Genomic DNA, 72,089 nt, shown 5'->3' on the forward strand with positions numbered 1-72,089 from the left:
TTAAGCCTGCCGAGGAATGACACAGCCTCACGCTGTACTAGCTGATCACTGTAGATAGACCTGACATTCACTCTCCTGAGACTTGACTTAGATCAGGGCAGTCCCCCTTGTGTCCTTCCCAGGGAGAGGGAATAAAACAGTTAATAGATCTTAGTACTCAGATATTAATTTAATAATGAAACCAAGAGTAGTCAGTCACCCACAGCAAAGGTCCTTAACCAGCCATCACGTGGCTGGGGCAGGTGGTTCAGCCGATTCCTTCAACTGGGTCTTTTTCCACATTCTTTTCTCTTGACCTGGGAGTGACCAAAAGGATTCAGCTTTCTATACACAGTTAGGAGGGAATACCAACCTTTATTTACACTTGGGTTCAAGTTCAGAGCCATCTTTAACAGCATAGCAAAGCAGGGGGAAAGCATAAATCCTGGGACCAGGTTGAGATTCCAACACAAGCATGTTCACTGGTGACAACAGGCAAATGTTATCTTCTTGAGTGTCTGCGGTACAAGGGGGAGAGCATCACCCCAGCTGTCCACAGCTGTTAGAGCTGCCTCAGCCCCAGTTCCCGCCCTGGGCGCACAGCCAAGTGTGGCTCCTGCAGGACTCCGGGAGTGGCTTAACCTCAGAGGTGGCCCCTAACCCCAAACATTCACCATAGGCAAGAAATAGGAACGTAAACTGGTATAAGGGCTGAGTGAGAAAAACCGCACATGGTGTTCAATAAATACTAGTTATTTACAAGTCTTGCTGGGACAAGGACGGAGGGCATCTGTACATGGGTGCTGAATTCAGATACTAGTTTTGAGGGAGAAAAGCATATGGTGTTAAGTTACAATACTCTTTTGCCTGGACCCCTTTCACTTGATTGATGGGTTAAATAACATGATTTTAAAAATCATATGCTTAATACTCATCCTAAAAACCACCCGAACCCTAAATATGCACATTTATACTAAGCATGTGTGTATGTGTGTGTACATACACACAGAAACCACGAGGTAGTTAAATCACCATTAAAAAAAACAATACTTTTCCTAATTCTCTGTCATAGAGCAGTGGCCAGTGGCTATATATACACTAGCTGCTTAATATTATTAAATGAAAACCAGAACTCAAAAAATTCCAGGAGAGTAACATTTACAAGTAAACAGTAAATACAGCTGTATTTTAATTCCTCCATCTCTGAAAAGTAGGCTGTGACTGCTTTAAGTTAATGGTCCAAGTTATGCGTATTTCCTCTAATACTAAAGAACACAGCCTTCCAATTCTGTGCAACTTACAAAGTAGTCTCAGTAGATTCTATTTTACATCTTTACTCTCCCTGTTTTTGTGGAGGTTTCAATACAATCTCTATATATACATTTTAAACATTGTTTCTGAACTTCATTTGGAATTCCTTAAATAAAAAAATAACACCATTCTCCACCTTCTTGGGAAAGTGCCGGACTAACCCCCCGACTGGAACTGCTGCTCTGTGTCTGGAGAAATCCCTATCCCACAGCCCCCAAGCCAAAAAAGCGCAACGAATTCACACTACACGGGAAAAAGCAACATCTATTGTTCTTAGAGTCTGACTCTCTTCCCCACAGCAAGAAAAGTCTCTCAGAGGTACGCCAATGCTGTTTTAGGTTGCTAGGGAAATAGGGCTCTCTCAAGCCAGAGCAGGAAAGTCCTCAGGGTCATCCGGGTTGGGAGCAACGTCTTGTGTCTAAAGAAAAAAAGAAAAGTTTTGAAACCAACAGTCATTTTACCCATTCCCACTTGGGCAGAGCCCTCTAGAAATACAGGCCCACTCTCACCCAGGGAAGGCGCTAATGGGGGTTATGGCCCGAACACTGGGGAGAGGCAGGCCCCCAGTTCAGAGGAGACACAGAGCGGGGGACACAGAAGGGTGCCTCTCCCTTCTCAGACTCGCTCCTCTCCCTACTACAAGATGGCCAGCAGTGCCCGCCTCCCTCCCTTTCTCCCACAAACCCTTACTGAGTGACTGACCCTTTGTATAACAGGCACTTCCTTCATCCAATAAACATGATAGAGAATGTTTACTACATGGAGATACAAGGTTGATTAGAGACAGTTCCTGGCTGCCCTGGGTCCCCCTGAGGTCAGGGGAGAAGCCCTGAGGAAGTCACAGTGTGGTAACTTCAGCCAGCAGGTGGCCAGTGAACAGCCCCCAGGAGGGGCTCCTACTGCAGTCTGGTGGCAGAGTGCACACAATGGTCAGGTAGGGTTTTCTAGAAGAGAGGGTTCTTCCAGAGATAAGCCTCAGTGAAAGGGCAAAGAGAATACAGATCCCCAAACAGAGCACCTTGACAGTGAAGGGGCGGGGGCCTGAGGGCAGGTCTGAGCTGGAAGAGCACAGGATGCACAGATTTGTTCAGAAATATTTATGAAGCGCCGACTACACATAGTGTGCGAGGCACAGGGGAAACCAACAGTGAGCAAAAGCACTCATGGTTTCTGTCATCCACCATAGAGATAGCAGACACTGATCAATAATCACACCCGTGAGGATAGAGTTAAAAATGAAGATAACGCTTCAAAGAAAAATAAAATTGTTTGCTCAAGAACTCTGACCTGGTCTGGAAGGAAATGTGCCCAGAGAAGACTCCTGTGAGGGGGCGAGGTCAGAGGGTCTATGACTCTAGGTGAGCAAGCAAAGGGATGAGAGAAGGACTATCAGGTGCAAAGGCCCTGTGGGGTCAGGAACATGCTTGTCTGAAGAACTAGAGGTAGAGGTGTTGGCTGAGAAGCAGGGAAGAATGGTTTGAGGTGAGATGACAAGCCTGGGGAGGTCATAAGGAGGCCCTGAAGCCTTACAGAAGGTCCTGTCTGCCCTGAAAGCACCATAAGGGCACAGGGCATACAATCAGATCATAGTAAGTAACCATCAGGTGATCTGACTGGATCCCAAGCCTTTGTTTGATGCAGATGAGTGCATTTTTCTCTGTTCAAGGCAGTGGTTCTCCCTGGTGGCCATGGAGGCTGGGGCTACTGAATGGTCTGTACCAACAATGTCTGTACTGTTACCATCATTGTTCCAAATGCCTCGATGTCAGACCCACACTAGACAGAGGGATGGACAGCAGACCCTGATGGCTCTCCTGGCTGCACAGCCCAGGGCATCCATATCCTCTCACTGCCTCTAGAAAACCATCCAGGACCTAGAACACAAACACTCACCACCACCTCTGCTCTGGGTCCATAGTTCTCTGCCCTTCTGATCCTTCCCCGGCCTCCCCGTGTGCCACCTCTGGCTCCACGCCCAGGACGAGGGAGGTTACCGAAATTAATCTCCAGCTGGGATGTGATGTCATTGGCTGCTTTCCGGAAAACGTGGGCATCATCTTCATAGTCATCCTTTACCATCTGAAACAGTCACAGCATCTCAGCATCACATGCACACATATCTCCATGGACACTCACTCAGCTTAGTGTCCCAGAGCCATGCTTCCAGGAAGCCAAAATGGTATCACGGTAGGACAGTGCCTGCTGTCCCCACCATGTGTTGTCAGCATTGGACTCCAGGGCAAAGCAGAGGTAGGGACTCTGGTGCTCTGGTGCCAGCAAGGCGGGGATCTGCCCATTCCCAGCTACGTGTTCTCATATGCACAGACTTCATCCAAACATCTTTGAAGTCACGATTAATTCGAGTGGGACCAAGTTTCTATCAGTTTGGCAGATTAAGATGTAAGATCTGACAAGCCTAACAGCAATCAACATGAATGGTCTGTACCTAAATGTATTTCGGCTAAGATTTTAAGTCTTAATTTCTGTCTTATTTGTTCACAAATGCTACTTTGATAAATAAGGAAATATCACCTTCCTAGAATAGAACTTGATGGAAAAACTCCTTTCAATGTGGGTGCAGACTGTACAAATACCATATGTTAAGAACTGCATGATTTACAATAAACAATTCTGACTCAAAATATAGGGAACTAGTAAAACAACAGAGTACGGTTATCAGAGGATCGCCACTGATGCGGCAGAAGAAACTCCAGTTGCTTTTTAAGAACGGTATCAGTCAAAATACTTTGAGAAATGACATTTTAAGAGGTCAAATAAATTCTGTGTCTTGTTAAAAGAAAACTCCATTAAATGTATCTTGTTCCAAATTTGATTTGGCTTCGATTCCTAGTAAAAGATAAAACAAACCTCTCCCTTTTGAGAAAAATCTACAGGAAATATGCTGATAGTCTTAGATGAGAAATCTGCAAAGTGCTATAATACTAAACATGCCTACAACTTGTCCAGGAAACGGAATCAAGCTTCCCTGAACTTATCAAGCCTTTCTGGCCACATGTTCATTACAGATTTCATGTTTAACACTCGGATTGCTTTCAAAGCTGCACCTTAGGTAAATGGACTGTTGAAGCTAAAACGATGAAAGAAAGAACAATTTAGGAGCACTGGCACTCTGGTAAAAAAGGCAAACACAAAAAAAACAGCAAGAGGCAAATTAACTGTCCAGCACGTGCTGTAGAAAACTTCGGGCTCTGGGGGAGGCAGTGGTACCTCATCAGGGTGCTGAGCAAAGACCCTGCTCAGTTCACAGGCTGCTGTTGGTCTGGACTTGGCGAACAGGAGAAACCACTGCAGTGCTCCATCTCTTAGGGTCCCCAGCACAAAGTAAATGCATGACCCCACGATTGGGCTTTTGTCACATTCAGAACACTTCCTGGCTAAAACCCTCAGTGCCCTAAGATTACCAAGGACCAAAGACATGTGCTTTCCTGAGGCCAGGCTGCATGGGTCAGCCAACCCAGGTGCTTCAGATGCTCCGGACCTCTCTCTGGAGGCAGAGTGGGTGAATCTGATGTGGATGCAGGACAAACAGCTTCTGTTTTCGCCTGTCCTGTCAACTACCCATTTCACATCCTGACAGCACATTTGTTTAGGCAAAGCTTTATTTACGATGCCACAGAACAAAAAAGAACAAAAGTGAATTGGAAAAGAGCCAACCCAGCTAGCTGATGGACTTGTAGGAATGAATGCTTCAGGGGACCCTTACGTTCAGGAACATAAATGGAATGTGTCTAAATGACACGCTGACCATCCAAACAATCTATGCAGAAAACCTTTCCCAAGCTTAGGCTCCAAAAAAGGGCTGAACACAAACTGAGAAATGAGGCCCTCACAAGAGGGAAGAACGCTGTGAGCCGTGAGCGACCCTGACGGCGCCGCCTGGTCTCTGGGGCTCCTCCCCGGAGTCTCAGCAGTCAGGCCGACAGGGCGGAGCTGCTGCAATGCACAGAGCACAGAACTGCAGCCGGTTTCAGAGGATCAATCACTCCCAATTAAATGCTCTTATGCAAAGTTTGAGCTGAAACTACTCTATCATGAAATACAGAGGAGTTATCCCTTGAAATGACATTGTTCATGAAACACCGTACCTCTCTTTTGAGACAAAAATGAAATGCCATTAACACACAGTATTTGCACAGTCAAAGCACAGCTCTGGGTTGAGCAGAAAATGCACTGTCACGGCAACTGCTTTGTAGGAAGTGTCGATAGGTCAGGTTTCAACTCTTTTTAGGAACAATACAGATAAGATATACAGATAAAATTAGGCACACATCATATCTGATTACTCCTAGGTAGAAATTAGAATGCCAACTATTGGGACACCTGAGTGGCTCAGTGGGTTGGGCTGCTGCCTTCGGCTCAGGTCGTGATCCTAGGGTCCTTGGATCGAGTCCCGCATGGGGCTCCTTGCTCAGTGGGGAGCCTGCTTCTCTCTCTGCCTCTGCCTGCCACTCTGCCTGCTTGTGCGCATGTTCTCTCTCTCTCTGACAAATAAATAACTAAAATCTTAAAAAAAAAAAAAATGCCAAATACTAATGTCCCATTTTCACCCTAGAAGTGGAAAGGGTCATTTGGTTTCTAGTAAGGTAATCTAGGAGATTACCTCTAGAGGAGAAAATGTCATGCTTACATCATCTCTATACTTGGACTTGTGTATCACCACCGCTTTGGAAGGGACAGTAGACTCAGGTTTCCGGATGTTAAACTCAGGCTTTGGTCTTGTCTGTTCTTGAAGGTTTTTCCACTCATCAAGGGTCATCTCTTGAACTTGAGTTTCCTCTTCTAACTCCAACTCAGGAACTCTATGAAGAAGCAGAAGTTTTTGATGGGTCTAAAACGTCTTTTCTCAAAGACAAAGTTGTTACTATTAGTTTAGCATACCTTCACGATCCTACATCTCATATTTACATAAGGTAAGACTATCTCTGAACCATAAAGCTTCCTCATTTTAATCATTTTATGCCATCACTGCCAACTGAAGGTAATTCTTGTTTTCTTTCTTTCTTAATAATCTCTATGCCCAATGTGGGGCTCCCACTCACACGTCTGAGATCGGGAGCCACATGTCCCACCAATTTTGCCAGCCAGGCAACCCCACTTCCTGTCTGTTTCAAAACTGTCTTTGAAAAATGGGAACATCACCAACCCATCAACATTACACTTCACCTCCCTGCAGTCCCTTCCCAGATGGCATTACACACAAAATGAGGTAACTGCAAAAGAAAAGGGAGGAGTTGTTATGTTAAAACAAATATAGGCAACTATGAAAAGAGTTTTAAAACAGTGCGTTACAAATACATAAATTTGTAAATACCCTCTTTAAATTCATGAGATTTTAAAAGAAAACAGAAGATAGATCGATAGATCGATGGACTAGAATTCAGAGCCCAGAAATAAATCCTCACATTTACGATAAACTGATTTTTCTCAAGCAGGTGCCAAAGATAATACAAAGGAGAAACACTAGTCTTTTCAACAAATGATGCTGAGAAAACAGGATATCTACACGCAAAAGAAGGAAGTCAGACCCCTACCTCACACATTTACATAAATATAAGAGTTAGACACACAAACCCCTTAGAAGATAACACAGGCATAAATATCCATGGCCTTAGTTAGATTAGGCAGTGGTGATACCAGAAGTGTACGCAACAAAAGAGAAAGTGGATTAACGATATCACCAAAACTTCTGAAAACTTTTGTGCTGCAAAGGACACCATTAAGAAAGTGAAAAGAAAACCCGTGGAACAGTAGAAAATATTTGTGAATTATATATCTCATAACGGACTTATGTCTGGAATACAGAAAGGACTCTTACAACTCAATGAAGAGAAATAACTCAACTGAAAAATAGGCAAGGCTCTGAATGGACATTTTTCCAAAGAATATCTAAAAATAGCCACTAAGATGCTCAATATCATTAGCCATCAGGGAAATGTAAATCAAAACCACAATGACTTACACCCACTCCACACTCAGTAGGATGATCAGGATAAAAAAAAGACATTTAACAAGTGCTGGTGAAGATGTGGAGAACTTGGAATCTTGGAACTTGGGAATACGAAATGGTCTGGCCACTTTGGAAAGCAGTCTGGCAGGGGCACCTGGATGGCTCAGTCATTAAGAGTCTGCCTTCAACTCAGGTCATGATCTCAGGGTCCTGGGATCAAGCCCCACATCATACTCTCTACTCAGCGGGGAGCCTGCTTCTCCCTCTCCCACTCCCCCTGCTTGTGTTCCCTCTCTCACTGTGTATCTCTCTGTCAAATAAATAAATAAAATCTTAGGAAGGAAGGAAGGAAGGAAACAGTCTGGCAAATTCTTAATAATGTAATCTAGAGTTACCATCTGACCTAGCAATATCACTGCTAGGTGTATACCCAAGAGAAATGACAACATATGCCCATGTGAAAATACAAATGGTGCCACATATGGCAATTCCATAGTGCTGTTTACAGCAGCATTATTCACAATCACCATAAAGTAGAAACAGCTTGGATGTCCATCAACTGATGAACAGACAAAATGTGGTATATCTAATACTATGGAAAATTATTTGGTTAAAGAAGAAATGAAGTATTGATACATGTTACAACACAAATAAACCTTGAAGACCTCATGCTAAATAAACCAGGCATGGAAGTTTATGTACAATTCCATTTATATGGGATATCCAGAAAAGGCAAATTCATAGAGACAAAAGGCAGATTAGTGGACCCCAGGGTTGGAGGCAGGGAGGCGAGGGAAGGACTGCTTAATGGGTACAGGTTGATGAAAATGTTCTGGAAATAGATAATGGTAATGGCTGCATAACACTGTGAATGCAGTAAACATCACTTAGTTATACACTTTAAAATGATTAAAATTGTAAACTTTATGTTACGTGCATTTAGCACCAAAAAGAAAACATATGAAAAAGAAAGAAATGAAGCCTTGATACATCCAATGGCACGGATGAACCTGAGAACATTAGGCTAAGTGAAATAAGTCAGACCCAAAAGGACAAATACAATATGCCACTTATGTGAGGTGCCAGAATAGGCAAATTCATAGAGATATAGAAGAATAGAGGTTACCAGGGGTTAAGGGGAGGGAGGAATGGGGATTTATTATTTCATGGATACAATGTTTATATTTGTGAGGATGAACGTGTTCTGGAGATAGATGGTGGTAACAGCTGCACACGGTGTGAATGGAATTAATGCCATTAAACTGTACACTTACAAATGTTTAAAATAGTGGTTTTTATGTTATATATGTTTTACCACCATTTAAAAAAATTAATAACATAATATACCCCAAACCATTGACTTGTACAATTTAAATGGTTGAATTTTATAGTATGGATATCATATCTCAATAAACTTAAAAAAAATTGGGTGATGAGTGGGAAGGCAATCAAATCTATATATAATACCTTCACAGAAGGGCTAATGTAACTTACAGTCCTAGGTTATAGGTTAATGACATGAAAACTATTAGACAAATCAAGAGAGAAACCTAATCATAGAGCATCCAAAACAGGCATATTTATAAAGTAACTTTAAAATATCAAGCAAATGGTAGAAAAAAGATTAAAGCAGTAGTTGCCTCTGAAGGAGCATGAGGGAACTTTCTGGCACGGTGGTAATATTCTATATCTTGATGGATGAGTTTGGGTTCCACAAGTATATGCATTAGTTAAAATGATGAATGTACACACACACACACACATATATATATATATATATACATATATATATATATATATATATATGCATAAGAATTTATAATAGCAAAACAGTGGAAACAACCCAAACTCATCTAGAGAGAAATTTGGTAGAAAAATTATGGATAGTAAACATGAAGACTCTATCTCTATATATTGCTGGAGAGCATCTCCTGGGTATGTTCATGAAATAGCAAAGTGGAACGTACATTACCGTTCACCTAAGAAATTGTGAGACGTACAAATGTATCAAGTATCCCCCACTTTCTAGAAGTTCACATTAAGCTTTTACAAAAGCCCACCTCAACACCAGTCTCTGCAAACGGAAAGAAATCCAAAGAGGACTTTTGCTTTTATGAGAAAAGGCAAAAAAGTGAAAAAATAGTATTCAGCTTTCATTGTGCAGTGAGGCAGAGTGTATCCTGAGCAGCGAGAGGGGCCTCAGCAAACTCATTGCCCGGGAACTCCACTCAGTCTATCTCAGCATCAAGCGGACAGCTTTGAACTATGTCTGGGAGCATCTGTGCTTTATCTCAATTTCTACTGTGTATCTGTTAGCAAGATGTGTCCTAAAGTATTGCAAAAGCCCAAGCAGTTAATTTTGGAGCCTAGGAATGCTCAAAAAACTTTTAATATAAATTAATGTACTCACTTCTTTGCTTTATGCCATTTTGGCCTACAAAATGTTTCAAAGGAATGCCCTACTTTCAGATAGCAGGGGAAACCTGTATGCACATAGGTTTTATTTTTAAAAATTAAAATATAGGCCAGAGAAAGAACACAGATAGAAGCTAGCTGGAAAGTGTAGTGTTTTATCAGACTGAACTTTGGAAACACCAATGTTTTATAGAATTATAAAATAGATTTAAGTTAAAATTCAATCTCTAAAATTTGAAAACAAAATTAATCAAGGTAACCTAATGTTTATCAAGTTGGTGCTATAACCATCCGGAGACTGGAGAAACTAAATTGTCTTTAGTTTAGTAATCAAATGACTTTGATTACTCATTTCCCTCTATATAACTTTTTAGTAATCATATTATTAGACACAGTGTTGGTAATGTTGTTTGTTACTTATGTGAGTAGCAAGTGAGTGATGTTACTGACAACTGGGACTTTCAGCATGGAAGTAAAAAAGAAACAAATATAAGAAAACTTCACTAAAAACTTATAGTCTTAAATTTCAAATGGAAATAATGAATAAACTCATATTTTATCTAAAAAGTGTGTGTGGGAGTACCTGGGTGGCTCAGTGGGTTAAAGCCTCTGCCTTCAGCTCAGGTCCTGATCCCAGTGTCCTGGGATTGAGCCCCATGTCGGGCTCTCTGCTCAGCAGGGAGCCTTCCTCCTCCTCCTCTCTCTCTCTCTCTCTCTCTCTCTCTGCCTACCTCTCTACCTACTTGTGATCTCTATCTGTCAAACAAATAAATAAAATCTTAAAAAAAAAGGGTGTGTGTGTGTGTGTGTGTGTGTTTCTTAGCTCTATCTACTTAAATGTCCTAGAAACAATCAAGAACCTAGTAGCTGAGCACCCCTAGTGCTCAGACTGTGTTCTCTAACTCCCATATTCTATTAAAGGGAAATGGATCTCTTTGGAAAAATGACTCTTGCGTGAGGTATTTTGTATTGGGTAGGAAGTATAGATGATGAGATCAGAATGCATCTTACCCAAACCAAGAAAGCCATTAAAGATGACTGAGCGTGTGTGTAAAGGATTAAGAATCAACTTGAAGAAGTTTCCTCTAGCTAAAAAATGGATTAGTTTAAGAACCCATAAGAATAAAAAAATCAGTGGATTGAAACACAGTAAGTATGCTTAAATCTCTAAGTTCAAAATGATACTTTTTTTTTTTTTTTAAGATTTTATTTATTCATCTGACAGACAGAGATCACAAGCAGGCAGAGAGGCAGGCAGAGAGAAAGGAGGAAGCAGGCTCCCTGCCGAGCAGAGCTGCCTGATGCGGGGCTCGATCCCAGGATCCTGGAATCATGACCCAAGCTGAAGGCAGAGGTTTAACCCACTGAGCCACCCAGGTGCCCCTCCCTATCTCATTTCTGAGGTGCAAGTGACTTTTTCTTAAGTATCATTTTGAGGGGTATATTAAGACTTGAGAGTAATCAAGATATTGTAATATTAGTGTAAAATAAGCAGATCAATGGAACAAAACAGAGTAGAGAAAGAGGCCTAGACATAAATGGGCAACTGATTTTTTCCCCTAAAGATTTTATTTATTTGGAGAGAGAGAGAAAGAGAGAGAGAGAGTGAACATGAGTAGGGAGAGGAGGCAGAGGGAAACAGGCTCCCCACTGCACAGAGAGCCGAATGCAGCACTCCATCTCAGGACCCTGCAAACATGACCTAAGCAGAAGGCAAAAGCCTAAGTAACTGATCCACCCAGGCGTCCCATGGGCAACTGATTTTTTAAAAATGGTATTTTATGTTCTATAATAACTAGATATACACATGCTTTTTAAAAAAGAAAAAAAAGGAACTTTGATCTCCACCTCACACTGTATACAAAAATCAACTCAAAATGGATCACAGACCTAAATATAAAAAACCCAAATTATTAAACTTACAGGAGAAAACCTTTGTGATATTAAATTGGGCAAAGATTTCTTAGATTTGAGACCAAAAGGAGGATCAACAAAAGATAAAGATGATAAAAAGTACACTTCATCAAAATTAAAAACTGCTGCTCTTCAAAAGATACTGTCGAGAGAATGAAAAGACAGCCCACAGACTGGAAGTAAATATTTGCAAATCATTTATCTGATAGAGTACATAAATCCAGAATATATGAAGAGTTCTCAAAACACAGTAATAAGAAAACGGTTATAAAATGGGCAATTTCAACACTCTTTATTAAAGAAGATATACAGATGGCAAGTAACCCGTAAAAAGTTGCTTTAACATCATTAGTCAAAAGGGAAAAACAAACTAAAACCCCAATGAGATATAAACCTATTATAATGGCTAAAAATCATAAAAACTGGAACAACCACCTTAGAAAAAAGTTTGTCAGTTTCTCGAAAAGTTGTATATAATCACCAGCCATGTAGTCCAACCATTCCACTCCTCGGCGTTTACACAGGAGAAATGAAAATGTATATCCCAGAAAGACTTATACACAAATTGTTCATTCACAGCAGCCTCACTTATAGGAACAAGAACTGGAAACAACCCAAATGACCAGCAGGTAGAAGGTAAAGAAGCAGGGAATACTGTTGGACACTGCATCAGCAGCAACACGGATGAATTGCGGAAGTGTGCTCAGTGTAAGGACACAGGCAAAAAAGAATACATGGTGGATGATTCCATTTCCAGAAAACTGTAGTGACTGCAAATTAAACTTCAGTGACAAAAAGGAGATCACTGGCTGCCTGGGGAAAAGGGGCATAAGGGAGGGATGACAAAGGATAAAAGGAACTTTTTTGGGTTAATGGACAGGCTCATCATTTTGGTTGTGATGGTTTTACATGTACAGATGGATGTCAAGGCTCATGAGACTGTACACATACTAAACACATGTGACTCACTGGGTGTGAACTGTCTCTCAATAGTATGGTTTTAAACATTTTATTTATTTATTTTGAGAGAGAGACAGTGAGAGAGAGCATGAATGAGGAGAAGGTCAGAGGGAGAAGCAGACTCCCCATGGGGCTGGGAGCCAAATGTGGGACTCGATCCTGGGACTCCAGGATCATGACCTGAGCCGAAGGCAGTCGCCTAACCAACTGAGCCACCCAGGCACCCGACAGTATGGTTTTAAAAAGAGGTAAGAAATAAACCCATTGAGATGTATATTTCAATTCAGACAAATTGTTTTAAAAAGAGATTTTGAGACAATCAGGGAAACTGACAAACTGCCCAGACGTTTAAGGAATTGTTAAAAACTTTAGGTGGGATCTAACACTATTCCAGTTAAAAAGAGTAGACTTTTAGGGGCACCAGGGTGGCACAGTCGGTTAAGTGTCTGACTCTTGGTTTTGGCTCAGGGTTATGAGACTTAGCCCCATGTTGTCGGGCTCTGTGCTCAGTGGGGAGTCTCCTTAGGACTCTCTCCCTTGGGGCGCCTGGGTGGCTCAGTGGGTTAAGCCGCTGCCATCGGCTCAGGTCATGATCTCGGGGTCCTGGGATCGAGTCCCGCATCGGGCTCTCTGCTCAGCAGGGAGCCTACTTCCCTCTCTCTCTCTCTGCCTGCCTCTCTGTCTACTTGTGATCTCTCTCTGTCAAATAAATAAATAAAATCTAAAAAAAAAAAAAAAAGACTCTCTCCCTCTGCCCCTTCCCCCATAATCATTCTCTCTCAAATAAATCAATCTTAAACAAAACAACAAGAAAAGAGTAGACTTTTAGATACAACACTCTGAAACATCTAAGAATGATATATGATATCCTGGGGGGAAGAGGAAATGGATAGAAATATATATGAAACAAGAATGGCCATATTTGATAAAAGTCTAAGACAAATAATTTAGTTGGAAGCTCATTGTACTATTTTTTATACACATCTTCCTATAACATAATCTCTAATACAGTTCTAAAAATAAAGAAATGCTAAGGATTCGCAAAGATCATTTAGGCTACTTGTGACAGAATTGGGAAATCAATAAAACTCATTTTAAAAAAATTTATTTGACAGAGCACAAGTAGGCAAAAAGGCAGGCAGAGAGAGAGGGGGAAGCAGGCTCCTCACTGAGCAGAGAGACCAATGCGGGGGCTCGATCTCAGGACCCTGGGGATCATGACCTGAGCCAAAGGCAGAGGCTTTAACCCACTGAGCCACCCAGGCACACCAATAAAACGTATTTCTATAATGCTATTCTGATTATAGACTATAATCTAGTTCTGATTTCTAAAACTGACACAATGAATTTCAGGATTCTATCACAACTCAGATGCCCTAATACAAGTTAATAAATTCCAAAGTTCAGTAAGAACAGACCTTGTGTTGAGACCACAAAAGGAATACTTTTTCTGTTTGTCTTAAACAACATCATGAATAACTAAGCATGAATAGTTAGAACAAAAAAGGGTAAGGCATATGAGAAATGCAATCTTTAAATGATACATAGACACCCAAAGTGGAGCAAACAGTTGAGCTCAGAAGAGAGCATTTGCGGCAAGTGCTCCCCTCCTTGAAAGTGATCGCCCTGCACACCACTCATGAGTGTATGTACAGATGTTCCCAAAGCATTCTCCTTTACCATCTGTCACTGCAACAAGTCATGTTGGGAGATGTAGAAAATCACCAAGGACAGGCTCCTTAACCTTATTCTCTATTGACTACAAATTATTACAAAAAACCCATTATATGAAAGTTCTGTGAGGCAGATCCCATTTGCTCTCTGGATTGGCACCAAATGCAGTTTTTACTGGCAGTTTTAGCAGACTGGCTTTTCAACAGGAAGAGATGTATAATTAATCCCTCGGTTCCAGGAGGGACAAAAGTGGTTATATTTCTAACAGTTATAAAAGCATTGTAATTGCTATCACTCTAAATTTAACACCCCTCCCTCCCCGCCATCTTTTGATGAATTCAAAGACCTTCACAGTTCTTGGTACATTATCAAAAATTTTGGGAGATGATTTTCCATCAAAGCTGCTTACAGATAGAAGGTGGTCTAATCTGCGATATGGTGAATAAATCTACATGAAAATTTGATAAATATCGTTGCTATATGGTTGAAATTATAGAACTGTTTTAACAACTGTTACTTTATTTAAAAATAAATGAGGCGATAATGCTAACATTTACTATGTGCTTACTAGGTGCCAGATGCTATTCAATGTGCTTTACATTAATTTTGTCATGATAATTAATCCCACAAGTTAGATCCAATTAATAACTCCATTTTACAGGTAAGGAAACTGAGGCAGAGGTCACAGAGTTTCATATCCCTCATTCTGTCTCTGAAGCCCAGACTCAGACTCAGTGCTCTTTAGGGAATAAGAGGCAGACAAAACATACATAACAACAAACATCCAAATAGCCATTCAGGCAATATGTTTTTACCTCAATATATGAAAGAGTGCAGGGAACGGAAAAAAAGTGGGTTCTAGAAATAAAACTTGATTAACTGAGTACTTAACCAGGACAAGTGGATTTAACCTAACATGCAAGCAGTACCTCTTCCTTCCTTCCCAAGCTAGTCCTGAAAGGGAAGTGAATTTGATGCTAACTTGTGAGCGCCTCAGAAATTTGCCATAAACATTTTAAAGAGCTGTTTTCTGGCTTTAAGAAAATTCAATACATAACACTCTTCACTGTCTAAGCGCAAAATACTTGGAAACAAACTACAGTGAAAAATATTCCATTGCAGGTATTTTGTAATGATGCTTCCTCAACATTCTGTTTTCATAAGGGCCTTTTCACTTTTAAGGAAGGGAGCACTGTTCCATATTACTGAAGAGGGAGTCTCAGCCACCCTAGCCAGCCCTTCCCCTGCTCACGGAACCAACATCTTCCCCCTTTTCAGTTCTTCAGAGCAAACTGTTGTACACGGCACTTTTCAACCATTTCTACCACCCACTATAGGTAAGAGCATGGATGTCCGACAACATCTGGTTTGAATGCTAGCTCTACGATGCTTAGGAGGTCCTTTCACCTCTGTGTCTTTCCATAACGTCAGCAACAGTGTCTTCTCCTTCACTGAGGGGCAGCAAAGGGTTAAGGAGTTCAGACATGGAAGCATTTAGAGCAGCTCCTGGCACACAGCAAATGCTCTATAAATGTAAGATTTATTATTATAGTCTTGTAGCAAAATACTCCCAAGACATCGTCACAAACATCTTCAGACAACACCATGTGATCACGGACATGTAATACTTCCGTAACGAAAAGAGGAAGGAGGGAAGGAAGAGAAGGAAGGGCACAGCACATCCGTCTACAAAATGTGTCCAATCTGAGGAAAATATATGTTCTTTGGGGTGTATGTCTGAGCCTAAGTGAGGGTACTTTAATCTATCAGGAAGTTCTAAGCTGACACGTGTGCTGAATATTCGTTTTGGCTGAGTGCTGACAGCCCAAGTGTGCACTCAGCATTCAGATACAGCGGTGACCAGACAGCGTCATTGCCATCGGATGTACTTCTCAAACACAAACCTGATTTTGAAAGTTATCAAAAAAACTGTTATTATTAGGATTCTTAGTGATAATTTTAAAGTTTGACTGGGCAGTGCAGAAACAAGAACTTGACAGTACAGTTGGCCAGCAGACGGCCCCGTGGCTTTAGCCACAGCCCAGCCCCTGCAGTTTGAACTAGACACTGCCTGTCCACTGCAGTCAGCAGAGGAGCGGGGGGGGGGGGGGGGGTGTCGGGTGTCTGCCAGCTAGCTCTGCTAGGATCCTGCAGACAGTGAGACTGCCCCCAGATCACTAAGTAGTATTTTGTCTTTCAGAGTAACTGACTGAGTTATTTTGTCTAATATTATGAAAGCTAGAGTACCTTATCCAATTCCATAGATTAGAGTTATGTTATCATTGACTATCATTCTGCCTTACATAGCCCGAATTTGTATAAGTGGTTTATTGGCTCAAAAAAAGATATTTTTTCCTGAAGGTATCTAGTTAGCTCACTTGCTCCCCAGTTAACAGTAGATTAACTGTTAATCTACTTCCTTACTTAGCTGTCTAAATATTTGTATTGCTAAGTTATTTCTTTAATTCAATATACTTCTTAGTTGTTCCGAATAGTAAGGTAACAGCTTTCATGATCATCACTCATTGCAGCACTTTTCTCTTGCAATAAGGAGAATAATAACAGCAGATATTTGTACAGCATTAACTACATGCCAGGGCCCCCTGTGACACAAACACACACCCAACCAGTCCTTGTAACAAAGCTAAGATGTAGGTAGCGTTATTACTCCCATTTTACACATGAAGATGACTGGCACAGAGAGAATACATAACTTGCCCAAACTACTAAGTGGCAGAGCTGGGATGTGAACCCACACACTGCCCAAGGGTCTGTGCTCTTAACCACTGGACACCTTGCCTCTATGCAGCTGAAGAACAAGTAAGAGTTAAATCAGTGAAGGGTGAAGGGGCTCTGGAGGTGAGACAGGGAAAAAAACGGACCACAGCACTTGCAGAAGCACTCTGACCTGTGTGAGGCAGGGGCAGCAGCAGAAGAAAGGTGCTTGAGAACACCACATGGGGCCATGTGCTGAACCCACAGAAAGCGCATGAACAGCTGCACTTGAGGGCTCTGAGGGGGACAGGCCATGGAGGACTATAAAGGTCAGATCAAGGGGCAGGAAAGGAATAGCAAGCCACTGGGGTCTTGCCCCAGGGGTGAGGACATATGACAACCAGAATGCTAGTGTGAAATGGCTGGTTGAAGGTGAGAAAGAAGGAAATCCCGTCAGGAGCTGTGGTGACAGATCGGATGACAGGACGGTGAGGAGTGGAGATGAGAGGAGATGAGAATGCACCTATCACCAGGGCAGAGTGACAGACTGCATTCGGGGGAAAGATGGGGGTCAAGAAGAAAGAAGTCTCAAGGATAACTCCCAAGTTTCTGATTTGTGCAGCTGGATGGATGGCTAAAGGCTGTTCCCCAAGATGGAAACACCTAATGAGAACAGAGGTTTCTAGAATTCTCTTGGACACATGGAACAGGAGGAGCATCTGCAATAGTCAAGGGGAGGTGAGGTGTCCAGAGTAGGCAGCTACACACACACACCAGGAGCCCATGCCAAAGGTGGGAGCCAGAGACAGAGTCTGGAGTCCGCACATAAATGACGACTGAAGCTGCAGGGGTGCGTGGGATCCTATAAAGGACACTAAAGAGGGGGCCTGTGGCAGAGCCCTGAAGAACTCGGCATTTTAAAAGACAGACAGACAAGGATGAGTCTATAAAGGAGGAGCTAAGAGGCAGAAGGAAAACCAGAAGACTACAGCAATCGCAGAAACCAGTGAAGGCAAGCTTAAGAAGAAATCAATAAAGCCAAATGCTCTGACAGGTCAAGAAAGACACCGATGGAAATATCTGTTAGGTGGGAGACATGTGGTGACAGTTTCCAAGGGGCAATGGACACAGAGCCAGACCTGGAGTGAAGTGAGGCTTAAGTGAAAAGAGAGCAAATGAAGAAAGAGTACAGAGAACCCTGAGAAAGGTAACTGAATGAGAATGTGGGGCAAGAGGAGAGATGTAAAATAGGAGGTGCTGAGCATGTTTAAACCTTTGATGAAGACCAAAGTGGGAGGAGGGAGCTGATAGGGTGAGGTTTCTCCAGAGCCTGACCAAGTGGCAGGAGAAATGGTGCCTCTATCTTACCATGAGGGAAGGAGGCTCAGAGGCAGGCCGGGGCAGGCCGGTTTGTACCTTTCAGAGTGGAAGGATGATGAAGTTCCCATCTGATGGCTCCCAATTTCTGTGTGACACAGGAGGCAAAGTTGTACCCGGAAAATGAAAGAGGAGGTGTGGGTATGGGAAGGAGAGGGGGAGGAGGAAATAGGGGTAATGTCAAGGTTTCGAGGAGACATGAAGGATGGAACTGATCATTGTAGATGGTGGGAGAAAGAGTGAGCCCAAGAAGAGAGGACTGCTGGGCAGTGTTGAGGGCTCATTTCCGAATGTAGGGGATTGAGAATTTACAGGGTTTCCTGCTGGCTCTGCTCTGTAAGCTGCAGCGCTCAGCCTGAGGGTTCGGGGAGAGAGAAGGCAGACAGTGGTCATCCAGGAGGCAGGCTTTGCTAGCAAGGCATAACAAAAGATCCAAGGCCAAGAGGGTTGAAGGACTGGGCAAGGATGCTAGAGGTGGTTCAGGGACCTAAGCTCCACAAGGACAAGAGGGAGGATGGACTCAGAGAATAAAGGGACAAAAGATGAGGGTCCTGATAAGAGGAAGACTAATTACAGTACAAGCTGCTGATGAAAAAGTGGTTGTGGGCACTGACTGGAATACCTAAATTTAACTCATTAGTTATCATTAATAATCAGCCATTAGATTATTTGAATTATTAATGAGTTCCATTATTCATTAGTACATCAAGGTCAGCCTTCTGTGATATAATAAAAGGTGAGCTTCCTGCTCTGTGAAGGACTCTTAGAAATCGAAATCCTTAAGGAAAAGACCAACAACCACCCATGGGGAAAATAAACAAAATACCCACTTGGCTGGAGATTCGTCCTCCAGGGGGCCCGGGGACTCTTCCGCTGCTGTGGTCTCTTCCATCGGTGCAGTCTGCTCCATGTCACTGAAAAGCAGTGAGAATCGTTCTGGTCACACAAATATGTTTACATCCGTGCTCTTACATATTCAAGACAGAAAAAAATACATTTCAATATCCTTTTTCTTTTTTTCTTTTTTTTTTTTAAAGATTTTGTTTATTTATTTGACAGAGATCACAAGTAGGCAGAGAGGCAGGCAGAGAGAGAGGAGGAAGCAGGCTCCCTGCTGAGCAGAGAGCCTGATGCAGGGCTCGATCCCAGGACCCTGGGATCATGACCTGAGCCGAAGGCAGAGGCTTAACCCACTGAGCCACCCAGGCACCCCAATATCCTTTTTCTTAAGTAAATACCATTCAAGGAATTATATACACACATAGGTAATCCACATCAAAATCAAGAGAAAACTGCTAATCCATTGAAATTACTTGAAAAGCGTGGAAAGTACTTTTAGAAATAGAACTTTATATGAATGGCCTAAAATTAAATACAGATTATAAATGACCACAACAATTATTTAAAAACCCCTAATGTCCTAGGAAATTCCAAGTATTAGCAGAGGCCATAAAATTTCTCAACCTGTGTTTTCAGAATGTGTTCAAATTTAAGCAACCATCCACAATACAGTCTGCCAAATACACAGGATATTATATATGAACCTCAAGGTAACCACAAACCAAAAACCTGTAATACATAAATAAAAAATAAAGAGAAAAGAATCCAAAATAATACTAAGAAAGTCATCAAATCACAAGGGAAGAAAGTAAGAGAGAAAGGAAAAGAGAAGAAATTTAAAAAAACAAGCAGGAAATGATTAACAAAATGGCAGTAATGCATATCTATCAATAATTACTTTAAATGTAAGTGGACTAAATGCTCCAGTGAAAGACATAAGGTGGTGACTGAATGGATGAAAAAGCAAGACCCATCTATATTCTGCCTCAGACCTAAAACCAAACATAGGCTGAAAATGAAGAGATGGAAAAAACATTTACCATGCAAATAGAAGATGAAAAAAGAAAAAAAGCTGGGTATCAATATTTATATCAGACAAAATAGACTTTAAAACAAAAACTCTAACAAGAGACAAAGAAGAGTATTACATAATGATAAAGAGATCAATCCAAGAAGACAGTATAACTACTATGAATGTCTATGCGCCCAACACAGGAGCACCTAAACATATAAAGTAAATGTTAACAGACATAAAGGGAGAAACTGACAGTGATACAGCAATAGTACAAGACTTTAACACCCCACTTACATTGATGGATAGATCATCCAGACAGAAAATCAATCAGCGGCTTTGAAAGACACATTACGTCAGATGGACTTAACAGATACAGAACAAAGCATTCCCATGTAACAGAATATACATTCTTTTCAAGTGCATATGAAACATTCTCCAGGATAGACCACACGTTAGACTACAAAATAGGTCTCAATGAACTTAAAAGACTGAAATCACATCAAGCATCTTTTTCTGGTCACAACAATATAAAACCAGAAATACCTCAACATAATAAAGGCCTTATATGAAAAACTCACAGCTAATATCATACTCAATGGTGAAAAACTGGAAACATTTCCTCTAAGATCAGGAACAAAACAAGGATGTCCACTCTTACCACTTTAATTCAACATAGTTCTTAAAGTCCTAGCCACAACAATCAGACAAGAAAAAAATAAAAGGCATAGAGACAGGTAAGACGTAAAACTGACACTATTTGCAGGTGACATGATATTATATATAGAAAACCCTAAATTACTCACCAAAAACCATTAGAACTAATAAATGATTTCAGTAAAGTTATAGGAATCTGTTACATTCCTATATAGTAATAATGAATCAGCACAGACATTACAAAAATAATCCCATTTATAATTGCATTAAAAAGAATAAAATGCCTATGAATAAACTGAACCAAGGAGATGAAAGACCTGTACTGTGAAAACTATAAGACACTGATAAAAGTAATTAAAGACAATATAAATAAATGAAAAGATACTCTTGTTCATGGATTGAAAGAATTAATATTGTTAAAATGTCCACACTGGGGCACCTGGGTGGCTCAGTGGGTTAAAGCCTCTGCCTTCGGCTCGGGTCATGATCTCAGGGTCCTGGGATTGAGCCCCGCATAGGGCTCTCTGCTCGGCGAGGAGCCTGCTTCCTCCTCTCTCTCTGCCTGCCTCTCTGCCTACTTGTGATCTCTGTCAAATAAATAAATAAAATCTTTAAAAAAAATAAAACGTCCACACTACTCAAAGCAATCTACAGATTCAATGCAATCCCTCTCAAAATGCCAATGGTATTTTTCATAGAACTAAAACAAACAATCCTAAACGTGTATAGAACCACAAAAGACCCCAGATAGCCAAAGCACTCCTGAGAACAACAAATCTGAAGATACCACAATCCCAGATTCCAAAGTATGCTACAAAGCTGTAATAACAAAACAGTACAGTACTGACACAATAATAAAGATATAGATCAATGCAACAGAAGGGAGCCCAGAACTAAACCTATGCTTACATGGTCAACCAGTCTACGACAAAGAGGCAAGAACATAAATGGGGAAAAGACAGCCTCTTGAACAAGAGGTGTTGGGAAACTGGATAGCTACATGCAAAAGGCTGAGATTGGACTACTTCCTTACATCATACACAAAAATAAAATCAAAATGGATTAAAGACCTAAATGTAGAAACTGAAACCATAAAATTCTGAAAGAAAGGAAGAAAGAAAGAGGAAGGAAGGAAGGAAAGAAGGAAGGAAGGAAGGAAGAAAGGAAGAAAGAAAGAAAGAAAGAAAGAAAGAAAGAAAGAAAGAAAGAAAGAAACCATAGGCAGTACACTCCTGGACATCTGTTCAGCAATATTTTTCTGTATCTGTCTCCTCAGCCAATGGAAACAAAAGCAAAAATAGACTATTGGGACTAAATAAAACTTAATAAAAATCTTAGCACAATGAAAGAAACCATCAAGAAAATGAAAAAGCAACCTACTGAATGGGAGAAGATCTTTGAAAAGGGGTCAATATCCAAAATATATAAAGAACTCACCCAACTCAACACCAAAAAAAAAAAACAAAACTAACAGTACAATTTAAAAACGGGCAGAGGAGTTGACTAGACATTTCTCCAAAGACATACAGACGGCCAACAGACACAGGAAAAGAAGCTCAACATCACTCATCATCAGGGAAATGAAAAAATCAAAGCCACAATGAGATATTATCTCACACCAGTCAGAAGAGCTAGTATTAAAAAGACAAGAAATGTCTTTGTTGCTGAGGGTGTGGAGAAAAGGGAATCCTTGTGCACTGCTGGTGGGAATGTGAATTGGTGCAGCCACTATGGCAAACACAGAGTGTATGGAGTATGGAGGTTATTCAAACAATTAAAATAGAATTACCATATGATCCAGCAATGCCACTTTGGGTATTCACCACTCCACAAAGAAAAGATAAATTTTATTTATTTATTTATTTAATAAGATCATTTGAGAGAGTGAGTGTTTGTGCAAGCAGGGAGAGGGGCAGAGGGAGAGAAAGAATCCCAAGCAGACTTCCCACCAAGTGTGCAGCCTGACGCAGGGCTCAATCCCACAATCTGAGTCAAAATAACGAGTCAGATGCTTAACCAACTGAGCCACTCAGGTGCCCCAAAAGATGAATTTTTTAAAAATTTTTTTCTTAATTTTATTTATTTATTTGAGAGAGAGAGAGCAAGATCACAGCAGGGTGAGGGGCAAAGGGAGAAGCAGACTGCCCACCAAGCAGGGAGTCACATGCAGGACTTGATCCGGGACTCTGGGATCATGACCTCAACCAAAGGCAGACGCTTAACCGGATGAGCCACCCAGGTGCCCCAAAAGATAAATTTTAAAAGATACATGTACCCTTACGTTTACTACCACATTATTTACAATAGTCAAGACATGGAAGAAACCTAAGTGCCCACTGATAGATGAATGGATAAAGAAGATGTCCTATATATGTACAGTGGGATATTACTTAGTCATAAAAAAGAATAAAATCTTGCCATTCATGACAACATGGATGGACCTGAAGGTATTATGCTAAGTGAAGTAAGTCAGACAGAGAAAGACAAATTCCATATGATTTCACTCATGTGTAATCTAAAAAACAAAACAAATGAAGAAAAAAAGACTCATAAATACAGAGAACAAATGGGCCATTGCAGTAGGGGCATGGGGGGAAGAAGGATGGGTAAAATAGGTGAAGGGGATTAAGAGGCATAAACTCCAGCTATAATATAATTAAGTCATGGAGATGAAAAGTACGGCATAGAGAATACAGGCAATAATATTGTAATACTTTTTATGGTGGTGACAGATGGTAACTACACTTAATATGGTAAGCATTTCATCATAATGTCTTCATCATAACATAATCTCTATGTTATGCACCTCAAACTAATAGAATACTGTATATCAACTATATTTGTATATGACAAACTATGTATGTCAACTGTAATTCAATAAAATTTTTTTTTTAAATTCTCAACCTACAAGTGTCAAATGACTCACAATACACAAGAATATACTATATCAAACTAGGAAATGATGGAAACATTCCACAATAATGAGTGTGCAGAATACAAATAGGCTGGTAGTAACTGTGCCAAAAAAATAAGGCTCTGAAACATCAATTTATATATCATCACATTGAAATACAATCTACAGATTAGAAAGTATAGCACAATGAGACACAACTTGAATTCTAATATACATGATCTTAATTTTCCCTTTTTATGTTAACATTAATCCTATATGATTATTACTTTAAAAAAAAAAATCAGTCCCAGCAAAAGAAATTTCATGTTCAGGGAAATGCTAAAAATAGTCAGTATAAGTATATCCATTAGAAATATTTCATACTAAAAAAAAAAGAAAAGAAATATTTCATACTCTACATACAGATGCCAGCACTTTTTCATCTCCCATTAAGGAAAAAGTAACACAACATATGCTATTTTTTAAAAAGCAAAGGCAAATTGAACTGTAATAACAGAACTGACTTTTTACATTTAACTTTTTTTATTCATCATCCAAAGCTATTGTACTAAACTTTAAAAATGAATTTTTAGATACTGAATTTGAATAAATAATTTTTTGGAAGTTTCTTCATTTCTATTTTTATTTTTTTAGAAATCTCCACACCCAGCATGGGGCTCAAACTCACGACCCCGGGATCAGGAGTTGCATGTTTTTCTGACTGAGCCAGGCAGGCACTCCAAATAATTAACTTTTACTTTTAAAAAAGGTCATAAATCAAAGGCACTCTGAGTTTGGAAGGATGCGGTTCCTGCTCTGCCTGATGAAGGCCCCTTCACAGAGGCTGCCTCTGTACATTAGCTAGACCTGGGCAGGGTCACAGGAGCTTCTGGCACCCAGAGCCCCACAGTCTAGCAGTAGCAGCACAAATTACTCCAACTTTCTCTTTATGCCCTTGACAACATAATAAACCAAGGGGATAAAACCATAGGTTTATTGGTAACTCATAGCTTTCAACAACTAAAAATCACAAAAGGGCTATGTAAATAACAGCATTTCCTAAACTTGAGGAGCTGATCTTAAAAAAGGAAGAAATCACAGATCTTTCTCCTGTGTTGACCTAAATTATTTAACTAAACAAAAAACTAATGGGCTTACACCTCTTAGAGAACCATGTGACCAAAACTGCTGAACCATGGGGTTTCAAAATTAGCAACAATTTATATTGGTGGATTCTGTTATTTTGTTGAAAGTAGATAATCAATGTTGGATTTACAGGGCCCTCCAGGGTCCATGTGTATATTTTGACTTCAGTTATATGAATACAGAAAATGCCTGTTTGCAAAAGTACATTCCACAAAGCGATTAGTTAAACACCTCAAGGCTTTGTTATCTAGTGCAAATTCAGACTTCACACTTACACAAATCTATGACAGTGAACAGATTTTAATCGAATGTTGATTATTACATAAGACTATCTTGCTCTTTGAAATAAAAGTTGGAAGGCACCATTACAGAAAACTGCTTTTGTGGGTGTGTTTCAATTGGTAACAAGAAAATATCTGGTATCTGATGTGACATTTTTAAATATACCACAAATGGAGAAAACTCTACTTTCATCACAGGCACCCACTGTCACACTGTTGAAGAAAAGCAGTTACACTGGAAATGGCTCATTGTACCATTTTGAAAACATCTTATCCATAAATTTAGTTAGCACTGCCAATGACTTCAAGGAGGAATACTAACTACAGCAACTTTCTTTATTTTTTTAAGATTTATTTATTCATTTTAGAGAGGCAGAAGAGAATCGAAGGGAGAGAACCTCAAGCAGACTGCCCACTGAGCACAGGGCCCAACTCAGGACTCGATCTCAACCTTGAGATCATGACCTGAGCCAAAATCACAAGTCGGATCCTCAACCGACTGAGACATCCAAGTGCCCCCAAACCCTCAAACTGCCAATGCACCCCAGTGTTAGGCTTTGCCAGCCTTACTATGCTTGGCTTTCCTCTTCTTTCTCATTAATCACAAGTAGCATATAACTCCACTGTACTACACTGTTTTCATGATCAAAATCAATCTCTCCATTTATTAAGTGAGAAATTCAAGTCTATTCGCTGAAAATCTTTAAATGACAAGTTATTGCCACCTCAGAGCTTTGGCTGAATAACTCACAAACCAATCCAAAATGCCCTGTGATGTGTGTCCTTTTAGCACCGGGACCTGCCAGCCCACCAGCAGCACACATCACACCTGGTTACATCTTGTGTCATAAGACCAGTGCCGACGGGGCACCTGGGTGGCTCAGTGGATTAAAGCCTCTGTCTTCAGCTCAGGTCATGACCCCAGGGTCCTGGGATCGAGCCCCACATCCAGCTCTCTGCTCAACAGGGAGCCTGCTTCCTCCTCTCTCTCTGCCTACTTGTGATCTGTCTGTCAAATAAATAATAAATAAAATCTTTAAAAAAAAAAAAAAAGACCAGTGCCGACTGCCTCTGGAACATGATCACTTGAAGCCAAAATTATTTTAAGTTCCAGTGTTTGCAAGGAAACAGAACGGTAGTTTTGATTTATTTATTGAGAGAGAGGGGAAGAGAATCTGACTGACTGAGAGTATGAGCAGGGGGAAGAACAGAGGGAGAAGGGTAGAATCCACAAGCAGACTCTCTGCTGAGCGGGGAGCCCGACACAGGACTTGATCCCAGGACTCTAAGATCGTGACCTGAGCTGAAACCAAGAGCCAGATGCTTAACCAACTGAGCCAGCAAGGTGCCCCTGGAGTGATGGTTATTAACTAAGGTGGTAAAGCAGATGACTCAGAGGTATTACTTTTTTTTATTTATTTATATTAGAGAGACTGAGAGAGAGCACAAGTAGGCAGAGCAGCAGGCAGAGGGTGAGGGAGAAGCAGGCTCTCCGCTGAGCAGGGAGCCCAATGCAGAGCTCGATCCCAGGACCCTGGATCATGACCTGAGCCAAAGGCAGCCGCTTAACCAACTTAGCCACGCAAGCACCCTTCAGAGGTATTACTTTTAAAAATAGATATTATCAAAGTAAAATAAACAAAATTAAAACATTCATAATCAAGATCCTATGAAACCCTATACTGAGAGAAACATTCAACAAGAATCTTTTTCCTCTCAAGGACAACATAGACATGCAACAGCAACACATGTAATATTACATTTAGTATGGTTTTGTACGTTTGTCTTTAAGGACAACAGTTTCAGAAAAATCTGTCTATGAAAAAAGCTTATATTCTCCAGAAGAAGAAAAGTGGAAGTCTGGATTCTCTCAAGCCTTCAAACGTGTGGAAAGCCTGCCCCACAACATGAGCTGGGGGACCCATTCCTTATCTTGCACTGCCTGGAAGTTCTTGCTGCCTAGGCTTTGCAGACACAGGAAGGCATTGTCCCTGCAGCCATGAAATGACAGGAACAGCAGAACCAAGAATCTCTTCTAAGTAGCAAAACTAGCACAGATCTGAGACACTATGAAGCCTCAGAAAAATGTGAGATTTGAACCTTTGGTGAAACTTGTTACTGAGCTTCAAACTGCGAATGATTTCATGAAATCAAGATGCAGTGCATATGAGAACTTGGGGAGATCACAGAAAAATAAAGTATAGAATATCCAGGAATTCAAAAGCATTCTGAGGTCTATGCAAATGTACAGTGCCATGTGTTGGGGTATCAGCAAGTACAAACTTCTGGCTAAAATATGGTAAAAGAACTTTAAAAGTAGTTTTCAAATCTAATTGCAACAAAGCAAACATGATTTAAAAAGTCATCTCACGGGGTGTCTGGGTGGCTCAGTGGGTTAAAGCCTCTGCCTTCGGCTCAGGTCATGATCCCAGGGTCATGGGATCGAGCCCCACGTCCGGCTCTCTGCTCCGCAGGGAGCCTGCTTCCTCCTCTCTCTCTGCCTGCTTCTCTGCCTAGTTGTGATTTCTGTCAAATAAATAAAATATTAAAAAAAAAAAAAGTCATCTCACTAAATAAAAGCCTAAAATGCTTACCTAATGGCACACAAGTATAAAGACACTGAAAGCACAACAGAGATTACTTTTCATGAAGAAAATAAAGATCCAGAGATTTCCACCTAATTGTATGTTCACAGAAGGTACACATTTGCACCGTACCTGGTATCTTTACCTGATCCCCAGGTTCGAACTCCACATCCACCCATGTTGTCTTCAGTTCTGATTGTTCTAGAGAAAGAAAGAATATTCCTTTAAACTAGAAGGTGGTCTCCAGTCAATCTCCAAATCAGAAAAGCTGTCCCAGGATCAGCTCCCTCAGGAATAAGAGCACACTATATAAAATCAACTAAATATTAACACAAAACAAACAGATTCATGTCATGTATTACCAAGAACATGAAGCAAAAACAGCAGTTACAGAGAAGTGATGTTTTCTCATTCCCAGCATACCTCTCAAAATCTCGTTTCCCTCTCTGGTCAAAACTGTCGAAAGCTCTGTTCCCGGGGCCACCTCTGCCTCGGCTTCGCATGGCCCCTCTTGGGCCTCCCCGGCCTCTCGGTGGTCTGTCTCGATCAAATCTGTCAAGGGGTCTAGAAAGAGACGGGTAGAATCAAAAGTAGTGAATTGGATGAAAGGGCTAAGAAGACTCTTTTCAGAAATAATTCTAGAAGGACATGATGGCTGTAATGTACTGGAAAGAACCGTGGCTTGAATAATAAAGCAATAGTTAACTTTTTACTGAATACTACTACCTGAAGCACTGTTCTGAGCCCTTCACATACAGTCATTAATTCTCAAAAACAGAACTACAGCGGACAACTATTGTCCACAGATAAGGAAACAAGAGGCATAAAGGAGGTAGGTAACTTGCCCCATACAGCAGCTAGGTGAGGGAGCCAGATGAGAGAAGCAGGTCCTGGGCAGGTCTCATTGTGGAAGGCCATCCCTTTCTCTGGATCTGGTTTCCTCATTTATAAAATTAGGATAAACTCTAAGATTCATTCCAGCTCTAATAATCAATACTTGCATTAAATTTGGAATGTTCTGTGTAACAGAAATAATTTAACTTCAAATTATCCCCCCTCCCAAATCTCCGTCTCCCAAACAAAACCAGTGAGTAAATGAACCTTGGGGCTAAAAACATTAACCTGCAACAACCTCCTTTCGACCCCCACCACTCTACACAAACTTCCAAGGACAGCTGAAGCTCTTTGTTGTTAAAGCGAACAGCAACTTTTGGCTTTATGTCATCTGACCCCTATTCATCATTTGACACCGCTGACTATTAATTTTCCTCTGACCTCGCTGGCTTCTCTTTCCCTGCCTGTCCTTAAAAAAATTATTTTTGTAGGGGCGCCTGGGTGGCTCAGTGGTTTAAGCCTCTGCCTTCAGCTCAGGTCATGATCTCAGGGTCCTGGGATTGAGCCCCGCATCAGGCTCTCTGCTCAGTGAGGAGCCTGTTTCTCCCTCTCTCTCTGCCTGCCTCTCTGCCTACTTGTGACCTCTCTCTCTGTCAAATAAATAAAATATAAAAATATATATATATATTTTTGTAATAGGTCATACTGAAAGAGGGTACAAAATTCACAAGCTATTCCCCTTGCTCCTCAGCTACCCAATCCCACTTCTTACAGGCAGGCACGTCCAGAGTCACATAAAGGGACCAGTTCTATTACCTCGCCCCTTTCATTTCACTAGGCTTGGTGCTCCACACACAGCTGCCTGCCTCGTTCTTCTGGATACCTGATTGTCCTTACACGTACCTGCATTCCTGACTTGCTATTTCTGGCACACACTGTCCTCATCTCCATGCTATTGCTATGTGACATTCACACATGTGACCCTGAGTCTCTCAGTGAAGTCTCTGATTCCAGGCCACAAAGCCAGTTACTTCCTGGACATACCCTCTGTCCATGCCCTGGCCCTGCGGATATGGGACCAACACTGACCCTTGCTCCTCCTGTGGTCCCTAACTCACAGCACGAAAATACCAAAGCCAAGAACCAGCTGTCTTCTACACTCTCCCCTTCTTCCCCTGCCACATCTGTTGGCGCCAAGGCCTGACCGCCCACCCACTGCTCCTAACACCCATTCTCGGCCATGTCTCTAGTCACTGTCATTGTTTATGAAGACCGAAGCTACAACAGGAAGGAAGGACCATATCATTTTCATCATTAAACCTTACTTAAATAAGATAAATTATATATTTTTTAATTTGTAGAGGCTTTAAAAAACATTTAAAATGATGACCAATTACTTACTGAACTCTAGTGGCATCAGTGGCTCAAGCACTGAAACCAGAGGTATATTCCAGTCTACTGCTATGGCTGAAATGTTACATTAAAAAGCTACCATCTGATAGTGGGCAAAAAGATACAAAAGGATTAAAAAATGCAGAATCACTAATCATTAACTTTATGCAAGTCTCTTACAAGACACATCATCCTAAATAAATTCCCCAGGTTAGCTTTTCTGCCTCCCACCTCCCCCACCCCTGACCAAAACAAAAATTTTATTCCGTTTTTTTTTTTTTTTTAAGATTTATATATTTTAGAGACAGAAGAAGAAAGAACGCGTGCATGCAGCATGGAAGGGGAGAGGGAGAGACTCTCACGCAGACTCCTTACTGAATGTGGAACCCACACAGAGCTTGATCCCACCACCCTGAGATCATGACCTGAGCCAAAATCAAGAGTCAGCTGCTTAAACGACTGAGCCACCCAGGCGCCCCAAAACAAAATTTTGAAATAGAGACTATTATAAAATCAATAACATGTTATGATAAATATGTGGAGCAGAGTTCTAAGACAATGACAAAACCAAAGTACCAATAATAATAATAATAATAATAAGGGAGTTGGACAGGGCCATAAAAGAAAAAAAATTCTACTTAAATACTGAGAGGAAATGAAACACCAAAACATACATGGAAAATAATGCCAACAGTCAAAACAGGTCTAAATTTACACGAAATCTAGATCAGAAACCAACAAAATACAAAGTCATTTAAAATATTATAGTGACTGAAACTGACCCTAAAATAGCACTGTGTGTTCTGGTTTATTTTAATGCCTTGAACCATTTTTTTCTTTACTCCACAGATTACCCACACCTCCACCCTCAATTAAATATATTCTCAATTGCTTCTTTATGATCCCTTGATTATAAAATATATCCTCTTTGTACTCGTGTTGGCAGCACATATACTAAAAGTTGGAACCATAAAACTTATCCTTTTTTTCCCCCACAGGCTAGTGAGCATTGAGAAATCCTGTACGCTAAGTTAGGAAGCCTTACTTGTGATGTACTCACAAGCCAAAGTAAGGAAAATAACATTTCAGCCGAGTACCCTGCCTTACATCCCTGTCATCCACTCTCGACAACAGTCTTTTTAAGACATGAGTACCTGTTTTACAGGTGAAGGGAATGAAGTTCATGGAGGGGCAAGTGGGGCAGTTAATATTTACTGGAAACAGAGTGTCATTCTGGGAAGATAAGAATGTTCTGGAGAAGGACAGTGGTGACATTTGCACAACAATGTGAATGTACTTAATGCCACCGCATGGTCATACATTTATAAGTGTTTAAAATGGTAGATTTTATGCTATGTAGATTTTACCCCAATTCTTTAAAATGCTTCTTTATGAGGAGAAACAAACAAACAAACAAATATCTGAGTAAGTAATATCTTTCAGAACCCAGACTTTGAATGACCTGCAGTAAACTTCAGGAAGAGCCAAAGAAATGGTCAAAATGTATCCAGACAGAGGTAGACTAATTTCTTAATAGCCTGTGTTCAAGGAGTTCACTTAATTTCATTATCTGGAACCTAAAGAAAAATTCCTACTGCATTAAAAACAGTAGTGGCCCTCCCAGACCATATGCAAGTGACCTGGCTGATCTCTGCAGCTGAGCCACAAGGACAGCTACTGTCAGCACCACTTAGGACACTGCTTCTCTATGAAATTGTGTGCTCTGCTTAGAGGAACAAAAATCCACCTGAGCCAGCTAGGACCAGAGTACTCATCACTGCAATGAGGGGTTTGTTTCCTCATTCGTAAACATGGAAAGGACTGAATTAGATAAAGTCTGTTAAGATTATCAAGATTCTAGGGGCGCCTGGGTGACTCAGTGGGTTAAGCCTCTGCCTTCGGCTCAGGTCATGATCTCAGGGTCCTGGGATCAAGCCCCGCATCGGGCTCTCTGCTCAGCAGGGAACCTGCTTCCCTTCCTCTCTCTCTGCCTGCCTCTCTGACTGCTTGTGATCTCTGTCTGTCAAATAAATAAATAAAATCTTTAAAAAAAAAAAAAAAGATTATCAAGATTCTAGGGGTGCCTGGGTAGCTCCAGTTCTATTAAGCTTCTTGATTTCAGCTCAGGTAATGATCTCAGGGTTGTGGGATCGAGCCCTGCGTCTGGCTGTGCCGTGGTGTGGAGCCCGCTTAAGATCCTCTTTCTCCTCCCTCTGCCCCTATGCTCTGTGCATGCATGCTGTCTTAGAAAAAAAAAAATTTTTTCAGGATTCTGTAATTCTGTCCAATAACCATGTATAGGTATCATAGAAAATGTAAGGTGATAGGATTTTTCACTATCAAATAAGCAAAGATGAAAGTTCAATTTATTATATTCAAACCTGGAGAAAGAGCTATATTAGTGATAGAGTAAATGCGACAGGTTAACAGGATGGAGATTGGTCACTATGCATCAAAAGATCCCCCTCTTTACCCCAATTTGTTTTCACACTACATGTACCCATCCAAACTTGCACTAAAGCACAAACTGGGTTCTAGGATACTTGACACCCAGTTGAGGACCACTGCTTTATGGTTCCCACTTCTAGAACTCCCATCTAGGAAAGGACCAATCCTAAGGGAATGATTACATTGGACCACATCCAAACAACACATCATAATAGAACCATGAAAAATGTTTACCAAACATTGTTAGGGACATGGAAAACACTTCTGCCATGTCACATGGAACTGAAAGAATATAAAGAACTCAGTACATATGTATTATCATCTTAATATTTAAGTACACCCATTTATAAGAAAAAAAGGAAAAATTTAGGCCAGTGTTAAGAGTAATCATCTTAGATGGTAAGATAAGTAGTTTTAATTTCTTTATAACTGCATGCATTTTCTAAATTGTCAAATTCGCTTACAGATCTTTATTAATAGGAGAATATTTTTTAAGAAATTAAGGAAAATATCTTTTCTAATAGCACATAACTTATCAGAAATAATTTCAAATTTCCTTGAAGGTAAAAATTACCTGCCTATACCTAATGTAATACACTGAGGACAGGAGATATCACTTCTGTGGTATTCCTGCCAAAGTACATAATATCATTTCATAGAGAAACACCAGGCCAATTCAAATTCTGGGCAGTCCTACAAAATAAATGACCCACACTCTTCCAAAATGTCAGAGTCATAAAAGATACAGGAAGACTAAGGAGCCGTTCTACATTAAAGACGACTAAGGGCAACGCACATTCTGGGACTGCATCCTGAACCAGGCATTTTTTCTCTTTTGCTGAAAGGGCATTATTAGGACAACTAGTGAAATGTGAGTACTCTGTAGATTTAGAGGATTAGATAACAGAATTGTAGATGTTAATGAGTTTGATAATTGCACCACCTTTTTAGGAAATACATTTAAGTATTTAGGCATAAAAAGATAATTTTGTATCTCACTCTTAACTGTCAAAGAACAAAGGTTGTGTGTGTGTGTGTGTGTAAAGGAAGGGAAGGAGGGGAGTTATGATAAAGCAAATGTTAACATTTGGGGAATCTGGGTGGGGGTATATAGAAATCCTTTAAGTCTTGCAACTTTCTGTAAATCTGAAATTATTATTTTTTTAAGACTTTATTTATTTATTTGACAGACAGAGATCACAAGTAGGCAGAGAGGCAGGCAGGGGGGTGGGGAAGCAGGCTCCCTGCTGAGCAGAAAGCCCAATGTGGGGCTCCATCCCAGGACCCTGAGATCATGACCTGAGCTGAAGGCAGAGGCTTTAACCCACTGAGCCACCCAGGTGCCCCAATCTGAAATTATTTTTAAAGAAAAAAGAAAAATCCCTCCATGATCCCATATCCCACCCTACCCCTACCCTTACATACATGTATGATTTCACTTAATAGGCACCGTTTTGTGTTAACTTATACTCATCCTTTTTAAGGACTCATAGTTTTGCTACTTAAAAAAGTTGGAAACATGAGTTTGTGCTTCTGAGCTATAATTTCCTTATTTCCATGGAATAAATCCCTTAAGTGAGGGAAAAAAAAATACACATATGCTTCCCCAAATAAGTAGTTCTGATCCAGAAGGCTTTTTGTAGGCAAGCAGACTATGGCCATTACACAGCAAAATTGAAGTAATCACCAAAAATAGCAGAATTAAGCCTTTCTCTTCCCTCACCCTCCAACATGGTGGCAGATACACCATCTTGAAGTTCTGAATATGTAACTCTAGGGAACAGATGTGTGGAAGTCACCACCTGCTTCAGCCCTCCCAGACTGCGCTACTCTGCTGGACTTTTTGCAATGGGGTGGAGGGGGGGTGTTAATGAACATGGTTTTACAAAGCCATGTCTTTGGTTAAAACTTGTAGCCACGATCCTAAATGGAATTAGTAGTCAAGAAGTTGAAATTGGGAATAATGGCTGCCTTGACATTAACTATTGACAGCTGATAGTGTCAACATACACTGTTTTGGTCTCCCTTAGCCCCTTTTACCTATTTTCCTTTAATTTTGATTCACAAGTTGTTTGTTTAATCTAAACTCAGTGTTGTGTGAATTATTAAACAAAAAGTTTAGGCAGCAAGCAGTACCAAGCAGAAGACATCGAGAATGGCTCTCTGTGTACACGTAGGCACAGGTGCAAAGCTGCCCCATCACTCAGGAGTGGTGTCCAGCCGTACCAGCCTGAGACCACCTTCAGGTTCAGAACACTTTCTAGAGGAAGGTATAGGAGCCAGAAACTGGTGTTACACACTGCATCAGTTTTCCTTAAAACGTCATTCTGATAGCCAATTGACCTAACCATGGGGCCAGGAACTCGTTTAAATTTGTTAGTAGTCTAAATTAGTAATGTTAAATCAAAACCATAATTATATCCCTAGCCTAAACTGCAAAAGAAAATTTAACCAATTTAACAGACTCCTGTGTAGTTTTTTACAGGAGTGCTTTATGTAGTTACCAATAAATAATTCATTTTTCACCATACAATAATTTCCCTCATGCATCACCTAAAGTAACTGCCAACTTCAGTTCGCAAAATACTCCCAGGACTGGCACCATGAAAAGGCGGCAAAGGCTAGAAGTTCTCCTAAAACCCTCTGGCTCCCCCCATCCTCCTGGCCGAGGTCTGCCATACGTACTTTTCATCTGTGAACTTCTCAGGTGTAAAGTCTGCCTGTCTCTCGGTCTCATAGGGTCGATACTCCCTGTAGGATCTTCGCTCTGCTCGGTCAAGTGTCACCTCTGTCCCCCGGCTGTCATTCCATCCCTGTTGCTCCCCTCTTCTGGGAGCTCGCTTCTGGCCTGCCAGGGACAAATCAGAAGGGAGAGCTGAGACACCAGGTCCACAACAGCACATTTACAAGAAATTTTAAATTCCACTTTTCTGGAAGTCAAAGTCATAGGAAAATCTGGGAAGTTCAGAAACACTCGGAGAAGAAAACAGTTGTGGATACTGTCATGGCCCAGAGTCAACTACAGCTGACCCTTGAGCAACCCAGATTTGAAGTACGTGGACCCACACATGCATGGATTTTTTTTTTTTTAGATACAGTACAGTAGTGTCAATGTATTGTCTTCTCTAGCTTATCTGCTGTAAGAATACAATATGTAACACATACACAAAATACATGCTAATTGACTATTATTGGTAAGGCTTCCAGTCAACAGTAGGCTATTAGTAATTAAGGTTTTGGAAGTCAAAAATTTTATGTGGATTTTCAACTGAACAGCCGGTCGGTGCTCCTAGTCCCCACTTGTAGTTGCTCAAGGGTCAACTGTACTTGTGAATAAAACTTTTAAGACACTTATGTTCTCCTCCTCTTCTGTCCTAGGAAATATAAACTATACCAACTAACCTATAATTATCTGACAGAGTGTGACAGCTCTGGATATACACGTTTGCCAAATTAACTACTTTTGACAAAAGCATTTACTAAAACATGGTAGGTAAGCTCCATAGGATAAACACTGTATTTCAGATTGTACTTTAGTTAAACTGTGGTTTATCATTGGCTACTAAGGTTTTCGTTTTCAAATAGTCATACTGCTATTATCTTCGTTTGAAAACAGATTTTCCTGTTCTTCTGCTTTTTATACATTTATGATCATCCTTGTCAATATAAGGCCAAACTGCTATTTGCCAACTCATACAAAGACCAGTTGGCACTCAAAGGGACATCTCTCATTTGCAGAGAAGATGCACTTAGCCAGGGTGACAAAAGGCTTCAGTCTCTCCCTCTCTCTCTCTCACTTTACTTCTCTCTGGTTTTGTTGCTTTAAAAATTCTTAGATTCTATGTCTGAAGGCAGCTAATACTTGGTAAATACACTGTGAAGAACTTTGTCACTTCGTAATCCATTTCCCAAAAAATGTATTTATTTTTATTTATATACATTTAAAAGGTCTCCATCTCAAACAAGACGTACTATTTTTATGATAGCAGTTTCTATTTTCCTTGGTATAACTTGCCCTTCACGTTGGTTGTATAGCTATAAAAATATTAAATGTATTTGAGTTAATGGGTATTTTTTAAATTCCTAGATTCCTCTTACTTAAATAACACATGACTCTTAAGGAAAATACATTTATACATATTGTTGTTTTCCTACTGAATATTTCCTATCTGAACTTTTAATTGGGCACATGTAAATGTTAACATAGTTCCAATACCTTAGTGATCACATTTTAAAGCAAAAATCAAGTCTGTGACACCACTAACATAAAATTGTGCAATTTATTACTTGTTAGTTAGCCTAAACTATTTTTTTCAAATGTGAAAAGTTACATAACAAATCTAAGTTCAATCTTAAGTTAATGTCCCACAACTAGAGATGCTTAAATCCGATTTGCATCCTGTAATTGTGACATTAGTCACAATCTGAGCTTATGACATGTTTGGGATATGGGAAAGATGTTGTCATAAACAGATCATTATGCTTCTCTTGCAGAAACAAAACAGACTGATACTTGTCCCAGGAGTATGCAATGCCAAATCTGAGGGCATGCAAATTACTAATAGAGATCAAATTTGAAACGTTAGATAGAAAATGTTATTATGAAAGTTAATTATCTAGCAAGTTGAAAACTACAAGAGATTCTAACATAACAGCAATCAGTTAATATGGCAACAGCAACAATACTTTTCAATACTTTTCCCTCAATGTAAAAAGTTATTTTAATGCAGCTTCAAATTTCCTATTTATAACCTATTTTTTAAAAATCTTAGTATTTCTACTCAACTACATAATTATTTAGGAGCTTATACTACCTTTTTGCTTCCTCAAGGTTATTTAAAATTGTATCAATTAAATTTGGAATTCACCATTCAAAATGTAAAATGACATTTACTGCATCCTTTGTATTAAAACTTCTTCCAAACTTTTGGTGTACAAATTAAAAACCATTAAATATAACTGTATACTTATTAGAATAATTTTAAATACACTGCAAACACTTCATTCTCTCTCCAAAACCCAAACAAAGATAAAAGGGGTTCAGTTTTTCCCCCACAATTTAGTGCTAAGAGATCAAGACAGCAACTGAACCTAGTATGTTTCTGTGCTGGGTCAGCAGCTCTGAGCAGATAATGCAAACACTGAATTTCTCTAGCCCTTTCCAATAAAAGGCTGGCACATGCTGTCTGATCACTGATCTAAACCCAAGCCCATACAAAGACTTCCTACAAAATAAAGAGCTTCGACTCAAAGACAATAGTTCTAAAAGGTTAGGAAAAGCAAACCTCTGGATTTCAAGAATGAATTTATCAAACAAGGCTCACCCAAGGGTCAATATATGTTGTTACATAGTGAAGGGCATTAAAAACCTGTTTCTATGGGAAAATCTTATGGTTTCCATATCCACATCCAAAAATGTTTCCAATACATGTCAAACATGTTTTGACTTTGATTCCTGTCCACAATGAGCATTCACTTACAATATTCTAACTAAATTAAAAAGTTTGAATGTTAGAAATGAGGGCTACAAAATCTTGAGAGTAGCCCTGCATAAATTCAGTATAGTAACTACATGAATGGAAATTAATGAGCTGTTTACTCCTGAAATAACATGTCTGAGAAAGAACTGACAAATGACAAAATTTCCATTCTAACTACAAAATTAACTAAAGATCTTTAATATAGATCTCAAAGGCCAGATCAACTGGATCATGAACAATTGGCAGAAAAAAGTTATAAACCCATTAGGTCACAATGCAAAGTGAAAGCAGGTTGCAACTCAGTTTATATGTCATTTAAATTTAGGGGGAAAAAAAAGAAATAGCTCTGTATAAATACAAGGTGTTAACAAGTAAGAAAAATAGGAATTTTTACTTCATACATTTCAGAATTGTCCAAAATTCTTATACTAAAAAGTCATGATTTTTAATATTAAAAAGGTTAAAAAGCAATATAGTAACAGCACTGAATGCAGTTTCATACCAAAGGATAAAATACATTATTTTCATTTGTTAAAAAGTAAAGGGAGAAGAAAAGATTAGCCTTTGGGGCACCTGGGTGGCTCAGTGGGTTAAGCCTTTGCCTTCAGCTCAGGTCATGATCTCAGGGTCCTGGGATCGAGCCCCCGCATAGGGCTCTCTGCTCAGCTCAGTAGGGAGCCTGCTTCCTCCTCCTCCTCTCTCTCTCTCTCTCCTGCCTGCCTCTGCCTACTTGTGATCTCTCTGTCAAATTAAAAAAAAAAAAAAAGCTTAGCCTTCCTCAGTTCTTTCATTACTATATTTATCTAAATAGATTTATGAGAAAAAGGAAAACATAAAACAAAATGTACAATATATCTCATCTCATTCACCGTTTAAACAGGCTCGTAAACCTACTGGCCTACCAGCATGGGGTTTTCAGAAATCCAGTAGTATTTAAAATAATTTTCAAGATCTTTATTATAGTGACTTTTCTCATTCTCCAGTGATATGTCAGACTGAAGCTTTCACAGATAAAGGTAAACATTACCTAGCTGCAGGAGTCAAAGACACAACACTTAAGCCAGGAGTTGTAATTTCAGGGATGGGAAGTACAGTTGTAACCAAGCAAGGAACAGGCCAGTAAAGCCCAGTTGAATACATTGCCAAACACTGGCTGGAGTGATGGAACGACACATCTTAATCTTTTAACACTCCTTTTAAGCAAACCTTAGGACCACGGCCTTATTTTAGGAAAACAGAAAACACAGATGGAGTCTTCCAGACTATGAACTGATGCAGTTCAGGTGATAAGAGACTCTTAAGTTCCCTCCCTGACTGGATGATGACAGTGGTAACTGGCTAAACAGCGTGTGGGGAACTTTGAATATTCTTGTTGAAAAGGGTGAAGGTTAAAAACGCTTTTCTTAAAGCAGCCCGAGTTAATGACAAGTTACACATCGCAGCGACACTACATGCTGTATTGAGAAATGATGCGGGCTGGCTGCAGGAAGCCACCCTAAGGGGGTGGGGTGTACGGTGATGGGGTGAAGGTACGGAGCCTGCAAAGAGCCAGGGACCCCGCGTCCGCCCCCGCCGCATTCTGCTCGCGGCCCTGACGTCACAGGCCGCCCCCGCGGTCACCCAGGCAGGCCTTCGCTCCATCACAGAAGCCCGAGCCCCGAGCCCCCGCGATTCTTCACACACCCTGGGCTCTAGCCACCACCCCCAGCGGCCCGGCGCGCCCTCCTTCCTCACCCTCTTTAAGAGGGGTTCTTTTTCCTTCTCCCCAGCGCGCTTTTTTCCTCCGGACCCGAATCTTGCTGTGGTTGGGCTGGAGGATGGAGCCGGTCCCTGCTAGCTCTAGATTTGAGCTCCGCGGGGTAGCGACCCCAGTTATCCACGCCACACACACCACCCCAGCAGGATCCCTCAACTTTGCCCAACTTGTAAAGGCTCAGCTTCAGGATTCTGAGACCCTTACTCCACGACCGCACTACCCCACCAACCCCCACAAGGGGCTGGGAAAGGCCAAAAGGGACGTGACACCCCCCTCCCGTCCTCTTTTCCTACCTTCCTCTCCCACAAGGACCCTCAACTTAACCCAAGTCTTCCCAGAGGCCCCTTCCGTTTCTGGATCAGGATCCACTGACCCCAGTCTCGCAGTGGGGGGTCGAGAGGTGGCCGAGGAGGGGTGACCTCCGTGACCCCATTCTCCTTCCCCTCCTGCCCACCTCGCCTACCCCGGGGTGCCCAGGTGCCGGGCCGGGCGTGCGTACCGGGTGGCAGCGGGCCGCTCCCGGGGCTGTCCGGCTGCTGCGCGCCGGGGGCTGGGAGGCTCTTGCGCTCCTTCTGGGACTCCCTTCGGCCGCCGCCCGCGCCGGGTCTGTGGCCCGAGGCCCCGGCCGGACTCCTGCCGCCGCGGTTGCCGGCCCCGGCCGCCGCCGCCTCATCACGCCTCTTGCGCTGCAGCTGCTGCTGGCGCCGGTGCTCGGCCTCGCGCAGGATGTCGAACGGGTCCGACTCGTCGTCCAGCAGCTGGTGGAAGCGGTTGGCCACGACGCAGCCGAAACTCTCCTGCATCGCGGCGCTTGCGGCGGCCGCGGCCACGGGACTCCCCAGAGCGCCCTTCATGCCCCGCGGCCACTGCGGGCCCGCCGATGGCAGCCCACGCGAGCGAGTCTCAGCAAAGTCGGCGGCGAGGACCCATCCTGCCCACCGCTGCCGCCCTCCCTGCCCTGCCGGGTCTCGTCCCTCCTGGCGCCCGCCCCCGCGCCGCCGCGGCCGCCGCTACCCGCCCAGGCGCCACCTGACAGCCAATCAGCGCACGTAGACACGCCCCCTTTCCTAGCCGGCGTCCCTGAAAGGCCAATCAACGGCGGGCTGCTGTCACGTCACGCGACCTCTATGCCCCTCCCCCCGACTCGCCAGAGAGGGGCGGGGCACAAGGGGCGGAGCTACTGGGAGGAGCTAAGAGGCTCGTAGTCCCCGCGGCTCTGCTGGGCGAGTGGGTCACGGCCATTATTTGTATTCTTTCTGGGAGTGGGTCTGTGTTCATTATGGGCCACTCTTCTTTGAAGTTTATATATTCATCTAGCCATTCAACTACGTATTGAATACTTATGTGCCAGGCACTATGTCGTAAGAGATATTAGCTCCGTGTTTTCGTGGATCTTTGTCTATAGACAGAAAAGTGCCCTAAACGAAAGGCAACAGACTTTTTTTCTACGCGCCCGAGGCAAAGGGACCTGACCTAATTAGGAGTCTTGGAAAGACTTTTCCTCGGAAGTGAAGGTTTAACGGAGATACGAAGGATGAAGGATAACAGGGGCAGGAGCAACCGCAAGTACGGATGTAATGAGGTGGGATGGAGCACAACCCGTTGAGACTCAAAGGAAACCAACGTAACTGAATTGAAAAGAAGGGGGGAGACCCTTACTTTGGTCTTTATTCTGGGAGCAGTGAGAAGCAAATTTTAAGCCTAAACATGTATTCTAAAAGGCCAAAGGCCCCCCAGGTGCAACGTGAAGGACTAGGCTGGAAGCAGGTCAGAATGGATGCAAGGAGACCAAGCAAAAGATTGTCGCAGAACTCCAGGGAAGAGTCGATGCATGTGACTTGAATTAGAATGGTGGCAGTGGAGGTGGAGAGACCAGTAGATTCAAGAGCTATTTTAGATACGGGTGTTGAGGAAAAATAAGAGGGTAGGATGACTCCTATATTTGTGCATTCCAAACAAATAGAGCACAGGAAGAGACCATTTTGATGAGTGTCATGAATTCGGTTTTGGGCATGTTGAGGTATGGTTTCATTTGTTTGTTTTGTTTTCAAACTCTGAGAGAGGACTCTGAACTGGACAGCCCTCCAGGAAGTTCTTCCTGGCACCTGGCTGCCTATCCCTTAGCCCTTCCTTTTCCTCTGTTTTCCCAGAACCTGTATTTTGTTAGTGCATCAGGTGGCCTTGTGGCCCAGGGGAAGCTGGGCGCCCTTCCAGCCTCCAACTTGATTAATCTTAAATCATGCATTGTAATTCCATTCTCCTGCCAGTGATTAGTGTGGGAAAAGGCTCTTGGTGCAAATCTTCTCTGAGGGAAAGTATTCTGGAGGATTCCTGGGAACATTTTTCTTATATCTAAAAATGGATTGAGAAGGGATCTGCCATTTCCCACCTCTGTCCTTTGCTCCTTGTTATGTGAAGAGGACATAACATCTAGAGTTGCTCTCCCTTGTTATGACTATGAGAATGGCAGAGCAGAAGGATGGAGAAAACCTAATTCCTTTGTTATCCCACTGGAATAACTGGGAAACTCCCTACCTCAGACTTGTTATGTAAGATGATAAACAACATTATTGTTTAACCTACTCCTGGTTGTATTTGTCTGTTGATTTAAAAGCATCTCATATTTTCTATGTCAGTTGAGTCAAAGCATTTTGTTCAAGTGTGTGATCACGAGCTTTTCTTTTACTTTAATAGCAAGTGGAAAAGGAACTTTTAACCCTGACTGATGCGAGGATTGTATTTTACTCAATTCAATTTTTTTGTCATTTCCAAGGAGGACATTCACTGTCATTCACTGCATTCTTAGTCATTGCAATTTATATTCTCAGTGCTTAGCATTCTAGGTAGTTGTACGGTAGGTCCTCAGTAAGTATTTGTTGAATGACTGAAGATTTTAAGGTATTTGGTCATCTTTTTGGAGTCAGCAGAGGTTTATGATCAAAAGCTTATTCTTTTAACCCAAAATAATTGAAAGCAGGTGTTCAGACAAAAACTTGTATATGAATGGTCATAGCAGTACTACTACTCACAATAGCCAAAAGGTGGAGACAACCCAAATGCACTGTAGTGCACTGGGTAAACTTTTGGAGTCATTGGCTCTGTGGGTTGGGGCGGCCTGAGCCAGGGATCCTGTGCCAAGGTGCTTCAAAACCTTGTTAAAGATGTTTGGGTCCCCATGAAGCCCTACTATACCCGTGTTTACCAGGAGATTTGGGTAGGAATGGGGTTGATGGGTTTCATCGTTTACAAAATTAGGAGTGCTGATAAAAGAAGTAAAGCTTTGAAACCTTCAAGTCCTGCACCTGGCTCATGGTCATCATAAGCCAGTTTTACTTGAAAATACACATCAGATGGAATACCAATTTAACTGTAAATTTCAGCATACTCTATTAAATGGGAACATGGAGCATTGTCGTATGCTTATAGACATGTTGTTTCCTTTGTGGCATGAATAAATGTAACTGCAATGTACAAAAAAAAAAGCTACAATAGTAAATTTTATGTGTATCTTGCCACAATTTTTAAAGCATATATTTTGTTAGACCATAATTTGAATCCTGGCTCTAGCACTAATTCATTTGTGACCTTGTAAATGTTCCTTATTTCTGTGCCTCAGTTTTCTCATCTGTAAAATGACAAAAATAATGATGCCTACTTCAGGGGATTATTGTGAAAACTGGGACTGATAATGCCTAGGAGGTGTTCAGCACCATGCTTGGTGCAAAGTCAATCCTCAATAGAAGTCATTATCAACATTATTAGTATCATCACCATCATTTCAAATCAGACTTAAGACTAGGTAGAGTCATAATGAGACCTCATTATTATGAGGTGGATGAAATTTCCAAGGATTCTTCATGCAACATCACCACACACACCAGAGACCATACTTTGAGAAGCACTGCTTCAAGCCACAGTTGTGCCTGGCATCTTTAAGCTGCCCAGCACCAAGCAACAACACCAAAAAACCATTATCACTTGAGAGGAGGCCTGGCATCTTCCTACTGGACATCTGGAGAGAGCCCACTGCCCCATTTCCTTCCCAACATAGCCAACCACAGCAAGTTCTTAAGGCATGCCCTATGAGCACTGCATCCTCATTTCCAAATCATAACTGCCCGGAACAATTTTAAGTCAACCAATCCCAGGTGCTTCAGGTTTAAGAACACATTTAGAACCACTGAAATAGAGATGAGTAGCCTCTAGCTGGTCTTAGCTGGCCATGAGTTTCCTTTGGGGCTCTTGATGACCATAGAATTTACTGAGGGTAACGGATTGAGCAACGTCACATTTTTTTCCCGACTATTGTTCTGCTGGGAGATCACGTCCTTCAATGCATTCCTGAAATACAACCCTACCACATTAGCATGAGTTATTTTAACGTTGTGTTTAATGTGGTCAGTTTAATAGACTGATGTTTTTAATAATCCAAGATATAAAAACCATCTTTAGTAATTATACTACCAAACAGAAACACAACACACAAACACACACCCATAACTTAGAAAATAAAGCATACCGTGCTCGCTTTGGCAGCACATACACTAGAAAATAAAGCATACCAAAAAAGCAGGGGGGAGTGGATGCTGAATAATCCCACCACCCTTTCCTTAGCAGTGATTTGTCGGCATCAGTGGAAATGTAGTAAAATTTAACTACTTACAAAACGTTAATTACCTTGGGTTACTTAACATAAAAATTCCATTAGGAATAATAAAATAAAATACACTACAATTCCAGATTGAGTTGAATTTCACAGAAAGGTCAGAGTTTAAAAATATGTTATTATTTAAAAACATATTACTGTTAGTTATATGCAGGGAGGAATGTTTAGATGAGGACCAAGGCACAGGACCGGTCAAACTCTAAGGGGCTTGAGTTTTTGTGAATCACCAATGAGTTGCATTCTATATACTCTGTTTTGCCAATGGATTATTAATACCCTTTTGCCTACCTTTTCTCCTCTATAAAATTAGGATGATTATAATCAGTCCTATGTTCCTCATATGATTGATGGGAAATAAAACCAAAGAAGTAAATTTGAAAAGGTAAAAAAATTATATTATTTTACAATTATTTCTCCTTGCTTATATAATATATGGAAGAACAAAAAAAATTTTTTTTAAGATTTTATTTATTTATTTGACAGACAGAGATCACAAGTAGAGGCAGGCAGAGAGAGAAAGTTGGGAAGCAGGCTCCCTGCTGATTCCAGGACCCTGAGATCATGACCTGAGCCGAAGGCAGAGAGGCTTAATCCACTGAGCCACCCAGGCGCCCCCAAAAATGTTTTTCTTAACTCCAAGAGGATCTCATATTTCTCGTGTCAGTTGAGTCCATTGTGATAAGATCAATAAAGTTGTAGTTCCTGATCTAGTTGATACAAGATTGGTAAGTGAATTTAAATTCGGTTTCCCACAGGAAATGAATAAAGCAAGTATGCAGTCTTGATGTTAGGGGTTGTAGAACCATAAACATAATCATAATCAGGATGTGGCAAGAGAACGTTTTGCAAGTCAAAGTCCATTCATGGTGACCAGATACAGAATATTTAAATCCAAAAAGGAGCTGTACCCAACTTACTAATATTTGTAGTCTTGGTATCATTGAGATTCTCCCCCACTTTTTTTCTTATGGCAAGATGTTACTGGCTAGCACAGTTGTTTGTATCCTCAGACCACTGTGCTAATAGAACAGAATTAAATCCATGTTCCTACTATTAAAATCTTGATCTTGGTTGAAACTTTAATCAAACCTAAATAAAATAATTTGGAATTCAGATCTTTTTAATTCCACATTTATTCAGGAATTCCAGAATTGAAAATCTGGCCTGTCTTTGGTCATGTGTAATGCCTTTGAGCCAGTGACTATAATAAAGGGTATTGAATTCTCTGATCAACCAGGCCTGGGTCACCAGGCCAAGCTGGAGTCTGATTGTAGTCAGTCCCCAAATGCTGGGACAGAGTGAATGGGGGTGGTTACCAAGTAAAATACGGTTTCCAATATTTGCATATGAAAATAGATGCTGGCAGGAAATACACAGAATCCCCCACCAGTGATGATTGGCATGAGCATGTTATTGCCATACCTCTTGTAGCATTGGACTCCTGTGCCCTGCATTATAAATCTTTCTTCTTCTTTCTCCTCCGTAAGGCCAGAAACTATTTCTATCTCATTTCCATATCCCTTCTATCCCTCCTTTCTGGCCTCATCTTCAGTACCTGGAGAGGTGCCCTTCATTCAGGAAACATTTGTCATGTGAATGAATGAGTTTCTGGTTTGTATGTCCACGCTCCTGCCAAATAATTCTGCACGTGTTTAAAATAAAAATGGAACAAATTAATTAATGTGTGAAAATGAATTAACACGTACTATATGGTCAAATGGATGTGATACTGTTTCTGAAAGATTCGTTATTCTACACATTCACTAATAATCATAGTGGAATTTTATATAATGCTTGCTAGGTGCTAGCCTTCATTCTAGTTCTGTTCGTTTAACCCTTACAACAACCTGAAGAGGTAGATACTTCTACTGTCCCCATCTTATAGTAAGAGAAGTGCCTCAGTAAGTGGGACATGATTTGGGACATGAACGCAGGCTGTCTGGCACTTCTAATCATTATGCTTTCCCACTAAGTAGTGAGCTAAATGCTGAGGTATGAGCAGGACATGGTTTCTCTTCTTTTTTTTTTTTTAATTGTTTATTTATTTGACAGAGAGAGATCATAGGTAGGCAGAGAGGCAGGCAGAGAGAGAGGAGGAAGCAGGCACCCTGCCGAGCAGAGAGCCTGATGTGGGGCTCGATCCCAGGACCCTGGGATCATGACCTGAGCTGAAGGCAGAGGCTTAGCCCACTGAGCCACCCAGGCGCCCCTCTCTTCTTAAGAAGCTATATGAGCAGAGGGCAGACATTATGTGCACATAATCCCTAAAGAAGAGCTGAGCGGAGGTCCTTAATTATATCACCAATAGAAATGATGTGGCGGAGTATCCAGAGAGGCGCTAGTGGGAGAAATGGTTTACTTATCATTACACTATCATTTTGTGGGGTGAAAGCAGTATTGTGTCCATGCTAAGTTTGAGTTGACTAAGATGTTGAAAAAGGGCTGCTTTTCTGCTTAGATTGTATTTCAAAAATGTATTTAGAAATAAGCTAGGGCTTCCCTCTCTGAGGCTGGTCTATGGACCAGCACCAGCACATCTTGTTAGAAACTCAGGAACTTGTTAGAAACGCACAACCTCAAGCCTACCTCAGAGCTACTAAATCAGAATCTGCACTTTACAACAACACTAAAAGATGTCTGTGCACAGTAAAATTTGAGAAGCACTGAGCTAAAGCAAAAATACAAAGCCAGCTGCTGGATCCGTCAGGATCATCTCATGGGAACCTGGTTGTCCTTTGTTGCTGACATAGTTTAGCCTTATCTAGCCACTGGTATGTTTGAGATGCTCAGCCTGGTAAAGCAGCTTAAAATGAAGAAGAGCCTACCCCCCAAGGAAGGACAGAAATCCTGCACCAGCACGGGCTCAGACCATCTCCTCCAATGAAAAGTCCCTGGCCATATAACCTTCAATGAATTTAACACCGTAACACAAAATTAAGGGGAATGAATTGGGAAAGGTTCCAAAAAGGAAAGAATTTTAGACCAGGTTTTGATGAATGATTGACCTTCTGATTAATTAGAATTTCTGTGTAGAATGACAGAATATGGGGCTATGCAAATAGGGAGGGGCTAGGCCTTAAATTACTTCATAAACTGTGGTAAGGAGTTTGGACTTTACCTTTTATTTTTTTAAAAATATTTTATTTATTTGAGAAAGAGTGAGAGAGAGCATGAGAGGGGAGAAGGTCAGAAGGAGAAGCAGACTCCCCGTGGAGCTGGGAACCCAATGCAGGACTTGATCCTGGGATTCCGGGATCATGACCTGAGCCAAAGGCATTTGCTTAACCAAGTGACCTGGCGCCCTGGCCTTTACCTATTAAAACCAAGGGTGTCACCAGTGCAATATTGTGATTTATAAGAAATATCTATTTGGTCATTCAGATGACCAAACACATTTCTCACATTTTATTGGGTCTCTGTTCACAATTCCTGGCTCATGGATCCCTCAGAATTCGGTAGCAAGGTTGGTTGCCAATGGAGGCAACGAGATGATTAGAGGGTTGGAAGTTGCAGTCCCCACCCCCTGACGGGGAGCTGGAAGTTGAATCAATCACCAATGGCCATGATTTAATCAGTCATGCCTATGTCATGGAGCCTCCATAAAAACTCGAAAGGATGGAATTCAGAGAGCCTCCAAGTTGAGGAACAATGGAGATTTGGGGAGACTGGTGTGGGCATGGAAGCTCTGTGTCCTTTGCCCGTGCCTTGCCCTATACATCTCTAATACCTGCCTGATCCTGAGTTATATCCTTTTGTAATAAAGCAAAAAATCTAGTAACACGTTTCTGTGAGCTGTTCTAGCAAATTAATTGAACCTGACAAGGGGAATCGTAGGACAATTCTGATTTCTAGTCAGTCAGTCAGAAGCATAGGTGACAACCAGAACTTGTGACTGGCATCTAGAGCAGAAAGCAGTCATTGAGGACCAAACCCTTAACCTGTGTAATATATTGCTATCTCTGGGTAGATAGTGTCAGATCTGAGTTGAATTCTTAACTCTGTTGGTGTCTGGAGAATGACTAGGTGCTGTGTAGGATTCCCCCTCCCCACAACGCACACAATGGAACTGATGCCAGAACAAAAAGACCCAAGGCATATCACCTGGGGTTTTTTGAGGGTTGGAAGGAGTTAACCTGCATCGCTTTGGGGAAAATTATACATACACCTGGGAAGAAAGTAAAACTAAGAACAGGGGATGCCTGGGTGGCTCAGTCATTAAGCATCTGCCTTCGCCTCAGGTCATGATCCCAGGATCATGAGATTGAGCCCCAGAACCCCATATCAGGCTCCCTGCTCAGCAGGAAGCCTGATTTCCCTCTCCCACTTCCCCTCATGTGTTCTTGCTCTTGCTATCTCTCTTTTTGTCAAATAAATAAATAAATAAAATCTTTTAAAAAATAAAAATAAATAGGGGCACCTGGGTGGTTCAGTGGGTTAAAGCCTCTGCCTTCAGCTCAGGTCATGATCTCAGGGTCCTGGGATCGAGCCCCACATTGGGCTCTCTCCTCGGTGGGGAACCTGCTTCCCCCTCTCTCTCTGCCTGCCTCTCTGCCTACTTGTGATCTCTCTCTCTGTCAGATAAATAAAATCTTTAAAAAAAATAAAAATAAATAAAATTAAGAACAGTAAAACTCATAAAATCTCATTACCTGGAAATAACCAATGACAGTTTCTGATACCCTTCCAGTCTTCTTCACGCATGTATACACATATAATTTTATTTTTTCACTCAGTGATATCATAAACACAGTTATACATCTATATCATTTTAATGGCCACAATATATTCTATTGTGTGCTGATGCTTTATATATCAGTCTGTGTCCAATCAAAAAGCAGGAACACACAGTCATTTAAATAGGTGAATAAATATAGAGAATTAAGCTGTGATGGGAGAGTAACTTTATAAAGAGCGAAAATACAAAAGAATGAGATCTTGCCATTTGCAAAAACATGGATGGACCTAGGGCATCACACTAAATGAAGTAAGTCAGAGAAAGAAAAATACCATATGATTTGATTTATATGCGGACTTAAAAAAAACAAATGAATAAGCAAACAAAAAGCAGGGACAGACCTATAATACAGAGAAAAAAACAATGGTTGTCAGAGGGGAGGATGAGAGGAGGGAGGAAATAGGTGAAGGGGAGTAGAAGGTACAGCCTTCCTGTTATGGAATGAGTAAGTCGCAGGGATAAAAGGTAGAGCATAGGGAATATAGTCAATGGTACTGTAATAGTGTATGGTGACAGATGGGAGCTGTGTTTGTGGTGAGCCTTGCATAATGTATAGACTTGTTGAGTCACTATGTTATACACCAGAAATTAATGTAATATTTTCAACTGTACTTCAATTAAAAAAAGAAGAAAGGGGGACGCCTGGGTGGCTCAGTTGGTTGGACGACTGCCTTCGGCTCAGGTCATGATCCCGGAGTGCCGGGATCAAGTCCCGCATCGGACTCCCAGCTCCACAGGGAGTCTGCTTCTCTCTCTGACCTTCTCGTCACTCATGCTCTCTCTCACTGTCTCTCTCAAATAAATAAAAAAAAAAAAAAAGAAGAAGAAAGGAAAGGATTCTTAAAAGGGTACTTCAGGGGGTGCCTGGGCAGTTCAGTCGGTTAAGCATCTGCCTTTGGCTCAGGCCATGATCCCAGAGTCGTGGAATCAAGCCCTGCATCAGGCTCCCTGCTGAGCAGGGAGCCGGCTTCTCCCTCTGCCTCTGCCCCTCCCCGTCATTCTCTCTCTCTTTCAAATAAATAAATAAAATAAAAGAGGGAGGTACTATTATTTCCTTTCCACACGTAAAGAAACTACTAAGGCACAGGGAAGCCAAATAACTTGGTCAAGGTCACCTATGGTATAATGCCAAGATAGACTAAGATATATGTGGTAACCAGTAATTCCTAAATCTTGGCTGTTTAATACAACAAAGGTTTATTTCTCACTCACACTGCAAGCCCAATAAGGGCCTTTTTAATTTATTAGACAGAGAGAGAGAGATCACAGGTAGGCAGAGAGAGAGGAGGTAGCAGGCTCCCCGCCAAGCAGAGAGCCTGATGTGGAGCTTGATCCCAGGACCCTGGGATCACGACCTGAGCCGAAGGCGGCTCCCCGCCAAGCAGAGAGCCTGATGTGGAGCTTGATCCCAGGACCCTGGGATCACGACCTGAGCCGAAGGCAGAGGCTTAACCCACTGAGCCACCCAGGTGCCCCTGACTTCCTTTTTTAATTTCTAATTTTAATTCCAGTTAACATACAGTGTTATATTAGCTTCAGGAATACAATGTAGCAATTCAACAACCGCCTAGAGCACCCTGTGCTTATCATGACAGGTGTACTAAACCCCATTCACCTATTTAACGCATCTCCCCCCTTTGCCTCTGTTATCCACCAGATTGTTCCATACTATTAAGAGTCCGTTTCTTGATTTCACTCACTCTCTCATTTTTTTCCCTTTGCTTGTTTGTTTTGTTTTTTAAGCTCCACATATGAGTGAAATCATATGGTATTTGCCTTTCTCTGCCTGGCTTATTTTGCTTAATATTATACTTTCTAGTTCCATCCATGTCGTTGCAAATGACAAGATTTTATTCTTCTTTATGGCTGAATCATATTCCATTATATATGTATACACACACACACACACACACACACACACACACACACACACACATCACATCTTATTTATCCATTCATCAATTGAGGGACATTTGGGCTGCTTCCATTCCTTGGTTATTGTAAATAATGCTGCTATAAACATAGGTGTGCATGTATCTCTCCGAATTGGTGTTCTTGTAGTCTTTGGGTAAATACACAGTAACAATTGTAAGGTAGCTCTATTTGTAGCTTTGAGGAAGGTCCATACAGTTTTCCCCAGTGCCTGACCAGTTTGCATTCCCACCCACAATGCACGAGGGTTCCTTTTTCTCCACATCCTCGCCAACACCTGTTGTTTCTTGTGTTGTTGATTATGGCCATCCTGACAGGTGTGAGGTGGTATCTCACTGTAGTTTTTTTTTTTTTAAGATTTTTATTTATTTATTTGACAGACAGAGATCACAAGTAGGCAGAGAGGCAGGCAGAGAGAGAGAGGTGGAAACAAGCTCCCTGCTGAGCAGAGAGCCTGATATGGGGCTTGCTCCCAGGACCCTGACATCATGACCTGAGCCAAAGGCAGAGGCTTTAACCCAGTGAGCCACCCAAGTGCCCTCACTGTAGTTTTGATCTGCATTTCCCCTATGTTAAGTGATGTTGAATATCTTTTCTTGTTTGCTGGTCATCTGGAGGTGGTCTTTGGAGAAATGTCTGTTCATGTCCTCTGCCCATTTTTAAATTGGATTATTTGTTTTTTGGGTGTTGAGTTTTATAAATTCTTTAAAAATATGGAATGATTCACAAATTTGTGTGTCATCCTTATACAGGAACCATGCTAATTTTCTCTGTATTGTTTTAATTTTAGTATATGTGCTGCTGAGGTGAGCACAATCTCTCATTGACTTCTAAAGCTTCTGCTTGCTCCTCACTTCTACTTATATTTCTTCAACTAAGGCAAGTCATCAGGCCATACCTATCTTCAAAGGGGTTAAGGAAGCACGGTCCCATGTACTTGGGAGAGGAGAATGAGGCTATTTATAAATTAGCATCATGGAAACCACATGGGGCAGGCCAGCCCAGACAAATTAAGCCTATCGTCTCAACGTGTATTCTGAAATACAGGTAGGTGGTGCATATTGAGGAATTAACTTTACCCAAAGGAGGGTCTGGTGTTTCTTTCAGCTAGTGGAAGTTTTCTTTAGGCCCCTGGAATATCCTGTCTTGATCAAACCCCACATTTACTCTTCAGTTTTTTCCCACCATCTCCTCTACCATTTCCCATGGTCCTAAGGTCCTGTGTTCCCCAAATACCATGGGCTCCTTCATGCCTCAGCAAGCTCACTCACACTACTTCCTCTGCCTAACCTGCCTTCCCTGAGCTTCCCACGGAAACCATTCAGCACTGAAGATTTAGCTTGAAACTCCTTTCCATCATAGTCATTCTTTTCCCTGCCAGAAAGTATTGGTCATTGCTTTTTCTGTGTTTGTATAATACTTTTTACCACCATGTGTTAGAGACTTTGTTTGGTTATGTAAGCAAAGTAAGCACACCTAACAATGATGCAGGGTGGGAAGGTGCTATAATTGGTCCCTAAAGATGGATCTCAATGCACTACAATTCCATGCTACTTGTGTACTTGTGCAGTCCTCGCCTTCATTAAATCTGGACTGGCTGTGACTCTCCTGACTGATAGGATGCAGTGGAGATCATGCTGAGTCAGTTCTGGGCCCAGCCTTCAGAAGGAATGGCAGCTTCCATTGCCTTCTGGAACCTACCCGCCATGTTGTGAGGAAGCCCAAGCAGCCATATGGAAAGCCCAAATAGAGAGGAGAAGCCCAACACTATTTGTGGGAAGGAGAAAGACTCAGCTATCCCTGCATCACTGGCAATCTTCCAGATGACTATAACCTCCCCTACCATGTGATGCAACTGTCATAGAAACACTGAGAGGACCAGCAGAATTGCCCAGTTGAGTTAGGTTAACTCACAGAATCATAAGTTTAAGTAATATGGCTGCTGTTTGAAGTCACTGAGGTTTGGGTTTGGAGGTCATTAGACTGTGAGGTCAAGAACACAAAGCATTAAATATCCCCGATATTTCTACAGCATAAAGAAAAAATGTATGAGGAAGGCAAACAGACATTCTGAGCAGGAAGTGTGCTTTCTGTAACACGAAGGACAATTGAGCTCATCAAATGCCCAGTGAAAAGTGCATCTCTTCTGACTGTTTTCCTTGGCCAACTAAATTTTTCAAGAGCCCCATGCTATAAGTAGCTTTAGTCCTTTAGATAAAAATTCAGATTATTAAAAAAAAAAAAAAGACAAAAGACAGTGCCTACGTGGTGAAGCTAGGAAGGTAAAAATAAATGAAGAAATAAAATATTCAGTATTTACCTTTTTGTTTTTAGATTTTATTCATTTATTTGAGAGAGTGAGTGAGAGAGAGAGAGAAACACAAGCAGGGGGAAGGGGCAGAGGATGAGGGAGAAGCAGACTCTACTGAGCAGGGAGCCGGATGTAGGGCTCCATCCCAGGACCCTGAGGTCATGACCTGAGTAAAAGGCAGACCCTCAACTTACTGAGCAACCCAAGTGCCACTCAGTATTTTCTTTTTAAAAAAATGTTTGATAATGGGACACCTGGATGGCTCAGTCAGTTAGGCATCTGACTCTTGATTTCAGTTCAGGTCATGATCTCAGGGTCCTGGGATTGAGCCCCACTGTGGACTCCTCACTGGGCATGGAGGCTGCTTGGGATTCCCTCTCACCCTCTCTCTCTGCCCCTTGCCAACATTACTCTCTCTCTAAAAAAAAATAAAAAATAAAATAAATAAAAATAAAAATAAAAATAGACACATGCACCCCAATGTTTATAGCAGCAATGTCCACAATAGCCAAACTATAGAAAGAGTCTAGATGTCTATCTGAAGATGAATGGGAAAAAAAGATGTGGTGTGTATACAACACACACACACACACACACACACACACACACACACACACACACAGGAATATTCTATCAAAAAGCGAAATCTTGCCATTTGCTAAGCGAAATAAGTCAATCAGAGAAAGACAATTATCACATGATCTCACTGATATATAGAATTTGAGAAACAAGGCATAGGATCATGGGGGAAGAGAGGAAAAGTGAAACAGGATGAAACCAGAGAGGAAGACAAACCATAAGAGGCTCTTAATCTCAGAAACTGAAGGTTGCTGGAGTGGAGAGGGGTGGGAGGCATGGGTGGTTGGGTGATGGACAGGGTATGTGCTATGGTGAGCTCTGTGTATTGTGTAAGACTGATGAATTACAGACCTGTACCCCCCAAACAAATAATACATTATGTTAATTAAAAAATTTAAAAAATTTGATATTACTAAGGTAACAGACAAAGTAGGTTTTACTATTTATAAGAAATGTTATTTTAAATAAAAGCAACCACGTAAATCCAAGACAATAGTCACCAATCTTGGGGGAAAGTGTAGCTTTGGTGGCTCTCTATGGATCATTTGGGCATGAGGTAGTTCCTCATCTATATTTTTAAGAATGACAGAGAGAATTTTCTCTCCTGCCCCAGGACCTCTGCTTGGAGGGAATATAGCTCACTTCCGAAATTCTTTTGTGTCCTGCTCAGATGTTTCCTTATCAGAAAGACCTTCACCAGCCAGCCCATTTAAAGCTCCATTTCTTCCTCCATAGCATTGTCCATAGTGTATATTGATTTGTTTGTTGTCTATCTCCCTCCACTAGAGTGTGAGCTCTGAGAACAGAGATTTTGTTTTGTTCACTGCCGTATCTTCAGTGCTGAAAAAAGTGATTGGCATGTACTTGGCACTCAATAAATATTTGTTGAATGAATGGGCGTAGAATGTCTAAAAACTCTACTTGCAGCTAAATAGAACTGCTAAGCAATGCAGTGTACTCAGTTCTTTGGCTTAGCATCACAGATAATTTACCATTATAGTAAGTTTTTTAAAAGTGGCTGGGTTTCCTAAATCATTATGTAATTTACGCTCTTAAGGCTGAGTGAGCATTTAAAAGTGCAATCTCTAAACTGTCTTGCTTATATGACATCTCTGCTATTGACATTATCATTTAGCAAACATTGTGATGGGACATACCATTAAAACGTGTCCTAGGAGAAACCAGGCTGCAATAAGCACCATAGCGTAAAAGGGAAGAGGAGGGGACTTTGTGCCAGTTCCAACCCATCCCATGTCAGCCAGATGGCCTCAGTAAAGCCACTTAACCTCTTTGAGCCTCTTTTCTTCACCTTTGAAATGTAGGTACCCTGCCAAGTCTACCTAACTTGGTATTGTGAGGGTCAAATAAGAAAATATGTAGAAGTGCTTTGAACACCTGAAAAGCATCATGAAAACATAAGGTGTTATAACTATGCCAGAGTCATCATCCATCATCAACTTTTTTTTTCTAAAGTAGGCTCCATGGCCAGTGCAAAGTCTGATACAGAGCTTGAACTCACGACCCGGGGATGAAGACCTGAGCTGAAATCAAGAGTCATATGCTTAACTGACTGAGCCCCCCAGGCGCTTCTCAGTCATCAACTTTTAATAAAAGCACCTGGTGTAACTAGGGGACTGTGCTAGAGCTGCAGGAGAAGTCTATATCTAAGCTCACAGGCTTTCCGTTTAGTTAGAGGAATGGGTGATAGCATGCATCTTGAAAATTTGCTCATCTGACTAATAATGCAGTCATCTCCAAAATATGTCTCAGATACAAATGTAGCCTTTAAAATCATTGCTGATTCACATTGTATCTTGACATGTTAATTTATATCAAAGGTGACTAATTGAGCCATAAGCCCCTTATCAGTTTGAGGCCAACCCTGTGTGTGTGTGTGTGTGTGTGTGTGTTTTCTTTTGGGCTTTATTCTTCTGTTCATATTGATTTTTTAAAAATTATATAAGTAATAGAGGTGCCTGGGTGGCTCAGTCAATTGAGTGGCTGACTCTTGATTTCAGCTCAGGTCATGATCTCACTGTCGTGGGATCAAGTTCCACATCCAGGTCCATGGTCAGTGGGAAGTTTGCTTGTAGATTCTTTTTCCCACTTCCTCAGCCCCTCCTCCTGGTCATGCTCTCTCTCTGAAATAAATAAATAAAATCTTTTAAAAAATTATATAAGTAGTGCATGAATATTTCCACTGGAGAAGAAATGCATATAGAAATGCTCCAAGAAGAAAAAAGTATCCTTTCATTCCTTCATCCATCATATTGTATTTCTTTTATTTACCTATTTATTTAGTTAGTTTTTAAAAATATTTTAATTAATTAATTAATTGTTTTTTATTTATTTGAGGGGGTGGAGCTTGAGTAGGGGGAGTGGCAGAGGGAGAGAATCTCAAGCACACTCTGCTGAGAGCAGAGCCCTATGCTGGCTTGATCCCATGACCCTGAGATCATGAGCAGAGCTGAAATCAAGAGTCAGACACTTAGCTGACTGAGCCACCCAAGTGCCCCATATTGGGTTTCTTTTAAAACACACGTTAGGGATTCCTGGGTGGCTCAGTCAGTTAAGTGTCCGCCCTCAGCTCAGGTTGTGATCCCAGGATCCTGGGATCAAGTCCCGCATCATGCTTCCTGCTCAGTGGGGAGCATGATTCTCCCTCTCCCTCTGCCTGCCTCTCTGCCTATTTGTGCTCTCTCTCTCTGACAAATAAAAAAACAATAATAATAAAATAAAACACTTTAAATGAATATCAATAAGGGGAAAATAACCATTGAGACAAGAAAAAGACCAAATCATACAAGATTTCAATACAAATGGTTAAAACATTGATAATTTCCTAGGGAAATTCAGATTGGCAAAATTGAACATATTAGAATTAGGAAATTTAAAAAGACCAATTTCCATAGAAAAGACAAAAAATTATTAAGTAACCACCTCCAAGAAAAAGTGCCAGACCCAGATGATTTCACTGGAAAATTCTACCAAACCTTTAATATAGGACATTGAAAAGGAAGGAAAACATTCTAATTTCTTTTATGAAACAAACCTAATACTGATCTCTAAACTAGATACAGTACAGAGAAAGAGAACTATTGACCAATATAATTACTGAATATTGATACAAAAATTTTAATTAAAATATTTAGCAAAAAAAGTTCTATGCCACATTAAGAAAATAAAACACTGGGACCAAGTGGGATTTATTCCAGAAATATAAATCTAGTTTACTATTTAGAAATTAATTAATACCATACCATAATAACAAATCTAAGAAAAAGATCATATCTCTATAGAAGTTGAGAAGGCCTTTGAATAAATCAATACCTATTCATCATAAAAACACTCATATGGGAATATAGGGATATAGGAATTAAAAAATATTTTTAAAAAATTTTTATTTAAATTCCCATTAGTTAACATACAAGGAAATACTAGTTTCAGGTGTACAAAATAGTGATTCAGCACTTCCCAGTGCTCACCACAGGGCCCTCCTTAATCCCCATCACCCATTTAACCCATCCTCTCACCCATCTCCCTTCTGGTAAGCATCAGTTTGTTCTCTAAACTTAAGAGTTTGTCTCTTGCCTCTCTCTCTCTTTTTCTTCCCTTTGCTCATTTTGTTTTGTGTCTTAAATTCCACAGCTGAATGAAATCATATGGTATTTGTCATTCTCTGACTGATTTATTTCTTTTAGCACAATACTCTCTAGCTCCATCCATGTCATTGCAATGGTAAGATTTCATTCTTTTTGATGGCTCAATAATATTCCATTGTAATATATATCACATTTTCTTTTTTTTATTGACATATACTGTATTATTTGCCCCAGGAGTAAGGTCTGTGAATCGTCAGGTTTACACATTTCATAGCACTCACCATATCACATATGCTCCCCAATGTCCACAACCCAACAACTCTCTCCCTACCCCACCTCTCCCCAGCAACCCTCAATTTGTTTTGTGAGATTAAGGTTTGTCTCCCTCCAGATCCCATCTTGTTTCATTTTTTCCTTCCCTACCCCCCAAATCCCCCACCCTGCCTCTCAAATTCCTCATATCAGAGAAATGATATGATAATTGTCTTTCTCAGATTAACTTATTTTGCTCAGCATAATACCCTCTAGTTCCACCCACATCATTGCAAATTGCAAGATTTCATTTCTTTGGATGGCTGCATAGTATTCTATTGTATATATACAACATCTTCTTTATCCATTCATCTGTTGATGGATATCTAGGTTCTTTCCATAGTTTGGCTATTGTGGACATTGCTGCTATAAACATTCGGGTGCACGTGCCCCTTCCAGATCACTATATTTATATCTTTAGGGTAAATACCCAGTAGTGCGATTGCTGGGTCATAGGGTAGATCTATTTTCAACTTTTTGAGGAACCTCCATTCTGTTTTCCAGAGTGGCTGCACCAGCTTGCATTCCCACCAAAAGTGTAGGAGGGTTCCCCTTTCTCTGCATCCTTGCCAACATCCGTAGTTTCCTGACTTGTTAATTTTAGCCATTCTGACTGGTGTGAGATGGTGTCTCATTGTGGTTTTGATTTGTATTTCCCTGATGCTGAGTGATGTTGAGCACTCTTTCATATGTCTGTTGGCCATCTGGATCTCTTCTTTGCAGAATTGTCTGTTCATGTCCTTTGCACATTTCTTGACTGGATTATTTGTTCTTTGGGTGTTGAGTTTGATAAGTTCTTTATAGATTTTGGATTGTAGTCCTTTATCTGATTTGTCATTTGTGAATATCTTCTCCCATTCTGTCAGTTGTCTTTTGGTTTTGTTGACTGTTTCCTTTGCTGTGCAAAAGTTTTGATCTTGATGAAGTCCTGATAGTTCATTTTTGTCCTTGCTTCCCTTGCCTTTGATGATGTTTTTAGAAAGAAGTTGCTGTGGCTGAGGTAGAAGAGGATGCTGCCTGTGTTCTTCTCAAGGATTTTGATGGATTCCTGTCTCACATTGAGGTATTTCAACCATTTGAGTCTATTTTTGTGTGTGGTGTAAGAAGTGGTCCAGTTTCATTCTTCTGCATGTGGCTGTCCAATTTTCCCAAAACCATTTGTTGAAGAGACTGCCTTTTTTCCATTGGACAGTCTTTCCTGCTTTGTCGAAGATTGTTGACCATAGAGTTGAGGGTCTATTTCTGGGCTCTCTATTCTGTTCCATTGATCTATGGGTCTGCTTTTGTGCCAGTACCATACTGTCTTGATGATTACAGCTTTGTAATAGAGCTTGAAGTCTGGAATTGTGATGCCACCAACTTTTGCTTTCTTTTTCAACATTCCTCTGGCTATTTGAGGTCTTTTCTGGTTCCATATAAAATTTAGAATTATTTGTTCCATTTCTTTGAAAAAAAAATGGATGGTATTTTGATAGGTATTGCATTAAATGTGTTGATTGCTTTAGGTAGCATAGACATTTTCACAACATTTTTTCTTCTAATCCATGAACATGGAACGTTTTTCCATTTCTTTGTGTCTTCCTCAATTTCTTTCATGAATCCTTTATAGTTTTCTGAGTACAGATTCTTTACCTCCTTGTTTAGGTTTATTCCTAGGTATTTTATGGCTTTGGGTGCAATTGTAAATGGGATTAACTCCTTAATTTCTCTTTCTTCTGTCTTGTTGTTGGTATATAGAAATGCAACTGATTTCTGTACATTGATTTTATATCCTGACACTTTACTGAATTCCTATAAGAGCCTATATGAGTTCTAGCAGTTTTGGAGTGGAGTCTTTGGGTTTTCCACATAAAATATCATATCATCTGCAAAGAGTGAGAGTTTGACTTCTTCATTGCCAATTCAGATGCCTTTTATTTCTTTTTATTGTCTGATTGCCGAGACTAGGACTTCTAGTACTATGTTGAATAGCAGTGATGGACATCCCTGCCTCTCAGTTTTTCTCCATTGAGAATGATATTTGGTGTGGGTTTTTCATAGATGGCTTTGATGATATTGAAGTATGTATTCTCTATCCCTATGCTTTGAAGACTTTTGATCAATAAAGAATACTGTAATTTGCCAAATGCTTTTTCAGCATCTATTGAGATATCATATGGTTCTTGTTCTTTCTTTTTTTAGTGTATTGTATCACACTGATGGATTTGCAGATGTTGAACCAACCTTACAGCCCTGGAATAAACCCCACTTGGTCGTGGTGAATCATCCTTTTAATGTACTGTTCGATCCTATTGGCTAGTATTTCGGTGAGAGTTTTTGTGTCCGTGTTCATCAAGGATATTTACTGGTCTGTGATTCTCCTTTTTGATGGAATCTTTGTCTGGTTTTAGGATCAAGGTAATGCTGGCCTCATGAAATGAGTTTGGAAGTTTTCCTTCCATTTCTATTTTTGGAACAGTTTCAGGAGAATAGGTTTTCATTCTTCTTTAAATGTTTGGTAGAATTCCCCTGGGAAGCCTTCTGGCCCTGGGCTTTTGTTTGTTGGGAGATTTTTGATGACTGCTTCAATCTCCTTACTGGTTATGGGTCTGTTCAGGTTTTCTTTTTCTTCCTGGTTCAGTTTTCGTAGTTTATATGTCTCTAGGAATGCATCCATTTCTCCCAGATTGTCAAATTTGCTGGCATATAGTTGCTCATAATATGTTCTTATAATTGTATTTCTTTGCTGTTGGTTGTGATTTCTCTTTCATTCATGATTTTATTAATTTGGGTCCTTTCTCTTTTCTTTTTGATAAGTCCGGCCAGGGGTTTATCAATCTTATTAATTCTTTCAAAGAACCAGCTCCTAGTTTTGTTGATTTGTTCTACTGTTTTTTGGTTTTGTTTTGTTGCTTTGGTTTGGTTTCCATTTCATTGATTTCTGCTCTGATCTTTATGATTTCTCTTCTCCTGCTGGGTTTAGGCTTTCTTTGCTGTTCTTTCTCCAGCTCCTTTAGGTGTAGGATTAGGTTGTGTACTTGAGACCTTTCTTGTTTCTTGAGAAAAGCTTGTATCATTATATACTTTCCTCTCAGGAGTGCCTTTGCTGTGTCCCAAAGATTTTGAACAGATGTGTTTTCGTTTTCATTTGTTTCCATGAATTTTTCCAATTCTTCTTCAATTTTCTGGTTGACCCATTCATTCTTTAGTAGGATGCTCTTTAGCCTGCACGTATTTGAGTTCTTTTCAACTTTCCTCTTGTGATTGAGTTCTAGATTCAGAGCATTGTGATCTGAAAATCTGCAGGGAATGATTCCAATCTTTTGGGACCAGTTGAGACCTGATTTGTGACCCAGAATGTGATCTATTCTGGAGAATGTTCCATGTGCACTAGAGAATATGTGATCTGTTGCTTTGGGATGGAATGTTCTGAATATATCTGTGATGTCCATATGGTCCAGTGTGTCATTTAAGGCCTTTATTTCCTTGTTGATCTTTTGCTTGGATGATCTATTTCAGTGAGGGGAGTGTTAAAGTCCCCTACTATTATTGTATCATTGTCGATGTGTTTCTTTGAATTTGTTATTAATTGGTTTATACAATTGGCTGCTCCCAATTTAGGGGCATAGATAGTAAAAGTTGTTAGATCTTCTTGTTGGACAGACCCTTTAAGATGATATAGTGTCCTTCCTCATCTCTTGTTATAGTCTTTCGCTTAAAATCTAATTTGTCAGATATAAGGATTGCTACCCCAACTTTCTTTTGATGTCCACTAGCATGGTAATTTTTTTTCCATGCCCTCACTTTAAATCTGGAGGTGTGTTTGGGTCCAAAATGAGTTTCTTGCAGACAGCATATTGGTGGGTCTTGTTTTTTTAATCCATTCTGATACCCAGTGTCTTTGATTGGGGCATTTAAATTTAGCCAATTTAAATTCAGAGTAACTATTGAAATATATGAATTTAGTGCCATTGTATTGCCTGTAAGGTGACTGTTACTGTATATTGTCTCTGTTCCTTTCTGGTCTACAACTTTTAGGCTGTCTCTTTGCCTAGAGGACCCCTTTCAATATTTCCTATAGGGTTGATTTGGTGTTTGCCAATTCTTATAATGTTTGTTTGTCCTGGAAGCTTTTTATCTCTCCTTCTCTTTTCAGTGATAGCCTGTCTGGATAGTATTCTTGGCTTCATGTTTTTCTCATTTAGTGCTCTGAATATATCATGCCAGTTATTCTGGCCTGCCAGGTCTATGTGGATAAGTCTGCTGCCAATCTAAAATTTCTACAATTGTATGTTACAGACTTCTTCTCCTGAATTGCTTTCAGGATTTTCTTTTCGTCACTAAGACTTGTAAGTTTTACTATTAGATGACAGGGTGTGGACCTATTCTTATTGATTTTGAGGGGGGTTCTCTGTGCCTCCTGGATTTTGATGCTTGTTCCCTTTGCCATATTAGGGAAATTCTCTACCACTCCAATATACCTTCTCCCCTCTCTCTCTTCTTCTGGGATCACAATTATTTTAATATTGTTTCGTTTTACGATATCCTTTATCTCTCAAATTCTCCCCTCGTGGTCCAGTAGTTGTTTGTCTCTCTTTTGCTCAGCTTCTTTATTCTCTGTCATTTGGTCTTCTATATCACTAATTCTCTCTTCTGCCTCATTTATCCTAGCAGTAAGAGCCTCCATTTTTTTATTGCACCTCATTAATAGCTTTTTAAATTTCAATTTGGTTAGATTTTAGTTCTTTTATTTCTCCAGAAAGAGATTTTATTTCTCCAGAAAAGGTTTCTCTAATATCTTCTATACCTTTTTTGAGCCCAGCTAGCACCTTGATAATTGTCATGCTGAATTCTAGTTCTGACATATTACCAATGTCCATATTGATTAGGTCCCTAGCCATCAGTAGTACCTCTCGTTCTTTTTTTGTAGTGAGGTTTTCCACCTTGTCATTTTATCCAGTTAAGGATATATGAACGAGAGAATAAAATACTAAAAGGGTTGCAAAGACCCCAGAAAAATGTATGCCAAATCAGAAGAGACCCAAAACCAGAGGGGGGGAGAAAGGGGGAAAAAGAAATAAAAATTATGTATTTATATATATATATATGTGTGTGTGTGTGTGTGTGCGTGTGTATCAGACTAGTGAATAGAACAGAGCCACCCAGTTGATTGATTTTGGGTGTATTCTGGTGTTTTAGAAGAAACTACCTCCCAAAATTTTAAAGGAAGAAAACATATATATACAAAACATACACACACACACACACACACACACACACACACAAAATAAGGGTAAACATGATAAAGGGATAGAATATGATTGTAAAGATGAAAATTCAAAAAAATTCTTAAAAAAGGAAGTGATAAGATGAATTGGTTGGAAAAATAAAAGTGAAGAGAATGTGATCTGGCTGGAGACTAGAACAAAGCCATGTGCTAGATTTAGGGTATATTTTGATCTATTAGAAGAAATTGTATCCCAAAATTTTAAAGAAAAGCAACCTATATGTATACAAAAAATAAAGTTAAATACAATGAGAGGGATAAAATATGGCTATAACAATGAAGATTTAAAAAGATTTTTTTTAAAAGGTGTTGTTAAGATAAACTAGTTTAAAAACATTAAAAGAAGAAAGAGGAAAAGTTAAAAAAATAGAAAAAGAAAAAATAAAATTAAAAAAATTTAACCTTGCAAAACTAAGGGATCATGGGGGAAAAGCCATGAATTCTATGCATTGCTTTCCCCTAGCTCTGGAGTTCCACTGCTCTCAATGATTTGTGAACTTGGTCTTGGCTGGACGTTCTTGGTGATCTTCTGGGGGAAGGGCCTATTGTAGTGATTCTCAAATGTCTTTGCCTGATGCGGAATTGCACCACTCTTGCCAGGGGGCTGCTCTACATAATCTGCTCCAGTTTGCTTTTGGGAGCTTTTGTTCCCTGAAAGCTTGCCACAGAGCTCTGGAGGATGGAAATGAAAATGGTGGCCTCCCAATCTCTGGCCCATAGGAGCTGAGAGCTCGGGTCCCCACTTCTTAGTGTGCCCTCAGAGAAAAGCAGTCAATCCCTCCCATCTCCCTGGTCTCTGGCCACACTCTGAGCTCACCCAAACTGTGACCCAGTGTTTCTATCTCTGGCGCATAGCCCTGTTTGGAGATTCCAAACCCAGCAGACTCCTGCCATGTGCTCCCGCTGCTCCCCCCAGAGGAGGAATGGGGGGGGGTCTCTCCAGATCTGCCACTTATCGCTTCCCTGCTGGAAGAGCAGTGGCCTGACTGTGACTTGGATCATGGTTTAAGGTAAACCGAAGCTGAGAGTTCACTCCTTGGCTCTGTCTCTGCAGCTGGCTTCCCTGCTCTGATACTGGGGAGCTCTGCCACACTCAGACACCCCTGATCCTCCTGTGACCCCATGGGTTCTGAGACCACACTATCCCTGTGAGGGCTCCACCCTCAATTAGCCTCTAGAGCAATGTCCCTCAGTGGAGCAGACTTCTAAATGTTCAGATTTTGTGCTCTGCTTCTCCTCCACTTGCTGGCAGCTGGCCCCTCCCCCTGCAGTCCAACTTCCCGTCTCTTTGCATTCACTTCTCCTCACATCTTACCTCCCAGAAAGTGGTTGATTTTCTGTTCCTAGAATTGCTGCTCTTCTGCTCGTCTATCTCCTGTTTAATTTGTAGGTGTTTGGAATGGTTTGATAACTATCTAGCTGAATTCCTGGGACCTGATGACATTTCAGTCCCCTACTCCTCCACCATCTTGCCTGCACTCTCTATATCGTATTTTCTTTATCCATCATCAATTGATGGACACTTGGGCTATTTCCATAATTTGGCTATTATAGATAATGCTTCTATAAAAACATTGCCTGCGTGTATCCTTTTGAATTAGTATTTTCATTAAAGAATACTTTCTTAACACACATACACATGAACATCTGCTCCTAAAGATAATTTCTTACTTAGTGGTCAAATGCTACCAGCAATGCTTTTAGGGCTGGAAACAAGATAAGAATGCACACTACCTACTACTGTCCAACATTGTAGTAAGGTATTAGCCAATACAATTAGATATGAGAAATCAACTAGAGGCATTAGAATGGATAAAGAAGAAGTAAAACTATTTATATTTGAGGATGATATGATACTATACCTGGAAACCCCAGAAAAACCAATGAAAAATTTAAGTTAAACAATAAAAGAATTCAGTGAAGTAGTAGGATATAACATTAACATATAAAAAATCAATAGCCTTTAGATACACATACAATAAACAGAAGACAATGTTAGAGACAACACTGTTTACTATAGCAAAAAAAAAAAAGATTTAGTACTTAGAATTAAATTTAACAAAAAATGTCTAAGAGCTATATGAGAAAAAACTTAAAGCACCACTGAAAGACAATAAAATAGGCTTGAACAAATAGAAAGGTATCCCCTGTTGCTGGATAGAATGACTGAACATTTCAAAGATGTAAGCTCTTCCTAAGTTAATTTGTATAGTTAATGCAGTTCCAAGAAAACTATCAGTAAACCATTTTATACAGTCAGACAAGGTGATACTAAAGCTCAGATAGAAAAGCAAAACACAGGAATAGTCAAGAAAACACTGACAAAGAAAAGCTGTTTGGGACCAGCTTTACTAGGTATTAATCCATAAAAGTCATTATAATCAAAACAGTGTGGTACTGTTGCATGAATGTGCAAGTGCATCAGTGGAATCCAACAGAAATTTAGAATTAGACCCAAGTACATATGGAAACAGTCTGTAACAAAAGTGACATCTCAAATCACTAAGGTAAAAATGAAATTTCTAATAAATTTGTTCAACAAAAATTCCATGAATCGAATCAAAAGACAATTGACAAGCAGGGAGAAAATATTCAGAAAATATACCACAGACAAGAGAATAATATTTTAAAATATATAGAACTCTCAAAAAATTATGGGACATGATGCCCATAATGAAAAAGACAGATAAAAGCAAGTGTTGCTAAAAAAAAACTGGAATCTTCATACACTGCTGGTGGGAATGTAAAATGGTGGGGTAGCTTAGAAAACCATTTAGCAGTTCTTCAAAAAGTAAAATATATAGTTGCCATATGACCCAGCAATTCCAATTCTAGTTATTATCCAAAAGAAATAAAAATATATCCACATAAAAACTTTTACATAAATGTTCATAGTGCCACTCTTCATAATAGTCAAAAAATGGAAACAACCCAAAGGTCTTTGAACTCATGAATGGATAAACAAAATATGATGTGTATATGTAAATACACACACAAAATATAGCCTTGGAATAGACTATTACTCAGCCATAAAAAGGAACAAGCTGTTGATTTACACTACAACACAGATACACATTTAAAACATGCTAAGTGAAAAAGCCAGTCACAAATCCAAGTTGAGGGATGTCCGACTAAATGACTAATCAATTATTTTTCAAACTGTCAAGATCATGAAAGAAAAAGCAATACTAGGGAACTACTATTGGCTGGAGGGAAGTAAGGATGAATGATAACTTAATTTCTGTGAGATCCCAGATAGGATCTTGGAAGAAAAAAAAAGGCATTACTGAAAAAAATTGTTGAAAAAATTTTCAAGTTTATTTATATAAATAATCTCTACTCCCAATGTGGGGCTCAAGCTCACGACCCTGAGATTAAGACCCACATGCTCTACTGACCAAGCCAACTGGGCACCACAAAATGGTAAAATTTGAATAAGAACTGTAGTTTACTACAGCTGTAGTAACATTATACTAAATTAACATTGTACTAATGTTAATTTTCTGGTTTTGATCATTGACTGTGGTTATACATTAGAGGGAGGGGAGTGAGGTATATATGAAAACTCTTTGTGCTGTTTTTGCGACTTTCCTATAAATCCAAAATTAGTTCTGAATAAAAAGCAAAAAAGAATATCAACAAAATTGTACTGACACCATTCTCCAAAATTAATCTGACACCAGAAGTAAGGAGGAATACAACTAAAACTAAAGATGTATTTATCCTTACTTACTTCAATGACAATAATTAAGAAAAAACGCCACAGCAGAAAGTTTTCATAGATACAAAATGTACTGACTACCTTTAGCAGAAGCCCCAACATACCTACAGATCTTAAGTGTAATAAAGAAGGAAGCCATCCCAAGAGACAGCTCAATGACCTCTTACAAGATTTAAGTGCTTGTTGAAGGTATCATTAATCAGTTATTTAATGAAATTGCTTCATTTTAGTCTACTTTGGATTTTATTCTAAAAGACAAATTATATAATTTTTAAAAGATTTTATTTTTCTATGTAATCTCTATCCCAATGTGGAGCTCAAACTCACGACCCTGAGATCAAGAGTCCAGCACTCTATGAACTGAGCCAGCCAGGCTCCCTGCCAGATTATAATATTATTTATAATAATGTATATTATTATATATTCCATTTTAAACTTGGTACCAAATCAAGCTGATTATTAATCTTTGTGTGTCTAAAATAATGAAATTTATGTCTTTTGTGGAACATAAGAGAGTCAATATGAGTACTTCACAGTAACTCAGTCACTTTCAATACTGAACCCTTAATAGGTTCACTATAATTTTCAGGATCTTCCTTTTGCATTAAAAGCTATATATCTTGGGAGGAGTCAAGATGGCGGAGAAATAGCAGGCTGAGACTACATCTGGTAGCAGGAGATCAGCTCAATAGCTTATCTAAACATTGCAAACACCTACAAATCCAACGGGAGATCGAAGAGAAGAAGAACAGCAATTCAAGAAACAGAAAATCAACCACTTTCTAAAGGTAGGACTGGCGGAGAAGTGAATCCAAAGCGACGGGAAGATAGACCGTGGGGGGAGGGGCCGGCTCCTGGCAAGCAGCGGAGCAACGGAGCACAAAATCAGGACTTTTAAAAGTCTGTTCCACTGAGGGACATTGCTCCAGAAGCTAAACCGGGGTGAAGCCCACGCAGGGTCAGTGTGGCCCCAGGTCCCGCAGGGTCACAGAAGGATTGGGGGTGTCTGAGTGTCGCAGAGCTCGCAGGTGTTAGAATGGAGAAGCCGACTACAGAGACAGAGCCGAGGACTGAACTCTCAGCTCGGGGTTACCTTGAACCGGTCACAGGCTCGGTGAGCTCAGCGCGCGGCTGGAGGTTGGGGATGCGGGAGTGATTGGGCGCTGTTCTCTGGGGGCGCACTGAGGAGTGGGGCCCTGGGCTCTCGGCTCCTCCACTCCGGAGACTGGGAGGCCGCCGTTTTCATTCCTGTCCTCCAGAACTCTACAGAAAGCATTCAGGAAACAAAAGCTCCCAAAGCAAACCCAAGCGGATTACTTAGTCCGGCCCGGTAACGGCGGTGCATTTCCGCCTCGGGCAAAGACACTTGAGAGTCACTACAACAGGCCCCTCCCCCAGAAGATCAACAAAATATCCAGCCAGGACGAAGTTCATCTATCAAGCAAAGCAGGTTCAATACCTAGGCTAGCAGCGGAATTCCAGAGGAGGAGAAAGCAAAGCACGGAACTCATGGCTTTCTCCTCATGATTCTTTAGTCTTGCGGTTAATTCAATTTTTTTTTCAATTTTTTTTTCTTTCTTTTTTTTTCTTCCACTAAATTTTTTAAAACTTTTACCCTTTTATTTTTTAACGTTTTTTGACTAGTTTATCTAAAATATATATTTTTCTTTCTTTTTTATATTTTTTCTTTATTTGTTTTCTTTTTTAAAATTTTTTCTTTTTCTTCTTTTTCCTGAACCTCTTTTTATCCGCTTTCTCCCCCCCACAATTTGGGGTCTCTTCTGATTTGGTTACAGTGCATTTTTCTGGGGTCTTTGCCACCCTTTTAGTATTTTATTTGATCCTTCATATCCTCTTATCTGGACAAAATGACAAGGCGGAAAAAATCACCACAAACAAAAGAACAAGAGGCAGTACCGAAGGTTAGGGACCTAATCAACAGAGACATTGGTAATATATCAGATCAAGAGTTCAGAATGACGATTCTGAACATTCTAGCCGGGCTCGAAAAAGGCATAGAAGATATTAGAGAAACCCTCTCTGGAGATATAAAAGCCCTTTCTGGAGAAATTAAAGAACTAAAATCTAACCAAGTTGAAATCAAAAAAGCTATTAATGAGGTGCAATCAAAAATGGAGGCTCTCACTGCTAGGATAAATGAGGCAGAAGAAAGAATTAGTGATCTAGAAGACCAAATGACAGAGAATAAAGAAGCCGAGCAAAAGAGGGACAAACAGGTACTGGACCGCGAGGGGGAGAATTCGAGAGATAAGTGACACCATAAGATGAAACAACATTAGAATAATTGGGATTCCAGAAGAAGAAGAAAGAGAGAGGGGAGCAGAAGGTCTATTGGAGAGAATTATTGGAGAGAATTTCCCTAATATGGCAAAGGGAACAAGCATCAAAATCCAGGAGGTGCAGAGAACCCCCTTCAAAATCAACAAGAAAGCCCACACCCCATCACCTAATAGTAAAATTTACAAGTCTTAGTGACAAAGAGAAAATCTTGAAAGCAGCCCGGGAAAAGAAGTCTATAACATACAATGGTAAAAATATTAGATTGGCAGCAGATTTATCCACAGAGACCTGGCAGGCCAGAAAGAGCTGGCATGATATATTCAGAGCACTAAACGAGAAAAACATGCAGCCAAGAATACTATATCCAGCTAGGCTATCATTGAAAATAGAAGGAGAGATAAAAAGCTGCCAGGACAAACAAAAACTGAAAGAATTTGCAAACACCAAACCAGCTCTACAGGAAATATTGAAAGGGGTCCTCTAAGCAAAGAGAGAGCCTAAAAGTAGTAGATCAGAAAGGTACAGAGACAATATACAGTAACAGATACCTTATAGGCAATAGAATGGCACTAAATTCATATCTCTCAATAGTTACCCTGAATGTTAATGGGCTAAATGCCCCAAGCAAAAGACACAGGGTATCAGAATGGATAAAAAAACAAAACCCATCTATATATTGCCTACAAGAAACTCATTTTAGATGCGAAGACATGTCCAGATTTAAAGTGAGGGGGTGGAAAACAATTTACCATGCTAATGGGCATCAGAAGAAAGCTGGAGTGGCAATCCTTATATCAGATCAATTAGATTTTTTTTAAAGATATTTATTTATTTGACAGAAAGAGATCACAAGTAGGCAGAGAGGCAGGGAGAGAGAGAGAAGGAAGCAGGCTCCCCGCCGAGCAGAGAGCCTGAGGTGGGGCTCGAACCCAGGACCCTGGGATCATGACCTGAGCCGAAGGTGAGGCTTTAACCCACTGAGACACCCAAGCGCTCCTCAGATCAATTAGATTTTAAGCCAAAGACTATAATAAGAAATGAGGAAGGACACTATATCCTACTCAATGGGTCTGTCCAACAAGAAGATCTAACAATTTTAAATATCTATGCCTCTAACATGGGAGCAGCCAACTATATAAACCAATTAATAACAAAATCAAAGAAACACATCAATAATAATACAGTAATAGTAGGGGACTTTAACACTTCCCTCACTGAAATGGACAGATCATCCAAGCAAAAGATCAACAAGAAAATAAAGGCCTTCAATGACACATTGGACCAGATGGACATCACAGATATATTCAGAACATTTCATCCCAAAGCAACAGAATACACATTCTTCTCTAGTGCACATGGAACCTTCTCCAGAATAGATCACATCCTGGGTCACAAATCAGGTCTCAAACGGTATCAAAAGATTAGGATCATTCCCTGCATATTTTCAGACCACAACGCTCTGAAGCTAGAACTCAATCACAAGAGGAAAGCTGGAAAGAACCCAAATACATGGAGACTAAACAGCATCCTTCTAAAGAATGAATGGGTCAACCAGGAAATTAAAGAAGAATTGAAAAAATTCATGGAAACAAATGATAATGAAAACACAAGGGTTCAAAATCTGTGGGACACAGCAAAGGCAGTCCTGAGAGGAAAATATATAGTGGCACAAGCCTTTCTCAAGAAACAAAAAAGGTCTCAAGTACACAACCTAAACCTACACGTAAAGGAGCTGGAGAAAGAACAAGAAAGAAACCCTAAACCCAGCAGGAGAAGAGAAATCATAAAGATCAGAGCAGAAATCAATGAAATAGAAACCAAAAAAACAATAGAAAAAATCAATGAAACTAGGAGATGCTTCTTTGAAAGAATCAATACGATTGATAAACCCCTGGCCAGACTTATCAAAAAGAAAAGAGAAAGGACCCAAATAAATAAAATCATGAATGAAAGAGGAGAGATCACAACTAACACCAAAGAAATATAGACAATTATAAGAACATACTATGAGCAACTCTACGCCAACAAATTGGACAATCTGGAAGAAATGGATGCATTCCTAGGGACATATAAACTACCACAACTGAACCAGGAAGAAATAGAAAACCTGAACACGCCCATAACCAGTAAGGAGATTGAAACAGTCATCAAAAATCTCCAAACAATCAAAAGCCCAGGGCCTGACGGCTTCCCAGGGGAATTCTACCAAACATTTAAAGAAGAAATAATTCCTATTCTCCTGAAACTGTTCCAAAAAATAGAAATGGAAGGAAAACTTCCAAACTCATTTTATGAGGCCAGCATCACCTTGATCGCAAAACCAGACAAAGATCCCACCAAAAAAGAGAACTACAGACCAATATCCTTGATGAACACAGATGCAAAAATTCTCACCAAAATACTAGCCAGTAGGATTCAACAGTACATTAAAAGGATTATTCACCACAACCAAGTGGGATTTATTCCTAGATACCTAGGAATAAACCTAACCAAAGAGGCTAAGAATCTATATGCAGAAAACTATAAAGTACTCATGAAAGAAATTGAGGAAGACATAAAGAAATGGAAAAATGTTCCATGCTCCTGGACTGGAAGAATAAATATTGTGAAAATGTCCATGCTACCTAAAGCAATCTACACATTTAATGCAATCCCTATCAAAATACCATCAATTTTTTTCAAAGAAATGGAACAAATAATCCTAAAATTTATATGGAACCAGAAAAGACCTTGAATAGCCAAAGGAATATTGAAAAAGAAAGCCAGAGTGCGTGGCATCACAATTCCGGACTTCAAGCTCTATTACAAAGCTGTCATCATCAAGACAACATGGTACTGGCACAAAAACAGACACATAGATCAATGGAACAGAATAGAGAGCCCAGAAATAGATCCTCAACTCTATGGTCAACTAATCTTCAATAAAGCAGGAAAGAATGTCCAATGGAAAAAAGACAGCCTCTTCAATAAATGGTGCTGGGAAAATTGGACAGCCACATGCAGAAAAATGAAATTGGACCACTTCCT

General features: G+C 40.5%; 1 protein-coding gene and 1 non-coding gene across 2 annotated transcripts; both read right to left on the reverse strand.

Annotated features, from left to right (window-relative positions):
• Positions 1-334: 334 nt before the first annotated feature.
• On the reverse strand, positions 335-40,605 carry HABP4 (hyaluronan binding protein 4). Its single transcript, XM_046023927.1, has 8 exons — positions 40,137-40,605; positions 35,087-35,249; positions 28,151-28,291; positions 27,860-27,928; positions 19,144-19,227; positions 5,939-6,110; positions 3,184-3,369; positions 335-1,708 (listed from the first exon to the last, which is right to left on the reverse strand). Exons 1-8 carry the CDS (start codon positions 40,489-40,491, stop codon positions 1,652-1,654), a joined length of 1,227 nt encoding a protein of 408 aa, XP_045879883.1. The 5' UTR covers positions 40,492-40,605; the 3' UTR covers positions 335-1,651.
• An 11,072-nt stretch (positions 40,606-51,677) lies between these two features.
• LOC123953643 lies at positions 51,678-51,784 on the reverse strand. The gene has a single exon (XR_006820906.1). It is a non-coding gene; the product is annotated as a U6 spliceosomal RNA (small nuclear RNA).
• Between the last annotated feature and the right edge of the window lie 20,305 nt (positions 51,785-72,089).

This window comes from Meles meles, chromosome 11 (assembly GCF_922984935.1).
Source record: "Meles meles chromosome 11, mMelMel3.1 paternal haplotype, whole genome shotgun sequence".
In the NCBI taxonomy this organism is placed as follows: Eukaryota; Metazoa; Chordata; class Mammalia; order Carnivora; family Mustelidae; genus Meles; species Meles meles.

Excerpts from the sequence above, each read along its gene's own strand:
- HABP4 (XM_046023927.1), bottom strand. The coding sequence starts at position 40,491 with ATGAAGGGCGCTCTGGGGAGTCCCGTGGCCGCGGCCGCCGCAAGCGCC. Across the intron at positions 27,929-28,150 it reads GGGAAACGAGATTTTGAGAG|AACAATCAGAACTGAAGACA; the intron begins GTATGCTGGGAA and ends TTCTTTCTCTAG. Across the intron at positions 3,370-5,938 it reads AGTCCAAGTATAGAGATGAT|ATGGTAAAGGATGACTATGA; the intron begins GTAAGCATGACA and ends TGACTGTTTCAG.